The sequence below is a fragment of the Leptopilina boulardi genome, unplaced genomic scaffold, assembly GCF_019393585.1.
Source record: "Leptopilina boulardi isolate dan_hultmark-lab unplaced genomic scaffold, ZJU_Lbou_2.1 LbouV2_280, whole genome shotgun sequence".
In the NCBI taxonomy this organism is placed as follows: domain Eukaryota; kingdom Metazoa; phylum Arthropoda; class Insecta; order Hymenoptera; family Figitidae; genus Leptopilina; species Leptopilina boulardi.
Window position 1 is genome coordinate 802,825 of NW_026137841.1, and position 72,089 is coordinate 874,913.

General features: G+C 27.8%; 1 protein-coding gene across 2 annotated transcripts; it reads left to right on the top strand.

Annotated features, from left to right (window-relative positions):
• Window positions 1-24,418: 24,418 nt before the first annotated feature.
• Window positions 24,419-30,806, top strand: LOC127282121 (putative uncharacterized protein DDB_G0271606). Of its 2 annotated transcripts, XM_051306203.1 has the most exons (4): window positions 24,419-24,596; window positions 26,814-27,285; window positions 27,358-28,026; window positions 29,715-30,806. In XM_051306203.1, exons 2-4 carry the CDS (start codon window positions 26,818-26,820, stop codon window positions 29,889-29,891), a joined length of 1,314 nt encoding a protein of 437 aa, XP_051162160.1. In that variant the 5' UTR covers window positions 24,419-24,596; window positions 26,814-26,817; the 3' UTR covers window positions 29,892-30,806. The 2 variants fall into 2 exon arrangements, with proteins under 2 accessions (XP_051162160.1, XP_051162161.1); XM_051306204.1 differs by having other exon boundaries at window positions 26,814-28,026.
• The last annotated feature ends 41,283 nt before the right edge of the window (window positions 30,807-72,089 follow it).

Genomic DNA, 72,089 nt, shown 5'->3' on the forward strand with positions numbered 1-72,089 from the left:
ATTTGCTGTAGGCGATATTTATAGTATAATTTGTTTTTCTTTATTAAAAAACAATACAAAAGGTAAATATAGTAACAATTTGTTATATATGCTGTAGAAATATTCAAAATTTTTTGAATATTTTAAATTCTAAAAATGTAAAAAAATCTTTTTTCTCAAAAAACTCCAAATTTTTCTATTTCAAAAAAACCAAACAAATTTTTTTCTTAAAAATCAAAAAATTTTTGAATCATGAAAATTCGAAAAAAATTTCACTTTCAAAAAAAGTTAAAAAAAATTTTTTTTCTCAAAAATCACAAAATTTTCGAAATTTGAAAAATTCGAAAAAAATTTTAGATTCAAAAAAAAGAAAAAATTTTTTCTTCTCAAAAATCTCAAAATTTTCGAAATTTAAAAAATTCAAAAAAATTTCACTTTTAAGAAAAATCAAAAAAAAAATTTTTCTCAAAAATCTCAAAATTTTCGAAATTTTGACAAATTCAAAAAAATTTCAGATTAAAAAAAAAATATTTTTTTTCTCAAAAATCTCAAAATTTTCAAAATTTGAAAAATTCAAAAAAATTTCACTTTTGAGAAAAATAAAAAAAAAAATTTTCTCAAAAATCTCAAAATTTTTGAAACTTATGAATATTCAAAAAAAATTTCACTTTCAAAAAATATCAAAAAATTTTTGTTCTCAAAAATCTCAAAATTTTCGAAATTTAAAAAATTCAAAAAAATTTCACTTTTAAGAAAAATCAAAAAAAAAATTTTTCTCAAAAATCTCAAAATTTTCGAAATTTTGAAAAATTCAAAAAAATTTCAGATTAAAAAAAAAATATTTTTTTTCTCAAAAATCTCAAAATTTTCAAAAATTGAAAAATTCAAAAAAAATTTCACTTTCAAAAAAAAGAAAAATTTTTTTTTCTCAAAAATCAAAAAATTTTTGAATCATGAAAATTCAAAAAAAAATTCACTTTCAAAAAAAGTCAAATAAATTTTTTTTCTTAAAAATCTCAAAATTTTCGAAATTTGAAAAATTCGAAAAAAATTTTAGATTAAAAAAAAAGAAAAAAATTTGTTTTTCTCAAAAATTCTCAAAATTTTTGAAATTTTTAAAAATTCAAAAAAATTTCAGATTTAGAAAAAAAGAAAAAATTTTTTTTCTCAAAAATCTCAAAATTTTCGAAATTTGAAAAATTCAAAAAAAATTTCACTTTTAAGAAAAATCAAAAAAAAATTTTCTCAAAAATCTCAAAATTTTCGAAATTTTGAAAAATTTAAAAAATTTTCAGATTAAAAAAAAATATTTTTTTTCTCAAAAATCTCAAAATTTTCGAAATTTGAAAAATTCAAAAAAAATTTCACTCTCTAAAAAAGAAAAAATTTTTTTTTCTCAAAAATCAAAAAAATTTTGAATCATGAAAATTCAAAAAAAATTTCACTTAAAAAAACAAGAAATTTTATTTTCTCAAAAATCACAAATTTTTTGAAATTTGAAAAATTCTAACTAATTTTCACTTTAATAAATCAAACATTTTTTTTTATTAATTTTCTCAAACGTAAATAATAAAAAAATACAATTAATTATTTTCTATTTAAAAAATTAAATTTTAAGAATTATATTTAAATATTTCTGTACCGAGATAGATACGAAAAATTTGAATATATTTAATATATTTTTTTACATATACGTAATACTAAAATTGTTACAATAATATAAGGGGTCGTTCACATATCACGTGATACATATTTTAGGTATATTGAACCCCCCCTGCGTGATACTTTTTCTATTGTTAAAAAATTTAATTTCCATGGACCGTGATAGTTTGCCTAACCCCCTCCCACCCCTAAAGATATCACGTGATATGTGGGTGACCCCTAATTTGTATTGTTCTTACAAAGAAAGCGCAAATAAATTATTACATTTTTAAGTCTTTCAAGCCTAGGAAAATATTGACTTTTCAGCTAAAAAGTTGTAGTTGCTAAAGTTAATTTTTAAAATACACAATGGCCCTTGCTTCTGTACAACGTCATATTCATAAGAATTTGTGACGTTGTACTCTGAAATAAAAGAAAAAATCCCTCGCTGCTGTACAACGTCACACTTATATGACGTGGTACTCTAAACATAACGTGAATATGAATTAAAATTAAAAGGTTAAATTCTAAATAACAACAAATACCACCACATCCGCCCGCTTTGTTGTATTTCATTGCTTCTTACAAATTTCAGAAGAATGATAAAATTTTCTTTGTTATATATGTATTACTGACTATTGAAAAATCCCTCGCTGCTGTACAACGTCATATTCAATGGAATTTGTGACGTTGTACTCTGAAAATGATGTAAAAATCCCTCCCTGCTGTACAACGTCATATTCAAAAGAATTTGTGACGTTATACTCTGAAAATTATGTAAAAATCCCTCGCTGCTGTACAACGTCACACTTATATGACGTGGTACTCTAAACATAACGTGAATATGAATTAAAATTAAAAGGTTAAATTCTAAATAACAACAAATACCACCACATCCGCCCGCTTTGTTGTATTTCATTGCTTCTTACAAATTTCAGAAGAATGATAAAATTTTCTTTGTTATATATGTATTACTGACTATTGAAAAATCCCTCGCTGCTGTACAACGTCATATTCAATGGAATTTGTGACGTTGTACTCTGAAAATGATGTAAAAATCCCTCCCTGCTGTACAACGTCATATTCAAAAGAATTTGTGACGTTATACTCTGAAAATTATGTAAAAATCCCTCGCTGCTGTACAACGTCACACTTTTATGACGTAGTACTCTAAACATAACGTGAATATGAATTAAAATTAAAAGATTAAAATATGAATAACAACAAATACCACCCACATCCGCCCGCTTTGTCGTATTCTATTTCTTCTTACAATTTTTAGAAGAAAGATAAAATTTTCTTTGTTATATATGTATTATTGATTATTGAAAAATCCCTCGCTGTCGTACAACGTCATATTCATAAGAATTTGTGACGTTGTACTTTGAAAATGATGTAAAAATCCCTCGCTGTCGTACAACGTCATATTCATAAGAATTTGTGACGTTGTACTTTGAAAATGATGTAAAAATCCCTCGCTGCTGTACAACGTCATATTCATAAGAATTTGTGACGTTGTACTCTGAAATAAAAGAAAAAATTCCCTCGCTGCTGTACAACGTCATATTCATAAGAATTTGTGACGTTGTACTTTGAAAATAATGTAAAAATCCCTCGCTGCTGTACAACGTCATATTCATAAGGATTTTCTGACGTTGTACTCTGAAATAAAAGAAAAAATTCCCTCGCTGCTGTACAACGTCATATTCATAAGAATTTGTGACGTTGTACTTTGAAAATGATGTAAAAATTCCTCGCTGCTGTACAACGTCATATTCTTGGAATTTGTGACGTTGTACTTTGAAAATGATGTAAAAATCCCTCGCTGCTGTACAACGTCATATTCATAAGAATTTGTGACGTTGTACTTTGAAAATAATGTAAAAATCCCTCGCTGCTGTACAACGTCATATTCATAAGAATTTGTGACGTTGTACTCTGAAATAAAAGAAAAAATTCCCTCGCTGCTGTACAACGTCATATTCATAAGAATTTGTGACGTTGTACTTTGAAAATAATGTAAAAATCCCTCGCTGCTGTACAACGTCATAATCATAAGAATTTGTGACGTTGTACTCTGAAATAAAAGAAAAAATTCCCTCGCTGCTGTACAACGTCATATTCATAAGAATTTGTGACGTTGTACTTTGAAAATGATGTAAAAATTCCTCGCTGCTGTACAACGTCATATTCATAGGAATTTGTGACGTTGTACTCTAAAAATGATGTAAAAATTCCTCGCTGCTGTACAACGTCATATTCAAAAGAATTTGTGACGTTGTACTCTGAAATAAAAGAAAAAAATCCCTCGCTGCTGTACAACGTCATATTCATAAGAATTTGTGACGTTGTACTTTGAAAATGATGTAAAAATCCCTCGCTGCTGTACAACGTCATATTTTTAAATATATATGACGTAGTACTCTGAAAAATTACGAAAAGTAAATCTTAAATTGAAAGCAATGTCAATCTAAGATCTTTTCAATCATCAGTTATCTCAATTACATTATCCATTTTTAAGGGGAAACGTCCTAATTCTCTACTTTGAATGATGAAAAGGAAATGCTTACGCATTTCCAGCGGATCTATTGAATAATCTTGAACACATGGATCCTCGTTTACAGCTAAGGTCATGCCAATTGCTCCTGCAAAAACACCACAGATTTTCAAGTCTGGTTGTCTAGTGACTTGAAGAGGTATTACATTTTTTGTGTCGAGGTTTGGGTATCGTTGTTTGATGTAAACTCTTTCTCTTTCTGTCAGATCGTTAAACGTTGGCATGAATAAACTGTCATATATGTATAAAATTTGTTCGTAGAAATATAAGCAACGCCAATGTTGAGATTCCAGTCCACCGACTATTTGCAAATCCTTATTTTTCTGACATGGTGTAATAAATTCAGGGTAAGCAAGATAGTGTACACTTAAGAATTCCATGTCTGGGACATTATCTTGTAGTACTTTGAGGAATGCATCTATGCAAGCATCATCCAATTGTTCATTCACGTCTAGTATTATATTTTTTAATTCATCAATATTTGGTTCAGCATTTACAATTGCTTTGAACGTCTGTATTTCCATTTCTGTTGGTAGCAAAATGTTTTCCATACTTTTTATAGGAGGAAGTGCCCAATTATCGGAAAATTTCATTTTTTTTGCACTCTTTCTTAAAATGTCTTCATCAACGTTATTAATTTTAGGCAAAGGTTTGCATTGTTCTTCAATTGCATCTATTTTTGGGGTGTCCTCATTATTTACATTTTGTGCCTCAGCTTCGATACATTTCTGTAGAATGTTACTGAATTTCCTTTTTGCTGTTTTTTGTCTTCCAGCTAAGTAAGGCTTTCTTGCATCTATAATATCCTGAGGTTCGCGAAGAGGGCAATTCCTTAAGAAGCGACTGTCTATTATTTCAGGAACCAAGCACTGTAAATAAAAATCGGTTAATTTCTTTTCTATTTTATTCCAAAATATGTCATCGCGTAAAACTACTGTTACATCCATATCTAACAGTGTCCAAATAACGAAAATACAATACTTACGTCTTGTGCAATGGAGAAGTCCTTGTATCTGATAGTAATAATTGTGTGCAGGTTTTAAAAATTTCTTATCCTTCTTTCCAAACATACTTTTGACAGCAGAACTTTCTTCCTTTGCTTGTTCTATAGTCATGTGTTTTGCAGAGTATGGGCACTTTATTTCAACGATGCCACCTGCAACTGTTTCAAATAGGTATTTTTTACATTTTCTATTCATAATTGAATCAAGAGGAATATCTAAATCATATAACTCCTCTTCAATTAAACCGTCTGGAGAACCTCCTAAAAATTTAATTTCTGGATCAATGAAGAATCCACAATTTTCGATTTTGATATCGAGTTTTTCTGCCAACTGTTTTCTGGCTCTATCTTCCATATCTAATCCATACTGCATTGCCTCCGTTATCACTTTGTTGTATAATAATCTTTTTACTAATCCCGCAGACAATGTAGTTTTTAATCTTTTACTAACGTCACCAAAGTTTGAAGCTGTAAGCATTTTTTGACGTAATCTTTTCCACTCAAGTGATTGCGATTGCATTATTGTTCGCTTTCTAATTGCATCCCTATTTTGTTGGTTCACCTCCAATTCATCCATTAAAGATTTGTATTCCTTATCAAATAATGGGCCTTTTAAATCAAGTTGTTCAGCATTTTTCCCGTAATGTGGATCCATATTTTTCTTGAAGTATCTTTTCGTTCTTCTTTTTTCTTGAGCATATTTTTTATTAGTCTCAATCTTTAGTTTCCGACGATTCTCCATTGTCTCTGCGATTTGAGGAATTTGCTTGCCAATTCCTTCATGCACAGCTGTTAAAACTTTCTTTGTTGTGAATTGCGCAGCAGCCGCATGACACCGTACAAAATAACTATCTCTCATATTGTACAAGATTCGTTTGCCGGAAATAACTTTGCAAATTACATTATTTGCAGACTCAACTACGTTTGTTGTGATCTTATACAATAAACTCTCTGCATAACGTCCTAAAATACGCAGTCCTTCCATGAGTTTTGCATAAGCATTAGTGTTGCGTAATATGGGCATTAAATTTTCCTCATCTAATAAGTTTCTTCCCTTACAGGGCCAATTTAGTTTTAAGCAATTCTTATGTTCACCAAAAACATGACTTGGAACATTCAATATATCTTCGTACAGTAAATCGATTTTCCTATTTATCGGTGATGATTCATCTTCTCGGCGTCTTTCACTAGCTAAAATTATTTCTATTCGCAGTTTAAGCTTTTTCTGTCCGAGAAGTTGTCGTGCTTGTTTATTACCAAGGTTTGTTTCCTCATTTGCAGCTTTTTCTGATGAAATGTCGTCGATAAGATTGCATAAATTCCTATATTTATGGTTGTTGCACTCCAATTTTTTTATTACAACGTTGTATTTTTCGTAAGGGTCGTGGTTTGCGAGTATTGCATCTGTACTGCTGTCACCGTCAGCAATTCTATATTTATAAATTAATCCATTTTTTTCAACGCTTGTTGAGAAACCTTCCAAAACAGCTTCACTCTCCATCCCTGAAGCGCTCTTATTTTCATCATAATTGGAAAAGCATTTATGTTCTTTAGGTTCTCTTTCTTCCTTCATTGCTCTTTGGCATACTGCACATGGGACATTTTTTACAATGCAATCTAATATTTTATTTGTTTCATATCCTATTATTAAAACAACTCCTCCTAAGGAATCATAGGATCCTGATCGATAGCTTCTTTTTGACCATGCACAATCTACTGCTACTGCAATATAAGGTATGCCGTCGATGACATGTCCTTTTGCTCTTGCAATTTCTGCTTCTTTTAAAGCAGAACCTTTCATTATATTTTTATTAACCTCTATAACTTGTAATCCTACCTGCAGTCGACTTTTTATATACAATGCAGGACTCATATAGTGTACATTTATAGCTGCAAGTGCTTCTTCCATTGTGGAATATCCAATTCCAGCAGTAATAGTGCCAAGGGCAGAAGCCAAATTAATATCTAACACATCTTCACTCTTCGGTTCTGACCAAATTGAAACAATGGCTCCACATACATCACACTGCAAATCAAATTTAGTTTTTAATCCTTTTCTATAACGGGATACTATTTTCCACATTTTATTTAAGCAACCCTTTTTGTGGTTATTTTCTGCTACAACTTTTTGCAAAGTATCATTTATAACATGGCTCATCATTGAGATTTGCCTCTCCTGTGTTATAAATTCATTCAAGATTCGCACCTTTTTAAACCTGTTATTAACCTTATTAACAGTTTCTTCAGTATCTTCTTCACTTGTTTCTTTAAATACTATTTCTTCCGTTATCAGTTCTTCTATTATATCTGTCACTTCTTGTTCTTTGTTAAATCTTGTTTGCATTTCTATTTCTTCAAATACTTTTTCAACGTGTTCCGTTTCCTCATCAACATTCTCCTCCATGCTATCTTCTTTTTCTTCTTCTGCATAAATATTTGCTTCTAACTCTATTTTCTTAGCAATATTTTCCTCGCCGCCTTTATTTTTGTAATTGATGTCACATTCAATATCTTCTTCTTTATTATAACTCTCTCCATCTATTTTAATAATTCCGTTCTGAATTTTAACTTCTTCCACTTTATCCTCTTCTTCTTCTTCTTCTTCTTCTTCTTCTTCTATCAATATTTCTATTTCCTCTATTATCTCTTCAATTTCCTCGTTGATTTCTTCAGTATCTTGGTCGTCTTCTATATGCGCGTCTACCTGTACCAATATTTCATTATAAGCACTTACCTGGTTGTCTTTATTTTCTTTGTTGTTGTTGATATTGAATGGAATGTCCTTTTCTTTATTTAATTCCTCATTTTTATTTTGAATAATTGGTCCTTCAACAGTAACATCCTCCTTGCTTAACTTTTTTAGGTTGTCCAGTTTCTCGCGTTGACGTCTATAGAAAAGAAGTAACTAATTAATAAATCATTTAAAACATTACGAAATATTATTATTGAATTGTAAAAAAATAAGCAAAATATAAAGTTAAGCTAATTCTTCACAAAAAGAAATTTAATGTTTGGTGAATTTCACTCAATAAGAAACGAGTAATTGAAAAAAATTCATTCGTTAACTTTTTTTTTGAACGGGTTAATTTCTAAAACCTTTAAATTTCTTTAGGAAAAAAATATAGTAAAAATTTTTTCTCTACATTGGCCTAAAAAACTTAAACGTAAATTAAAAGAAATAAAACTATAAGATAATTTGATAAAACAGTCATATTTAGATGATAATAACTTTAAAATTAGTTCATAGATTTTAATTTTAAAATAATGTTTTTTGTAATATTCTTTATGTACATTCTAATGTTACACTCAAAAAAAAGATTTCTTCCAAACAAAGAAATCGTTTTTTTAACTCACTTTTTGAATCAAAAATGAATTTTGTTTGAATTAAAAAAAATTTGTTGGCTTTTACGAAATTTTAAAGTGTTTTGAATTAAAGAAATTTTTTCTTTAAATGATATTTTTGACCTACAGAAAAATTTCTTTAAAACTTAAGTACGTTAAGTTACGACGACTGCGTTTGCGCAAACCACGTAAATTTTTAAGCAGCTGTGTGTGCCTCATGGCATGATAATTATAATCGAATTTATGGTATAAACAATTTTGTATAGCAAAAATTTGTTTCAAATTTTCTTGTAGTGAGTGATAAACAAATTTGTGCCAATTTTTGACACTTAATATTTGTCCAACGTTTAATCAATGGTAAATTTTCCATTAGGCATTATCAATTTATTAATTTTAACCTACGGACGCAATAAAACCATTAAAATATTGTTTTAGGACATTTGATATTAATTTAAAATAATAAAGAAAAGTCAATTAAAAATTTTTAATATAGGTAATATAGTATCAATAAAAAATTCAAAACATTCGAAATATTTGTCATTTAGTTTCGAAATAGAATATTATTATGTTAATAATAAATTTTCTAATAATGAAAATAAAGTTATTTATAAAGAAAATGTAAAAACTGCAAGTTTACAGTCGCTTAACCTCAAAACTGTCAAAATAGCAGCTTTTTCACGAATGCACTGGGCGTAGTGGGCCAGTAAAATGTCGGAGTTCATAATAAGGGAGGATACACGGAAAGTCAGTTCTAAAAATCGTACTGAACCAGTATAAAACCGGAGCTATTTTCACCACTGGGCAAACTAAGAAATCAAGTACTGTTAAACAGTATTGTATTAGTAGTGGATCGGACGTCAACTCCGATTCATTACGAAAATTTCTGCCTGGGTGGTAACGTGCGAAGGTACATGGCTGGTACATTACCAATACGCCGTACTAGTATTATACTACTACCGTACTATTACGTGTGTTATCTGGGTATATATATATATATATATATATATATATATATATATATATATATATATATATATATATCATTACTATATTATAAAAAGATATCGCCGCCGCCGCAGCCGCTGATTCAAGAATGAACGCTAGGCGAGAATTTTGACGCTACGCGGGAGCTCACAGTACTCGCCTACCGTTCAACTCGCGTACCGTTCAGAATTTGTCCCGAATGAACCCAACCTATGTTTTTGACAAGGTTAGGATAGGGTAAAATAGGTTAGGTTGGGGTTGGTATGGGTCATTCCATATCAACTGCACCCAACTTATGTTTTTGACAAGGTTAGGGTATTTGAGGTTATATCTGTTGGACATAGCCTCCAACCCAGCGGCCTACCCAGGATAGTTTAAGTTGATTATGTTAGGTTAGGTAAGGTAATTTTTGAGGTTATGTTCGTTTCTTGGTTAGGGGTGTTTAAGGTTATGTCTGTCGGACATAGCCTCGAAACCAGCGGTAATCGGGAGGTATTTACCGACAAAATTTGAGCTAAGTTTGAGGTTATGTTCGATTATTCTTTGTTAGGGGGGATTTCCCGCCAAAATTTAACCTAAATTTGAGAATATGTCTGTCAAACATAGCCTCGAAGCCATCGACAAACCTGGGACTTGCGGCTATATTCTAAGTCTTAAAACACCGGTAGCGTTGGCGAACCTGTATTAGTGTCGATGTTCTTACTAACCATTCAACTCGCGAAGCATTCAGACTCGCGGTCCGTTCAGAATTTGTCTCGAGAATTTTAGAGGATTGAATACTACGTGGACATTAACTGTACCTATATATTAGTATATATGTATTAGAAATTTAGAATTTCGTATCTCAAAACCTGTGTAACAATGCATATTATTTATAATAATGATATAATTAAACAAGATGAAATTTATAAAAAACAAAAATTTATTTAAAAAAATCATGGGGGTTGGCGCGCGAAACGCGCAGGGGGCGCGCCGCCCCCCTAGAATATATATATATATATATATACCCACACAGGACATAATATTTTCTAAACATTTTTGAAATATTTCACTCAAATTTTAAAATATTTCAATGCAAAGTCCTTGAAATATTGCTGCAAACATGAAAATGTCCGCTTATGAGGAAATATTGATGGTCAATTTGAGAAAATATTTCACTGAAATATTCCTGCAATATTACAAACAACGACTTCTGAAATATTCAGGAAATATTTTACAAAATGTCCAAAAATTTTTGACACATGAAATCAATAGGTATTTTCTGAAATTTTTAACACCCTTAAGATTCTAGAAAACTAAAAACTACTGCGCAGTTGTACAGGCCATAGTAACTGAGATCGACCAGTGCGCATCATTTAAGTTGAAAATTTCCAGAATATTTCAGTGAAATATTTTCTCAAGTTGACCATCAATATTTCCTTATAAGCGGACATTTTCCTGTTTGCAGCAATATTTCAAGGACTTTGCACTGAAATATTCCAAAATTTCAGTAAAATATTTTGGAAATATTATGTACTGTATATATATATATATATACTAGACGCAGACTGCAGACGCAGACTTCTTCAGAAAAAACATCAACACTACGTCTTTTCACAAAATTTCAGAACAAAATATTGTTGCGTTGTTGAAAACGAATCCTAAAAAAATTATTGCAATTTGCGGAAAAAATATTTTTGCAACCTATTCGCTGAAAAGTTTTAGAGGCACTTTAAAAAAGTTGATCTTAAAAAATATTATTAACACCACTTTTTTCAAAAAATTTCATAAGTAAAAATTGTTTATTTTCTACCTGCGAGTCCACAAAAAATTATCTCACGTTGAGGACATAATTTTTTTCAACCCCCATGGTAAAAATTTCATAGTGGCGCATTGCAAAAACGTTTACTTTAAAAAAAGCAACAACACTATTTTTTTGGAAATATTTTGTAATTAAAAATGGCTTAGGTTATTACGACGAATCCCAAAAATATAATCACACATTGCGGAGAAACAATTTTTTCAACCCCTTCGCTGAAAAACTTTAATTAGAAAAAGAAAAAAAATTAACCTTAAAAAGAAGCATTAACACCACTTTTTTCAAAAATTTTAATAACCAAAACTTAAAAAATTCTAGAAAATTCCAATAAACAATTGTATATAAGTAGAAAAGTTATCAATTGACCAAGGATTTTATTATTAATTTTTATATCTTGTAATTAGTAAAGATTCTAAAAAAATTTGCGGCCCGATCCATGCACGAAAAATATTTATTTATCGCCCTTAAAACTTAAAAAATGTCAGAAAAATCCAAACAAATTGTATAATTCAGAAAGTTTTAATTTGTGCAAGGATTTTATTCTCTTGTTTTATGATTTGTTAATAGTGAAGAAGAACAAATAATTTGTAGCCCAATCCATTTACGTCAAACTCTTATTTACCGCCCCCCAAAAAAGTAATAATTACGGAAAAATTCAAAAAAAAGTAGCATAAGTCACAAAGTTACCACTAGACCAAGGATTTTATATTTATATTTTATATATTTATATTTTTGAAAATCCAAAATGGCGGATCCAATATGGTGGACGAATTTTGAAAAAATCATGAGATTTTTCTAAAGGTGAGTTTCTAAGGGTATTTAGAGTCACTGATTACGAATCTGAAGTCAGATTTTAAAAATTTTGAAAATCCAAAATGGCGGATTCAATATGGTAGACGAATTTTGAAAAAAATCATGGGATTTTTCTAAACGTGAGCTTCTAAGGGTATTTAGAGTCGCTGATTACGAATCTGAAGACAAATTTAAAAAATTTTAAAAATTCAAAATGGTGGATCCAATATGGCGAACTAGTTTTTAATTTGATCTACAACTTTATTATGGGGGGTGGGTCTAACAAATTTGAATTAATTCGAATAATGTAAAACAGTTTAAAAAATCAAAATTTAACCCCTTTTTCAAAATCGAAAATAGTTTTGACTTTTTTTCAAATCGGTACTGAATAATTTACATTGATATTTTTTAAATACCGAATCATATTTGTAATCAACGACCCCAAAAACCCCAAGATACCCACTTTTACGGAAATGCATTACTTTCTTCTTCAATCCAAATTTTTTTCAAAATTCGTCCGCCATATTGGATTCAAAATTTCGAATTTTAAATTTCTGACATCATATTTGTAATCAGCGACCCCAAAAACCCCAAAATACCCACTTTTACGAAAATACATAACTTTCTTCTTCAATCTAAATTTTCTTTCAAAATTCTTCCGCCATTTTGGATTAAAAATTTCGAATTTTTAATTCCTAATATCATATTTGTAATCACCGACAACAAAAACCCCAAGATACCCACTTTTACGAAAATACATTACTTTCTTCTTCAATCCAAATTTTTTTTCAAAATTCGTCCGCCATATTGGATTCAAAATTTTGAATTTTGAATTTTTGACATCATATTTTTAATTAGCGACCCCAAAAACCCCAAGATACCCACTTTTACAAAAATACATTACTTTCTTCTTCAATCCAAAATTTTTTTCAAAATTCGTCCGCCATTTTGGATACAAAAATTCGAATTTTGAATTTTTGACATCATATTTGTAATCAGCGACCCCAAAAACACCAAAATACCCACTTTTACAAAAATACATTACTTTCTTCTTCAATCCAAAATTTTTTTCAAAATTCGTCCTCCATTTGGGATACAAAAATTCGAATTTTGAATTTTTGACATCATATTTGTAATCAGCGACCCCAAAAACACCAAAATACCCACTTTTACGAAAATACATTACTTTCTTCTTCAATCCAAATTTTTTTTCAAAATTCGTCCGCCATATTGGATTCAAAATTTTGAATTTTGAATTTTTGACATCATATTTTTAATTAGCGACCCCAAAAACCCCAAGATACCCACTTTTACAAAAATACATTACTTTCTTCTTCAATCCAAAATTTTTTTCAAAATTCGTCCGCCATTTTGGATACAAAAATTCGAATTTTGAATTTTTGACATCATATTTGTAATCAGCGACCCCAAAAACACCAAAATACCCACTTTTACGAAAATACATTACTTTCTTCATCAATCCAAATTTTTTTTCAATATTCGTCCGCCATATTGGATTCAAAATTTCGAATTTCTTAACTTCAAATGTTTAATCAGCAACCCGAAAAATTGTTGTATGCTAAGAGTTATGATTATCTATTTTTTTAAAGTTATCTTTTTTTAAGATTTAAGCATTGATGGTCATTTGTCTACATTTTGTAATTTTTTTAACTTTTTTTTTTAATTAACAAATATTGATAATCTAGATTTCTAAAATTTTTTATAACAATCGTAGGTTCCCAAAGTTTAATTTGCTTTTTTTTATGTCTTAAAGTTGATTTGATCAAGAGTTATTAACAAAAATGTTTGGACGAGTATACTCGTCCTCATGCATACGGTAACAGTTCAGTTTGGACGAGTATACTCGGCTTTATACTCAGGAGGGTTAAAGTGCACGATGTAAGCTATAAATTAAAACATTGTCAAAGTTTCTAGCACGTCAGGTTAAAGATAAAAAAATTCTCGAAAACACCCATAAACAGGTTTTTTGGGCAATTTACCCCCACTTTTCTCAAAATCCTGATGTGCTAGGACATTTTGGGACCCAGGATAGTGTGCAGCGGACAAAATTACATCGGAAACCACTTCAATATCAAAAATAAAAAACCATGCAGGCCTGTGATATCATCCCCATTCATGCCCGGAAAATATTTATGTTCTACCTCTAAAATTCAAAAATCGCGTAAAACAATGAGATATATTCCATAAGTCAATACGATATCAATTGACCAAGCTTTTATTATTGATTCTTTTACCTAATTATTAGTACTCTCTAAATCTTAATCAGCGGAATCTCGCTGAATCTCAGATATAAATATACCACTTATTCCCATCAGCGTATATACGCTGATGAATCAGCGAAATTTGACTGATTTTTCAGCGTATATACGCTGATTGGTACCAGTGGTATACTTATCGCTGATTCAGATTTAGAGAGTATTATCCCAAGCAAAAATTTACAACCGGCGCAGTACTGCGCCAGTACTGGCAAGTACTGGTCGCCAGTATTGGACCAATACTGGCAAAGGTTTGGGATGATAACGCTTTTTAGTACTGGTTAGTAGTAATGGATTAGTACTGGCGATCAGTACTGGTTCAATGCTGGCATTTAGCATTGAGTCTGTATTTTGCCAGTACTAGCAAAATCATAGTAACCAGTAATAATCCATTACTGGTAAATATTAAAAATTCAGGGTTTTTTTGCTCTTTACAGGGTAGGAAGTTGAAATGATATTTATTAATTAATAAATTGTTTTATTATTTATAAAATGAAATTAATAAATTTAATTTTATTTTATTGATGATTAAATTTTATTAACCATTAATTATTAATAATAATAAATTATTAAAATAATTTTTAAATTGATATTTTTTTATATTACAATTTTACTCTTTACTTTATTATTTAAGTAATTTCTTTAACTATTATAAAATAAATATTTATTTGTATTTAGTAAATATTTTGTAACTTTATATTATATGGTTTTAAATTTAGTTCAAATTACCAAAATCGAATTGGTTAAAATAGAGTTTATTTGATACAAATATATTTTTTCAGTATAAGAAAAATAATTTTTTAACTTCATAAATTTTATGTATTTTTTTTATTAAAAATTTTTAATATTAAATTTAAATTTAATAATTCTGTTAACAAACGTATAGGAGAGAACGGGGTAAAACGGCGCACGGGCATTTTGAGAAATTAAAGTAATTTAGAATACCGAGTTGAAAGTAAAATTAAAAGTATTTATGTATTTCAAAACCTATAATAAAAAAAATTGGGAATTTTAATGTAAATGTAAGATTTTATAAAGGAAAGTATTTTGAATAATACATAAAAAATCTTTAACGAATTCTATACTCCAAAGTCTTCTAAATACTTTAGCGTCAGATTGGTAAGAAAAAAGTAATTAGTTGTTTGTAAAAAAATTATTATATGAGACATTACACGCCAAATTGACATATCATGAAAATTGACATTTTTAAATTGACATTTTTCACGTATTATACTATTTTTGTTAAAACTTATTCGTTTTCTCAAAAAATGCCAAAAATGTTTAAACCACCATTAAAAAAACAAATTGCTACATTATTATTAGTTTTTGCAAAAAACCATAATACATAAAAAATGTATTTTTATGAGATCTACAACTTTTGTTTGGAGAATTTTTTAAAATTTTGCACATTTTACGAGATAAAAGCAAAAAACTATTAAATTATGGTATTTTTATGGTTTTCACCATAAAAATCACGTTTTCGGTCATTGTAACTATGATTTTCATAATCAGCGCATAAAAATACATAAAAATGTGTAGTACCAAAATAATCTGTGGTTTGCATGAGAAAATACTCAATTTTGATAATTTAAAAAAATCCTGAAAAAATAGTAAAAATCATTTATCCACGACGGGATTAGGCTTAAAATTTACGTAAAAAGAAATAGTTTTGTTTAAAAATTATTTCAAAAAAATCGAAGGATACAAACAATTTTGAAAATAAGATTTTAACAAATAAATTAGAAAAAAAGTGGTAAATAATTTTTCGATAATTTTTTGCATAAAATTTTTGAAAAGTCCATCAAAAAACTGAAAATTTTCATATAGATAACATTAAAATTGATCCATTTTTGCAGAATAGTTATGAGCAATCAAAAAAATGTTTTGCTTAAAAATCGTAAATTTTGAAAAATTCATATCTTTTAAACGGCTGCATAAAAAAATTTTAAAAAAATCATGGACCTCTTTTTCATGGAGTATAAAAAGGTAAAAAATTTTGAGCCAATTTAAAAATGTCAATTTTCATGATATGTCAATTTGGCGTGGAATGTCTCATATATAGACTGGTCAATGGCGGGTAAAACGGCGCACCCAAAATGCACGTTATTTATCAGCAGAAAGTAAGCAAATAAATGAAATTATGTCTTTGGAAGGAACATATTTTGTTAAAATATTAATAAAGTATTGTAAATTTAAGATTATTTATGTTTTTGAACAATAGGTTTTTTAATAAATTTGTAATTCAACATAACCTAACTTCCCGAAAATTAAAAAGTATAATTTGTAAAGTTTTGTAAGTAGTTTGAAATAAGCAAGGTTTTTAATCTTCTTTTTAACATAAAATCTGTAGATATTTATAAAAAAAAATTTTTTTATTGCGTATTTCTGATAATTATTATTATAATAAGCTGTGCGCCGATTTACCCCACAAGTGTAGGTAACTTGGCGCAGGTGCATTTTTTTGCAACTCATATTTAACACTTTTAACTAATTTCATTGCGATGCTTATCTATACAAACAGATAGTTAAAATGTTGACCTAATCATTATTATTTTTTTCGATAAAAATAACATTCATATTTTTATAATAATAAAGCAGTTACGCTTTGTGCGCCGTTTTACCTCGTTCACCCCTAATTGCAGTAATCGAAAAAAATAATAATAATATAAAATTAAAAATTAATAAATATATATGTGTAAATTAAATTTCTAATCAACAAAAATGCACAATTTTCAAAATTTTCCTCAATACTGGCATTCGGTATTGATTTAATACTGTCCAAGTACTGGTTTGCCATTACTGTCTCAGCAATACTGGCACAGTATTGGGAAAATACTGGCATGACAGTATTGAATTACAGTATTGACCCAGTACAGAATTTTGTTCATATAAGTACTGAACCAATACTAGCAAGCCAACTGTCGGCAAGCCAGTACTGGTGCATAATTGCGCCTATTGTTAATATCGGGGTTTGACAGAAATTTCTGCTTGGGATAATTACCAAAAAATTATCATCCCCATTGAGGCCCGGAAAATATTTTTTTTACAACCCTGAAGTGCAAAAAATCGCGTAAAAAATAGAAAAATATCTTATAAGTCAACTAAATATAAATTGACCAAGCTTCTTATTATTAATTCTTGTACTTAATTATTAGTATTAATTACCAAAAAGTTATTATATCCATTTATTTATTTATTTAACATTTTTATGTCTAACAGAAAGTATGTTTCTCCAAGAAAAAGAAGGAAACAAAGGAAAATTATTTATACCTATATATATTAACTTTTAATGTTTACAAATATATAGTAAATTACGATTTGGTGATAGGGAAGTAAAGGAGACAACCGCTTGAATCATTCGGCTCTAGTCTTCTTGATTCGGCTATTGAAAGAGCGTTTTCACTCGGACTTCTTCGGCATCACGTTCGGCTTTTTTCGGAGCGAGACTGATCAGAAACTCCTTTCTGCGTTCTTTCTCGCTTTCACGTTTACGGTGCAGAAATTCTGATTTTTTTATTCTGGTCTGCAATTTATTTTGCTTGCGCTTTGTGAGAACACTTTCTGGTATTTGTTTCATTAGTTTAATAATTAATTGTATAATTTATTTATTATTCAATTAACTTAATAATAATTTATTAATTTCTAAATACAGGAACTGTTTAATAGAAATTCATTGATCTGAATTCTTTATAATCTGAAATCTCTTTGCAACGATCTTTAAATAATTAAATAAAAAAATAAGAGAAAAAAATAAGAAAGTGATTTTAAAATAATTGAACAATAACAATAACTATTTAAATTAAAATAAATATTATTATACTGAGGAGAACATTATTTGACTCAAATAAACGGTCACTTGACTAATATCAAATAAATATTGAATGGTATTTGTTTCAAATACAAAAATTGTTTCGAATACAAATGAATGGAATCGAATAAATATTATTTGGTTTAAGTAAATATTTATTTGATAATATAGTCAATTAATCGATTATTTCAATGAAAATTTTTTTAGTATAATTTGATGTGAAGAGACTTATGAAATTAAAGCAACTATGGTGTATCGATTTCCATAAAAAGTATATTTATTAAATATATTATATTATAATAAATAATATACGCACAATCAAATTCTATTTTTAGCGATTACATAAACTATTGGTTTTAAGACAAAACAGTAAAAAGAAAGTCTTATTTTAAGATGAGTTTTAATTTCAGCACTAGTAACCATAATGTAAATTGAATTCAAATCCATTGCGTAAATTCCGCATGAGCTGCCTTAAAATTGTTGCGTCTTAAATTAAGACTTCTTTTCTGCTTTAAAATAAGACTTTCTTTTTGCTATGTTAATAGTTGTATTATCTTCAAATAAATATTTTTTCACTGAAAAAAGTATATTCCATAGAATATTCTCCACTTAAAATAAGTGGGAAATATTCATACAATAAGAATGTTACTCTTAAGAATATTTCCCGCTTAATTTAAGTTGGGAATATTCTTAGCGCATATTTAAAAAGATTTTCTTAAAATTATAATATACTTTTTCCAGTGTTTAATGATTGATAATAATCAAGCAAAGAATTATTAAAGCCGATTAGTATATTATTTAAATAAATAGAAATATAATTGAGTAACATTATGTAATTTTATTAAACTTTCTCATAGGGCGAAGGTCTGTTGCATTATTTAATTTTAAAACAAATACAATTTGATTATGTATATTATTTATTATATTTTAATAAATAAATTTAATAAATTTTTTTATTAAAATCGATACACGAGTAGCTCCAATTTTATATGTCTCTTCACACCTAATTATTAATATTTATTATAATTTTAATAGTTATTGTTATTCTTCAATTATTTTATAATCTCATTTTTTTGTATTCTCTTTTTTTCATTTTATTAGTTAAGGATCATTGCAAAGAGCCTATTAAAGATTTTAGATTAATAAATTTATATTAAAAAATTCCTGTATTTACTAATTAATAAATAATTAATAAATTAATTAAACAATAAGTTCTATAATTAATCATTAAACTAATGAATAAAAGACATTATGCCTATGTGCCAGAAAATGTTCACACAACGCGCGGGCAAAGTACATTCTAGACCAGAATAGGAAAATCACATTCACAACAGTCCCGCTCCGAAGAGAGCCGAAAGTGATGCCGAAGCAGTCCGAGTGTATATATCTATATATGTATAGTATGTATATCCATATGTATATCCTTTCTCGCTATATACTCTCTTTGACAGTCTCAAGCGTTTTTTTTCTTTTCTCTCCCTATTCCCAAATCATTATGTACTTTTTATTTATAAATAAAATAAATAAATATACAAAATTTTCTTTTGTTTAATTCTTTTTCTTGGTGAAACATACTATATTTTTTCTCTATTAAAAATAGAAAAATTATATTCAAATTTAGGAAAATAGGTATTATATTTTTAATTTAATTTTAGGATTCCGACAATTTAGAACCTTAGAAAATTATAATTAACAGAATTAATTATAATTAGAAAATTATAATTAGCAGAATTAATTATAATTAACAGAATTAATTATAATTAGAAAATTATAATTAACAGAATTAATTATAATTAGAAAATTATAATTAACAGAATTAATTATAATTAAAAAATTATAATTAACAGAATTAATTATAATTAGAAAATTATAATTAACAGAATTAATTACAATTGAATAATTATAATCAACAGAATTAATTATAATTAGAAAATTATAATTAACAGAATTGATTATAATTAGAAAATTATATAGAAAATTATAGAAAATTATAATTAACAGAATTAATTATAATTATAAATTTATATAGAAAATTATAGAAAATTATAATTAACATAATTAATTATATATAGAAAATTATAATTAACAGAATTGATTATAATTAGAAAATTATAATTAACAGAATTAATTATAATTGAAAAATTATAATTAACAGAATTAATTATAATTGGCAAAATTATAATTAACAGAATTGATTATAATTAGAAAATTATAATTAACAGAATTATTTTTAATTGAATAATTATAATTAACAGAATTAATTATAATTAGAATATTATAATTAACAGAATTGATTATAATTAGAAAATTATAATTAACAGAATTATTTATAATTGAATAATTATAATTAACGGAATTAATTATAATTAGAAAATTATAATCAATTCTGTTAATTATAATTAGAAAATTATAATTAATTCTGTTAATTATAATTAGAAAATTATAATTTACAAAATTGATTGTAATTAGAAAATCATAATTAACAGAATTATTTATAATTAGAAAATTATAATTAACAGAATGAATTAAAATTGGAAAATTATAATTAACAGACTTAATTATAATTAACAGAATTGATTATAATTGGTAAATTATAATTAACAGAATTAATTATAATTGAAAATTTATAATTATCAGCATTGATTATAATTAGAAAATTATAATTAACAGAATTAATAATAATTGGAAAATTATAATTAACAGAATTAATTATAATTGTCAAAATTATAATTAACAGAATTGATTATAATTAGAAAATTATAATTAACAGAATTAATTATAATTGAATAATTATAATTAACAGAATTATTTTTAATTGAATAATTATAATTAACAGAATTAATTATAATTAAAATATTATAATTAACAGAATTGATTATAATCAGAAAATTATAATTAACAGAATTATTTACAATTGAATAATTATAATTAACAGAATTAATTATAATTAGAAAATTATAATTAATTCTGTTAATTATAATTAGAAAATTTTAATTAACAGAATTGATTATAATTAGAAAATTATAATTAACAGAATTATTTATAATTGGAAAATTATAATTATCAGAATTAATTATAATTTTCCAATTATAATTAAAAGAATTATTTATAATTGGAATATTATAATTAACAGAATGTATTTGTAATTAGAAAATTATAATTACAGAATTAATTATAAATAGAAAATTATAATTAACAGAATTAATTATAATTAGAAAATTATAATTTACAGAATTGATTATAATTAGAAAATTATAATTAACAAAATTGATTAAAATTGCAAAATTATAGTTAACAGAATTAATTATAATTAGAAAATTAGAATTTACAGAATTAATTATAATTAGAAAATTATAGTTAAGAGAATTAATTAAAATTAACAGAATTGATTATAATTAGAAAATAATAATTAACAGAGTTAATTATACTTTTATAAGGTTCCAAAATGTCCGAATCCCAAAATTATAAAAATAATTTAATTTTTTTAATAATATTAATAATTATTCAATGATTAATATATAATTCTAAAACATTTTCGATCAGAAAGATGAAAGGTTGGAAAAATTTTGCTTTTTAAGAGAACTAAACTTAGAATGGAGTGAAGTAAAAAAGTCAATTTTAATCCTTTTATTCTGTAAAATCTCTGTGAAATCTTTTATCTAGATGAATTTGTCTGTTATTGATTTTTATTTTGTTTTTAAATAAATACTAATTAAGTTCATAAGAAATCGGTCAAAAATTTAATGCACAAAAAAAGATTTGTCTTTTTCTATGACTTAAAAAGAAAAAAGGTTTTCAAATAAACCAATATAAGGTAATCAATTTTAAAAGTAATTATTTGAATTAAAGTTTAAAAAAAACAGAATTTTTGTAGCATTAATTTTTGTAGCATGTAGCATAAATTCCCTATTTTTGACGACCTTTGAAAAAATTCTCTGACTTTAACCTGATTTTTCTGACTCGTGGCAATCGCCTGTTGTAATATATTTAAATAGACTTTTTATACCCCACTCTATTTTATAATCAATTAAACAAATAATTAAATTGTCTTACCTTGCTCTTGCTGCTTTTGTTTTAGACAACCTCCTCCCGCTGGTCTTATAAGATCCACTTTTCCTCTTGTTCCATGTGTTTAAAGTCTTTTTATTCTCCTGTTGTTTGTTGTTGTTTTCCTGTTGATTATTTTTGTTGCCCTCCATTTTATACACGTTATCCATTTGTCTGATTTTATTGCACTTAAAACACTAAAACCAAAAAATCTCCTGTCTTTCCGTCACGCCACTTCACAGTTCACACAAAAAAATTAAAAAATAAATAAGAAAAATAGTTTCCACAATTAACAAAAAAAAATAGTCCAAAAAATATCGAATTCGATGTCTAAATTCACGATCAGATCTTTATCCGTTTTCGAGATTTTTGCCTGTCTAAACGAGCACGCGGAGCGGTCGCTTCGTCAAGCTTTTTTCTATATTTGGAAAAGAGTGAGAATGCGTACTCTCACACTTACACATTCGTCGCTGCTCTACCAAAGAAAACTACTGACTAATAGGCTGACTATATATTGAGCAACACTACTTGCACTGATACAAGAATAAATTTTCGTTAATCTCAGTATGAAATATAATAATTATATAAATATATATATATATATATATATATATATAAATATATATATATATAAATATATAAATATATATTATATATAAATAATTATATAATTATAATTTTAATTATATAATCATATATAATATTAAATATAATACTATATTATTATTATTATTTGAAAAATTAAAATTTTTATCAAAAGTCTATTAAAATGAGGAAAATATGTGACAATTTTGTAGTCCTGATATATATATATATAAATAAATATATAAATAAATATTTTTCTAGCTTAAAAATGGATAACAAATAATTTATTATTTTTAATTTGCAGCTCTGAGTAAAATTAATGATGTTTCTGGCTACGCCAACAATTTTTCCAATTCAATTAATTTTCATTAAAAAAATTAAAATTTTTTTTTAATTTTATTTTTTTAATATAAAAATTAATTTAATTTTAAAAACTAAATTTTTAATAAAAATTTAGAATTTAAAAACATTAAAAAACAGTAAAAAAATCGGGGATATCCGTTGAAAAAAGAATACTTCAAAAACTTAGATTTATAAACGCTATATAAATTTCAACTTTAAGCACTTAGGATGTAAAACGAAACTTAAATAATAGTAATTATCAAAAATAAAAAATTTTCATCCGCGAGTACTTGAACCCAGGCCACCAAGTTACAAAAAAAAAATTTAATTAATATTTCAATAAAACATTGTAAATATTTATTACTTACAAATAAATTATTTATTATTTTATTTAAATTGTTAAATAATAAATTTTTTACAATTTAATTAATTTATTTTAAATAGAATGAAATTTTAATTAAATAAATAATTATAATTTTATTATTTAATTTCTTTTAAATTTAATTATTAAATAAATTTAATTTATTTATTTACACGTAAAATTTTTCTTTTTTGGAAAAAATTTTTTCACAATAAATTATTATTGTAAAATAATATTTTGTAACAAGTACATCATTTTCTTGTACAGAATAAACTTACTTCTATTTTTTGGTAACTAATATTATAATTAATATTTAATAGTTTTGAATAATAACGCTTTTAAAACATTGCAGAATTTAAGGTTGCGAAATTACGTCGTGAACCTTATTAACTTGATAGTTAAAATATTTCAGGAGTTAAGCTATGTTTTAAAATATATTTTATTATATTAATTTTTTATATCTATAATTAAATGTAAAAAATTTTTATTTCAATTTCTTAAGTTGAAATTAATTTAACCTTTCAAAAATTAATTCGATAATGTAAAATATAATTATTTTTACTATCAATCAATTTTACTAATAAAACGTTAATTTCACTTAGTATGCCTTATATATATTATAGTAAATTTAATAAGTAAAACTTTCCAATTTCATCAGATATTTTTTAACTATGAATTAATTATTTTTAACTGCAATTTAAAGTCAAAGAAAATGAGGAATATGCAGGTGCTTCAATTGATACAGCCCTGATGTTTATTTTCGTTTAGCTGTTTGTTTTCATTCTGAAACGAAAAGAGCAAAAAGACAAGCTAACGGCTGGTTATGGAAGAAAATATAGAGGAAATTTGTCACGTAGGTATTTCGATAGCATTCTTGCGTCATTCGCGCGGATTGGCTGCTGACCCGAGGTTCGACTTTGTCATTGGCGGAAGGAAATATTCACTCGCTCGCTCGCTTGCAACCACGCGTCGGGACATTAGTCATTGTCAGTCATTTTTCGACGATTTACATTTTCGGTTTGTGCCCGTGCTGGATGTCAATTCTCTTTGTGCTCTGTGGGAAGGTTTAATTGCTTAATTGGTAAGTAATTTAGAAACTTTATAATATTAACCACCTAATTATTTCAATTTCTGCCACCAAATATCGAGACGCTCAATTATACATTTCTTGGGAAAATTGTAACTTTTCGTCATTTTTTCAATGAAAAGAAAATTATATAGGGTAACGGGTACAGTGACCGACACCCTGACAGTGAACGACACCTGCTATTAAAAACGATAATAACTATAAAAATAATAATATTGATTTAAATATCACTAGTAAATTAATTAATATACAATATTTAGAAACTGATACAGTAGTCACTAAATTTTATATGTTTATATTTTCCTCGATATTTTACTTTCTAGAAAATTAACCTCAAAAAATTTGCTTTATTGATTACAAATTTTATTAATATGAAAAAATTGTTAAATAATTATATTTTAAAAACAACTTTTTTTGTACATTAAATCTAAATAATAAAATTTGTTATAATATTAACCCATATGATGTTACTTAAATAGTAGTTTAAATATTTTTTATTTTATTAAAGGGTGTCGTTCACTGTTTTCATACCATACATTTTTAAATTAATATTATAAACTCTTATCAAAGTGTTTTTTAATTTTAAACTTATGTACTATAAATTTTAATGAGACAAAAGTTTTGAACGTTCAAATGAACAAAATTTTTTTAGCAACTTCTTTAAGTTCGAATTTTATTACAAAATATTGTTTTAAATATCTAAAAAGAAGTTATTAATTTAATAATTGTTTAATTTACTGTTTTAATTTACATTTACATTATAATTTTTAATAATTTATAGATTGAAAAAAATATTTTGTTCATTTGAACGTTCAGAACTTTTGGCTCATAAATTTTAACCCAAATCTATTATTTAAAATTTATTTTATAACTAAATCTTTAATAAATTCCGATAAAATGTTATTTAAAGTTGAAAGTATGCACAGGGTGTCGGTCACTGTACCCGTTACCCTATTCCAAATTTTTAGGAAAACGGCGATTATTCGTTTCGTTTTTAACTACAAAATAGTTTCTTTTGATATAAGATTTTTGGGATCTAGATATTTTTGTTAAAAATTCTAATTCTAATTCTAAAAATTCTAATTCTAATATATCAGAATTTTATTGGGTTTAAAATTTTAATTATTCAAAATTTCATTCAATTTCAATTTTTTTTATATACATAATGCGTATGTAAAAACTTTCTTACAAAATTTTTTTATAAAAAAAACTTAATAATTTAAAAATTTTTTAATAATTTTTGACCGGGAAATTCCAAAAAATTGACCGGGAAAAACCGGGAAATGACCGGGAATTTAAAATCATAAAAAAACTCGCCACCCTGTATTAAATTATTTTAATCTTTTTTCTCAATAATTCTTTTTAAGAATTGAATTTAGAATTTTTTTAAAATAGACATTTAACGTTTTTGAGGAATTTAATTTATTGAAGTGTTTTGAGTAAAATTATTGTCACGTATTAGTTACCTATTTTTTATAAAATTATTTACTTTTTCCCCTATTTTTAAGAAAATGTACTATAATCCCTGTATTTATTATTATTATATTAATTTTTAATAAGTATTTAAATAATTTTTATTCCACTCTTTTTTGTTTTCTACTTTTTTTATATATGTCCCCAAAGATTTAAACGTTTCAATGTGAGAATTTTTTTAATAAAATTTTTCCATGTTTCAATTTTATAATAAAAAAAAGTAATATACCCAGTATAGTATTATTATATTATCTGTCATTTTAAAAAATAAATTATGTGCCTACTTGATAAATATCAAATTTATTTTTTTCCGTAAGGACAAAAAAATTTTGAAAATATGTGACCTGGACAGTTAAAAGGGACCTTTTGTCCGAAAAAATCGATTTTTTATTGATTGGTGTTTCTGATAGAGAAAACTTTTTTCTATCAGAATCACCAATCAATAAAAAATTAATTTTTTCTGACAAAAGGTCCCTTTTAACTGTCCAGGTCACATATGTTAACGTCAAAAATTTTTTGTTTATTTGAATGTTCAAAATTATAAAGGTAGTTTTATATCGTCCGTTTCTATTGTTCTTCTTTTATTTTTATTTTACTTTAATTTCTTAAATTTTATTCTTCCTCTTTATTTATTTTCTTGTATTCTATGTTCATATATTTTTCTACTTTTTTTCGCCTTTTGAAAACGTTGAGCCCACAATAGCAATAATAATAATAATTATTATTTTCATTGTATAGGTTGATGGGACCGAATAGAGGGAACGAGAAAAGCAAGGCCAAGGATAGGAAAACGAAGAAACTCACGAACGGCAAACGAACCCAGAAAAATCAGCCGGGACAAACGCAGCAGTTGCCGCCGCAAACCCTAAAACCACTGCAAATGCATCAGCCGAACGAAATGCAACAGTCACAGCAACCTCTACAACCGCTGGAAGTGCCACAACGAAGGCATTCGCAGCGACTGCAACGTTGTATTTTGCAAGAGCATCAGGTGCAACAACAACCGTTGCAGGTGCAACAACAGCAACAACCGTTGCAGGTGCAACAACAACAACAACCGTTGCAGGTGCAACAACAACAACAACCGTTGAGGGTGCAACAACAACAACCGTTGCAGGTGCAACAACAACAACCGTTGCAGGTGCAACAACAACCGTTGCAGGCGCAACAACAACAACCGTTGCAGGTGCAGCAACAACAACCGTTGCAGGTGCAGCAACAACAACCGTTGCAGGTGCAGCAACAACAACCGTTGCAGTCGCAGCAACAACAACCGTTGCAGGTGCAGCAACAACAACCGTTGCAGGCGCAGCAACAACAACCGTTGCAGGTGCAGCAACAACAAGCGTTGCAGGCACAGCAACAGCCACCGTTGCTTGTGCAAGAACCGACGTTGCAAATGCAACAACAACCGTTACCAGTCCAACAGGCTCCATTGCAACAACAACAACATTCATTCATTCTCCAACAACCGTCATTCCAATTGCAAAAGCAGCCGTTACAGCAAATGCAACAACAGCCGATGCAAGCACAACAACTGCCATTCCAATTGCAACAACAGCCATTCCAATTGGAACAACAGCCGTTACAAGAGCAACGACCATCATCACAAATGCAACAACACCCATTGGAAGTACAACGCCCGCTATTACAAATGCAACAACAGCCGATGCAAGCGCAACAACCGCCATTCCAATTGCAACAACAGCCATTCCAATTGGAACAACAGCCGTTACAAGAGCAACGACCATCATTGCAAGTACAACAACAATCGTTCCAAGCACAACGCCCGCCATTACAAGTGCAACAACATTTTCTGCAAGAGCAATGCCCACCACCACAAATTCAACAACAGCCATTGCAAAATCTGGAAATGGGTCAGCTGCCGCAAAGGCAACAACGACAAGGTCAGGCACAGCGCCAACGCGTGGTCCCGGAAGATCCAAGTAATGTAAGTTTTGTGAATAAAATTAATAATAAATATAATAAAAACAATAGTAAAAATCATAAAAAAATAATAAAAACATGGTGGCCACTGGTCAGGGAAAACTTGGAAGTCAGGGAATAGTCAGGGAAAAAAATTCGAGTCAGGGAAGTCAGGGAAAAGTCAGGTAATTTTACAATTAGTCAGGGAAAAGTCAGGGAAATTCGTAATGAGTCAGGGAAATTTTTGCCAAATAAAAATTTCCATTTTTTAATGAGAAAATTCAAGAAAAAGGTCAGGGAAAAGTCAGGCAATTTTTTCGACATTCGAAAAAATCCCCTGACTTTTCCCTGACCTCTTCTTCTTGAATTTACTCACTAAAAAATGGAAAATTTTTGTTAACAATTTCCTTGACTTATTACAAAATTCCATGACTTTTCCCTAACTAATTGTAAAATTCCCCGACTTTTCCCTGATTTTCTTGACTCGAATTATTTTCCCTGACTTTTCCCTGACCAGTGGCCACCATGTACTAAAACAAAAGAATCAAACCATTAAAAATCAATATCAGAAATCACAGACCCAAGTAATTTACCTATTTCGTTAAAGTATCACCTGTTTTACTTATTTTGTTAATTTTTCATCTTTTTCTGAATTTTTCAAGTCTAAATGAAGCTTCAATTTGTCGAAATTGTTTTCAATTGAAAATTCAATTGTCAATTTTAATTATTTCTCGAAAAATTGAATTCAAATTATAATTTGAATCGCGTATTAAAATTTAATTACCTATTCAAGTCTGAGTAAAAAATTCAATTACTCCGTATTTAATAAAAAATTTAATTCTTACAAATTTTAATGGCTTTGAAATTCAAATATTCTAAATTTAAAAAATATTTAATGAATTTATTTTTAAAAATAATTAAATTTTTAAAAAAAATTGTAGTTTAGAAATATTTTAATAAATTAAATTTTTGAAGAATTTTATTAAAATTATTAAATTAGTGAAAATAATTAATTTAGAATTAAATTTCGATTAAAAAATTTAAAAATCATGAATTAAAAAAATGCAATTAAAAATTTTGAATGTAATTAAATTTTAAGATATTTTAACTTAAAATTTTTTTATAGTTTTGTTTTTTTTATTTAGAGAAATAAGTTCCTTTGATTTGTTTCGATTCATTAAAAATTTTTTTTTTAGTAAAACAAGGCTTTTTTGTGGTTTCTTGATTGAAAAAAATTTCTGTGAGTCAACTAAATTCTCTTTGAACAATTCTAATTAAGTTCTTCGTAGATTCAATTATTTTAAATATTTTTTAGGCAAAAAATTTTTAAAATTCAATTTTCTTATGCAATTTTTAAAGAGTATACACGAATTTTAATTTTTAAGTTTTACTTTAAGCCTTTAAAAATTTATTTACTCATAACAATTTCAATTGCAATTCACCAAAAATTTTAACATTTTTGATAATTTTCCCTCAATTTTCCCTGATCAATTTAATTCTTTCCGACTATTCTCTGATTTCCTAGATTTCCTTGACTTGTGGTAACTCTGTAATAATAAAAATGCCAATAATAATTATAATAAAAAATGTAATAGAAATATAGTTAAAAACATAATAATATTAGAAATAAAATTAATTATTATTGTAATAAAATCAAAAATAAATAATAAGTATAAAAAGAATAATTAAAAAAAAATAATTTTTATATTTCAGAGAATGGATGATTTCGACAAACGATTGAGGTATTTAGAAAATACCATTCATCAATTGAAACTGTCTGTTAGATCTTTACAGAGGGAGGAGAACCGAAAGGATCAGAGACAGAGAGAAGACGACAGAGAAAGACAAAGAGAAAGGACAAGAGATAAAAGTTATCGCAGGCGTTCATAATTTTGCGTTCTTGTCTACTGATTTTTTTTTTGTAGTTTCTAAGATTTTTGCTTATTATCATTCATTATTTGCCAATTTTTATTATTCTTAATTATTCTTTGCCGAACTATGTTGAAATATTTTCATGTGAAAACGGACCAATCACACATTCACAAGCAAGTGATTTATCGTCCTAGAACGCGAATAATCATTGGGAGAATTGTTTTTTCAGTTTCGTGATTCCAATTAGGAATGGGCGATTCACAATCTTTTAAAGCGGGTACATACGGGTGCTCAAGTTATATTTCAATTCCTTTTTTTTAATTCTCTAAAATTCTACTACCTGAAATTTTGTAATATTCTATGAATTTTAGAATTATTTAATTAAACTGCTTTTTGTCAAAATTGTCACTTTTAATAATCAGGGTAGCGAGTGGACCGGGAAATGACCGGGATTTTCAAAATTGACTGGGAAAATTACCAAAAAGCAGGGAATTTTTGGCAATTCTAAAAATTTGATGTAGCTCCATTTAAAAAGTAATTTTTTTCATATATATATAATGTGTAGGCAAAAAATTTTTCAATAATTCAAAATTTTTTAAATATAATTTTGACAGGAAAAAACCAGGAATTTAAAATTATAAAAAAACTCGCCACCCTGATGTTATTACATTTCTTCGCAAATTGCATTAATTAAAATCAATAACAGGTATTTTTAATAACCTTGCAAGTATAGATTAAGGAATATGTTGTGCTTTACTATCAATATTTATGAAATATTTTGTAGTAATGTTTATTATAAACTAAGTGTTTAAATATTTACGATATTCTTGTATTTGTCTACGAATTTGTACTGAATCTTTAATAAAACTTTAGCTTTGCATTAAAACTAATTTTAATTTTGTAAAATAAAATTTAGATTTTAAATTTATTACGACTTTCAGAAGAATATTGTATATTAAATAATTTAGAAAATTTTGGTCAACAATTTAAAAGAAAAATAATTTTCTATTGTAACTTCTTTGTTCAATGTTTGTCGAAAAAATAACTTTTTCAATTTATTTTTGTAACTAATTTAGAATAAATATGTTTGACAAAAAATTTTATTATTTTCTGCTTGAAAAAAATTAATTTCCTTTAATCGTTGATAAAGAACGATGTGGACTTCAACTTAGTGACTAACTAAAATCTGAACTAATGTTTTACTCAATTCACAAAAAACCGGTATACTGTATATAAAATATTAAAAAATTTTAATTTCGGTGTTTATGTTTATTACGTAAAAAAGACAAAAAATATTCTTTTGACTAAAGGTATTAGATAATTTTCAATAATAATGGATATTCATAAGGAACCTCAAAAAATACAGATTTAATAGTGTTACTAACACGTAAAATAATGCAAAAATATGAAATAATTTATCACAAATTTTATTGGAAAAAAATCAAAACAACGTCACTTTGAATTAGCGTTTTCTATTTGTTTTTATAAACAATTATATTCATTTTAAATTACGTTGATAAACAAAGTTTTATTACACTGAAATTTTGAGGTTATGTTGCGTTTTTGTACAAATTTAATTTTACCTTTTTATTTGTTTTACACTAAATTAATACTTGATCAATAATTTTGAAAACTTAACTGTTATTCACATTTTAATTCCATTTGATTTTTAAAGTTTTTAATTTAAAAATTACACATTACGAATATTACTGTTTTTTTCTGTTTATGCGCTGAATTTTTCATGCAAAACTACAATAAGTTTCAAATTCACTGTATCATTTAATTGCAGTATTTATTAAAAGATAATTTATCAAATTGTCACTTGATTAATCTTAATAAACATTTCCCTAATTACAAATTTATTATGACACTTTTTATTCTCAACTAAATATTGCCAGAAAAAAGTAGACAATAATTCATGTTTCACAGTTTCTTGTGCATTTTTCGTTTTCAAATATGTGTTTTTTTCTTTGCTCACAGTTATAAATATTACCATAATATTTATTAAAATAAAAACAAAACTATTTTCTATTTATTATCGCACTTGATCGCACCTTTTGTAAATATAACCTCAATTTCATAAAATTGATTAGTGCAACTGTCATTCATCGCTTAAATATTCACTACACTCTTTTTTCCGTTTTCACAAAAATAAAATTTTTAAACTCTCGATTTATTAATTATTTATTACTCTTTGATCCAACACTATTTTTAAATTATTTTTTTATGATCGTGACACATTTCTCGAGTACAACCTGCATTACCGACTATTTGACCACCCAGCCATTGTGAGTCTAGCGAAGATAAGGTCAAACGCTCTTATTTTCACCAGTTTTCACAATAAATATGCAATGAAAAAATTTTTTAAACAAAACATATTGTTCAAACCGGCAATAAATAGATAAAAATGCCCTTTTTCATTGCCTTATCACTGCTTATGAGTCGCCATCTTATATTACCGACCGCTTGTACTAGGCCGCGAGAGGCGCTGCTGTAATCTTCTCCAATAATATTAATTACATAAATATTAAAAAAATAATTTTTTGCAACAAAATATTGTTAAATAATCAGAAATCAATATATAAGTTTACACTTTTTCATCTCCAAATATATTTTTCCGAAATATTTCACCGTTTAAGAGTTATTTTACACAAACCAAAACTACTTGATTTATCGATTGATTACACTATCCATTTTGCGGCTGCGTGTTCAATCACTAAAATCAATAAAAAAAAATTTCAACTAAATAAAATAAAATAACCAGGAATCCCTGTGAAAAATCACCCTTTTTCATCCCTGAAAATATTTCTTTAAAATATTTTACCGTTTATGAGGAATTTTACACTAACCAAAACTACCTACATATATGTCGATTAATTACCACCAGTACTTTCACACTACGGGTTCAATTTAAAAAATCAATAAAAAATTTTTTCAACAAAATATAAAAAACACACCAGAAAACCCTTGAGAAATATGTTCTCTTTCATCTCTCAAAATATTTTTAAAAAATTCCATTCCATTTATGAGAAATCTTACACCGAAAAAACCAATCAATAATAAATAAAAAAAAATTTTTTTTAACAAAATATAAAAAACACACCAGAGAACGCTTGAGAAATATATTCTCTTTCATCTCTGAAAATATTTTTAAAAAATTCCATTTCAGTTAAGAGAAATCTTACACCAAAGAAATATCGATTTTTTTCTTTTTATCATGTGATCACTGAATAACATGACCTTAAAGAATATACACTACCGTCGGAAATTGTCGGTACGATTGACGTGCGCGGGATGAAATGTTGATGTCGCACCTAAATTAAGATATTTTAAGTTTGAGAAAAGCTAGAGAATTGAAACTTAGATCACCTGAAAGCTGATAAAATTCTGCTTCTGAATATATACCTAGAATTTTTTTTCGACTTTCTGGAGCGATTATAACACTGGAAAGATTTCGAAAAAAAACGTCTAATTTTCCCAATTTCGTTCCCAGTTTTTGATTCCCTGCATAATCTAGGAAAATGCAAGGAAAAATTTGTAACTCCTACAACATAATCTTTAAGATCTTAGCTTTAAAAGTAATTTTTAAGACTTAAAAAATATTGTTTCGTTTTTGAGATAAGTTGAAAAATGTCAGAGCATGTTTTTTACACAACTCAGCGTCAAAGATTAGTTCTTGCATCCCCGCTGCTTCGCCCGTTCCTTACGCCAGGGCCGAATATGCGTGCGGGCCCCTGCTTGAAACCCGTCTTGTATTTTCTTACATTTACAGTTATTGATTATTATAAATGTTATAAATATTTTATTATTATTAATATTTATATTATTATTAATATTTATATTATTATTATTTATTATATTATATTTTATTATACTATATATAATTTAGTGTACATAAGAAAGTTCTTTTCTTCTGAAAATGCACTTTCTGCCCTTTTAATCGAGACTAATTTTTGTATCTACATTCAAACTTTTGGTTAAATTTTACCTATAATATTGTCAATAGCTTGAAAAGTTTTGGAATCTTATGAGAATAATGAGAATAATATTAACCATACACTGTTCATATGATTGTTTCCATAATTTTTACTAAAATAATTAGTACTACAAATTAAATTTTTCAAAATTAATTACAAATTTTAAACAAAAAATTTTAAAGTTCTGAAAAAGAAGAACATTTTTCCAATTTGGTAAATTTTAAGTACAATATTAAAAAGTATTTGTTAAACTTTTAATTAACTAATAATAATAACATTTTTTAAATAAATTAATTAATATTCTAATAATCAATAACTGTAAATGTGAGAAAATACAAGACGGGTTTCAAGCAGGGGCCCGCACGCATATTCGGCCCTGGCGTAAGGAACGGGCGAAGCAGCGTGGATGCAAGAACTAATCTTTGACGCTGAGTTGTGTAAAAAACATGCTCTGACATTTTTCAACTTATCTCAAAAACGAAACAATATTTTTTAAGTCTTAAAAATTACTTTTAAAGCTAAGATCTTAAAGATTATGTTGTAGGAGTTACAAATTTTTCCTTGCATTTTCCTAGATTATGCAGGGAATCAAAAACTGGGAACGAAATTGGGAAAATTAGACGTTTTTTTTCGAAATCTTTCCAGTGTTATAATCGCTCCAGAAAGTCGAAAAAAAATTCTAGGTATATATTCAGAAGCAGAATTTTATCAGCTTTCAGGTGATCTAAGTTTCAATTCTCTAGCTTTTCTCAAACTTAAAATATCTTAATTTAGGTGCGACATCAACATTTCATCCCGCGCACGTCAATCGTACCGACAATTTCCGACGGTAGTGTAGTTTTAGAAATATGTCTACAAATTCTTATGATGATTCGGTGAAAATTGAATAAGACATACAGGCTGAAAGGGAGATACGTCACGTCGGTCGAGAACTGGCCAACGGCCGTGTGGGTACTTATACCTTTATATTTGAATTGGGATGATTTCAAAACAGTGCTTTGATTACAAATAAAATAATAAAATTTCAGAAAAGAATGAAGAATCAGCTTTAAAGGTAAACCATAAACAGAACTTCCAAGGGAAAGATAAAAAACAAGGTACTGTTTCTTCTGTAAAAAACCCAATCATGTTAAAAAGGATTGTTCCAGATATAAAAAATGGAAAGAAAAGTATGATAAAGAAGATAAAGCGAATAAAGTTTTTGAATGTTTAGATGAATTCAATGAATTTTGCAAAATAGTAAGGGAAGAACATTCGAATCAACAAATAATTGGAAAAACATGTTTAAGTGCAAGTAAAATGAAGAGTGATTAAGATTGTTGGTACGTGGATTCGTGGGCAACAAGTCATATGACAAATTCAAAGGACACATTTGTTGACTATGATCCCAGCATTAAAGGTTTTTTGCAGTTAGCAGATTCTGGGAAAAGTTGTGAATTGAAAGATAAAGGCTGGGTAACCATAAAGTGTATTGTGAACGTAAAGCTTAAGGAAATAAAAATTAATAACATTTTCTACGTGCCAACTTTAAGTTCAAACTTGCTATTAGTGACAAAGTTAACAAAAAAAGGATACATCTTAAATTTTGAGGAAAACAGTTGTAAAATAAATAAGGAAGGGAAAGTACAAGCCTTGTCTCATTCTGAAATCGGCGCCAACGGTCTATACAATATAAAGCAGACACAGATAAAGCTTGTACCGCAATAAACAAATTCAACGAAAAACACCTTCATTAGATTTTAATGGAAGGTAAAGAATATTATTAAAAATCAATGTGCATAACCTCAATTTTTTGGGCACCGAAAAAAAAGTTATAAGTAAATAAAAATTTTAAAAATATTTCAATAAAATATTTCAATAAAATTTTTCTCAAAGCCAGACTTGTAGGCAGAGGTTTCTCACAAAAGTACGGTACGGATTATGACGAGGTCTTCGCTCCAGTGGTAAGACAAATAACATTCAAGATTTTTTGGCAATAGCAAAAACAACCTTTTTAAATGGGGATTTAGATCAAACTATTTATATGACACAACCGGAAGGTTATGGAATTTTTAAAGATAACGTAAAATTGGCATGCAAATTAAAGAAAGGTTTACACAGTTTAAAATAATTAGCGAAATTATGGAACGAAAAATTAATTTTAACTCTTTTAAATTTCAAGTTTTTGCAAAGCCAAACAGATTGTTGCTTTTATATAAAAAGAACTAAAGAAAATTCAATTTTTGTGATTATTCATGTAGATAACTTTTTAATTGCTTCGAAATCAATTGAAACAATAAACGAAACAGCAGAGTTTTTAAAGGGAAAATTTCAATTCTTAGATTTGGGGATTTTTCATTGTTATCTCAGTATTGAAGTGAGAAGAAACACAGATGGATATATTGTATATATCGATATAATGTATTAAACAATCACAATATATCGACAACATTTTGAACAGATTCGGATTACAAGATGCAAAAATTTCCAACGTTCCATTGGATCCAGGATATGTTAAAATCAACATCGCACCAAGCACATTGACACAAAGTTTAATTTTGTGAAACAGGGAGTCGATTATGTAATTTGATTTGACGTCAAAGTCAAATTTATTTTTTGATTGCAATACGTCAAATTGCAATCAAAAAATAAATTTGAATGCGACGTTAAATTGAAATAAAAAATTAAATTTTAATTTAACGTCTAAGTTAAATAAAACAATGAATTTGTATAATTAAATTTGACATCGACGTTAAAATGAATTTTTATTTTGACGTCAAATCAAATTACATAATCGACACCCAGTTAAAGAAAATAGGAGATTTAATTTTGAATATTGGCCTACTGATCGGATGTTGGCAGATATGCTCACGAAGTCCTTGAGCAGAATAAAACTAAGGACTTTGGCAAAAGGATGTGGAGTGACAACGCAATCAAGTGTGCATCATCGTTGAGGAAGGTGTTGGAATAAAACGACTACGCACACTATTACAAATACACTTACACCACTACATACATTTTCCTTCTATACCTGGCACTTCAAAACCTTTTCCAAATCACTAAAGAAAACTTGGCCGTCAAAAGGGACACCCACTAAATTCAACCACGTCCAAAAAGTATTCAGTAATATTGTCACTCATTAACACACTATTGAATCACGTGTATAACATTTTATATTTTTAGCTTATTGAATAAATGTGTAACTATAACATATTGTGTTCTCACTGTGTTTTAAACCCTTGATTTATTCATCCAATATATTTAATAATCCCAACAATATTGAAATAATCGCTAGCAAAGCTCAAAATTGTAATGAAGAAAATAATAATAAACAATAAAAATTGAAATACCCTGGCGGATTTGATTTACCTAAATTCGACCCAGCTGGGGCGAATCTAAGTCGAATTTAGGTAATTATCGAAAAAAAGCTTTAAATTGATGAAAATTTATAAAAATTAGTATTGTGAGCCCAGTAAAAAAAAAGAATTAGGAGTAAGCGAAAAGAATTGGTGGTAACTTAAGCTGAATGCGGTTTGGCGAAAAAACCGAATTGGAACGTTACGGTGAATTATTTTTTTCTTACCGTGAATTCTTTTTTCTTAAACATTTGAATTGACGTTTGTTTATTCGAGTTTGCATTATAAATGAATAAGAATAAATGTTTCGAATTCTAAAAAAGCCGATTTGGAATAAGAAATATATAATTTTTTAAAAAGAAATAAAAGTGAAATGTGATAGATTTACCGACAATTTTACCATGTGAGTACTACTCATATGGTAAATTTATCATATGAACACTACTCACTTGATAAAATCGTCGGTGAATCTGTCACACTTCCCTTTCATTTATTTTTTTTAAATTATATATTTCTTATTCCAAATCGGCTTTTTTAGACTTCGAAGCATTTATTTTATTCATTTATAATGCAAACTCGAATAAACAAACGTCAATTCAAATGTTTAAGAAAAAAGAATTCACGGTAAGAAAAAAATAATTCACCGTAACGTTCCAATTCGGTTTTAGAACAGAGATGAATATTCATGAATATTTGATCATGAGATTCGATGTTCCTGTCTGATCACTATAGAAACTAAAGCGACATCTTTTAGTCACAACAAAACTACACGCTACAATAACTTTACTTACCTGAAAATATCCTCTTGCTGTCGGTATAGTAGAGTTCTTATCACTTTTAAGTAAACTTTTTTTTTTAAATTAAATTGCAATTATTTTAAACTGTGCTCGATAAATAATAAAATAATTTAATAAAATTTGCAATTTCTATTAAATATAAATTATTTTTTCACACATTTTACACTAATTTCTTGAAAATATTATGAAAACTGACAACGAGTTAAAATCTACAGTTATCACTTGCACATATCAAGTGATTATTTATTATTTATCACGTTAATAATTAAAATTCTTACAAAAATTAACTCTATAAATGTTCATTTAACCTAACAATACTAATTTTTATAAATTTTCATCAATTTAAAGCTTTTTTTAAATTACCTAAATTCGACTTAGATTCGACTTAGATTCGCCCCAGCTAGGTCGAATTTAGGTAAATTAAATCCGCCAGGGTAAGTATATATATAAAATTAACAAAAAATAATCAACGTCCACATCTGCCCGTAAGGTAAATCAATGTCATGAGATCAGGGGAAATAATTGTTGTAAACAACTGACAGAACTGAATGAACGAGTTTCACAAAAGATGCAAAATTTAATATCGTTAATTCTCAAATCTAATAGGCCTGCATCTGCAACTACAGAAAGGAATTAAATTCAAAGTTGCAAATCTATTCTCAGCGACATTTTGACGATACCGAAAGCAAAACACAACGAAAATGTGCGAAAATCGTCAAAAAATAAAGAAAAAATATCAATTTCGACTAGTTCTAAATATATTGATAAATTAAAAAAATAAAAGTTGAACAAAATGTTGAAGAAATTAAGATCTCTATGGAAACAAGTTGTAAATTCAGATGTTCATTACATGAACATATTGCTTCCTCTTTACGATCAGTAAAAAAATTTGCTTCCTTGTGGAGAAAGCATTAACATTGAAATAAACATACAAAAATAATATAATAATATAAACATTTGAGTACCTATACATTTAAGTTAAATTTAAAGAATTAATGGAAGTTAAAAAATCAAAATTTCACATTTTAGCCGAAATTTCTAAATATTAATGAAAAATAATACAATTGTGAATTTTCTATTTTTTAACTTTCATTAATTTATTAAATTTACCTCAAATATAAATTTTATATATACCAATCGATTCGTTTTCATGCAAGGAATAGAATTATTTCATCTATAAACTTAAATATAAATAATCACAAAATTTTATAGCCAAAATGTGAATTTTTGATTTTTTAACTTTCATTAATTCTTTAAACTTAAATTAAAACTATACTTTATATATACCGATCGATTTGTCTTGACGTAACGAATACGATTTTATTATATATAACCTTTAATTATTCTATTTAAAAATTTTATGGATTAAAAAATATTTTTGGAAAAAAACGATAAAATTTATTTTTTTAGGTATTTTTTAAAATTCTTTGGTCAGTTTTTAGATATTAATATGATAAATGAACCTACCAAATTTTATCTAAATCCATTAAAACCTGTTAAAGTTATCTTCTAAACAAAAAAGGGAAACACACACACATACACACACATGCATACATCCGGACAATTGATCAGGATCTCATATAACATGTTTCTATATAGAGAAAAATTTGTTTCCGTCACTTTGAAAATTTTTATAAACGAAAGGACTACAAAGCTTCCTCCACGACGAAGCAAAAAGTGATAAAAAGAAGGATAAGAACAACTATAAATAGTATATTTCAATACAATTAGCCTGAAGCATTCAAAAGTTCTCAGGTCGGGAATTTCTCGAATATCATAATATTTCTTTATTTTTATTTAATTAAATTTTTATGAGGATGTCTTTTGGACTTTGATTAAAGACGTCTTTTGGACGTCTTTAATTTGGCCTCGTATGATATATCTTAACAACGTAAATATAATGTCTGAGGTACGTCCAAAAAGGTCTTATGTCTGTTCATCACACTTGGCTTCAAGTAGATTTAGGTTTTGCAAAAATGGTAACGAAATCGGGAAGTGGCATGTTATTCCTCTTTATTTAAAGGTTTAAAAAACGTAAAGACCAAAATCTTAGCTGATCCTTTTCTCAAGTTATTGTCAAATTAAAATTTTTTTAACGACATTTATATAAGATAATAAGAGAATAATTATCTACTTGAAGACAAGTGTGCTTCGAGGTACGGAAGCTACCGAAACTTTAAAAATCCATGTCGCAGTATCACACATTCAAGAAAGTTTGAGTTTTTTAGGAAATCGTGGTTTAGGTTTGTGGTTAGAACAGGCTGGTGAATCAATTCACCGAGAATTTTTAAAGTTTTGGGAGCGTTACAAAATTAATTTGATTGACGATCCTACCTATTTAATTCGATTCAAAAAAGCAGTAATCGAGTTCTCTTCAAAACACCTTTGAGAAAATTGTCGATGATTCCAATGTGTTAAATTTGTTAATTAAAACTAAAATAATTAAGAAAAATATCTTCGTTGTTATTTTTAAGATAGTTAATTGTTACTAAAACATTAAATTTTTTAATTAAACTAATGTGCAATAATTATTCTCTTATTATCTTATATAAATTTCGTTAAAAAAATTTTAATTTGACAATAACTTGAGAAAAGGATCAGCTAAGATTTTGGTCTTTACGTTTTTTAAACCTTTAAATAAAGAGGAATAACATGCCACTTCCCGATTTCGTCACCATTTTTGCAAAACCTAAATCTACTTGAAGCCAAGTGTGTCATAAAGATGTCTTTATCATATCTAAAAGTCGTCTTTTTCAGATTTTAAAAATTGAAAATTTTTCAAAAAAATAATTTTTATATTTTATTTTCTAAGTTCAACGTAAACATCGAAACTGTTTAAGATAAATGTTATAGAAATTTCTTAAGTTTGATTCATTTCATTAAAAAATAAGTTCGTAAACTTTGTAAAGGATTTTATCTGTCTCCGATGGCTCACACGCTTAGGGGAAGGTGAGGGAATTGGAGCCCTTTAAAGACAATGATTAAAAAAATCAACTTATTGTTATAATGAAATATTGTTCTGGTCATTTTTTACTCCTTTTGTTATTTATCTTTAATTATAATTAATTAGAAATTAAGAACAAAAAAGTAAGTTAGCAAAAAAATGTTTTCTAAAAAATACACATTTTCTCCCATTACTCCGCCTGTGGGGTATTAGGAGCTCTCACTTGATATTCCAATAAAATGGTATAATTTATATTTTCTTTAGATATTTTACTTTGTCAATTAAATATGCAATAATATCAAATTTTATAAATGAATCTTGTTCAATTTTCTAAGAAATAAGAAAAGCCATATCGTGGTTTTGAAACTCTACTGACTGACACAATTCTCCCATTACCCCAAAGAATTTTCACAGGCCACAGTTTGAAAAAAAGAAGAAAAACATAAACAAATTTAATTATTACCTCTATTTTTATTCATGTTTCTAAATCTACACATATTTATCTCTAATAAAATCACAAAACATAATTAAGTAATAAATTTTTAACTATTTAATTTGATCTCCAGATATATTTTCCATTTAAAAAGAAAAACTCAAAAACTTGAATTTTCCATGTAGTTTCTACAAATCTTTTAGAAATGTGACCACTTGTCTTCGTAAGACATACAGGAAGACTGTCTAAGTTTTCCGAGTTATTTCCGCAAAATTGAAAGTCTCTATCGGTCTCTATGTACTTGAAATTAAAAAGCTCCCATTACCCCACCTTCCACAAAGGTGCAGAATTTTAACCCAACGTATTGCGGGTTCGATCCTAGGTCCGGGTGGATTTTTTCATTCCTGATTTCTGTATAAGCGTGTACAAATAAAACAAAAATCAAAATAAAGTCAAAATTTAAGTAAGATAATAAATAATTAATGTGTTTTAACTTAAAAAATATTCTGAAGAAAAAAAATGCTAAGTTCTAAAGACGTCTGTAGGACGTCTTTTTCGGATGAATTTTAAACGTCTTCTGGCCAGACATAGAACGTCTTAATGAAGTCCTTTATATGTCTTTATGATGTCTTCGAGACATTATCATCAAAGTCCCAGGATGTCCGCACGTAGTATCAAATTTCCAACAAAAGGAATAATAGCTATTGCCCAAATTTGAAGGGACATTATATTCTTAACTAGCTAAAAGAAACGCGCGTAAACGCGCGCGATATCTACAATTTTTTATGAAAAATTAAAAATTTATTTTTATTTGACGGACACTTATTGGACTTTTGATCTCACAAAAATAATAATATTATTTTACAAGTACGCTTAAGATATGTATGCTTAAGGTTAACAGTCCATCCAGGATCACCAAAAGGAAACAATGTAGGATATGTCATGGGATTAAAATTTTCCCTAACAATAAGACTAGAAATTATTTTCTTATTATTTTCTGTTGTGCATACTGAATTTACATCAACATGTAAATCCCTCGTCAATTTTTGTAGATAATTTCTTCATCTTACAGGACAAATTTTTTTCTTTGGGTATTTTCTTTTCATTTTTAGTTTCAGTAGACAGAACTCTGTTGTCATTTTTACTGGGAAAAGTCTTTACAAAATATGAAAGGTTTAGCTCACCATTTTGAAGTTCTTTAGCTCGATTTATGAAAAGACAATTCCAATCATTCTCTATAAATCGAAATCCTAATATTAGACATTCTAAATGCCGGAAAATGATTTAATTAATTGTTTTCAAAAAATGATATCAAATGCTTGCTCATTACATTATTATCAGTTCCATAAATTAATCTTTTAATTTACACTGTTAACCAATACAGATGTTGCAAATGCTATTGCATTATACTTCACACTTAACTGTACCAACCGGTTCTTGATCAACATCTACAAAAAATTCTGTTGGTTTAAAAGGGAACAATCTAATTAAATATTCTATTTGAAGAATATTCGAACACCCTGCATTAAGGTTATCAAAAATATAAAGTCTTACTTCATCGTAATAAACACAAATCAAAGGACCAGAATTGTTATTACCGCTAAAAACTATTTGAATATGTTTATCTCTTTCTCTAATTGGAACAATTAAATCAAGCATTTGTAAATACAAAAGTACTTTGCATAATGAAAAGAGAATTTGAATCATTTTTTGATAATTCTTGAAATTTATACATATGCATATCATTTAACATTTCATTTACATTTTCAATAATTTTAAAATCTTCATTACTTAAAATAAAATACTCTTCTATGTTCGACATGGTATCCTTCTTCTACTTTCAAACTGTTGATAAAGCCAATTTTCAAAACATATCGTTTATTTTAGTTTATTGCTTTAAAAAATTTACTTACATGTGTTTCACCTATAAAAAATTTCATTAACTATAATTCAGCTAACTAATGCAACAATGATAGTCTTACATGAACGTGAATTAGCGTTGTTTAATCTTTTTCCATATTATATTATTTTCGATAATGATTATTATTTAACTTATTTTCCTCTGCACTTTTTATTAACTTTTTTTTGACTTTTTTCCGGGTAAAAAAAATTTTTTTTTTCATGAACTCTTTTTTTCTTAAAATAGCATCTTTTTGTGAGAAATTTGAAAAAAATTGATCTCATTTGGATAACAGGAAAAAAAGTTACATGGTTTTTTTTTTAAAAAATGACATAAATTTTTAATTAGAGATATCTCAAAAAATTTTGAACATTTTTAAAAATTGTCAAAAATTCTTGTGATCACATCCCATGGAATTGCTCTATACCCAACGAATCTTTAGACAGTTCTTGGGAAAAATATTTTCTAAAAAATCTTGTTTCTATCTTATTGGCTTGAAATTTGTTACTCGGGGGATTTCGGGGTCGCTGATTACGAATGTGAAATCGGATTTTAAAAATTCAAAATGGCGGATCCAATATGTCAGAAAAAATTAAAAATTCATTGTATTCGCTTGAAATTTGTTACTCGGGGGTTTTGGGGTCGCTGCTTGCGAATATGAAGTCAAATTTTCAAAACTCAAAATGGCGGATCCAATATGGCGGACGTATTTTATTAGAAATTGTCGGAATACCTTGAAAATTGTAACTCAAGGGTTTTTGTGGTCACTTATACAAAATCTATTGTCAGTTTTAATTATTCAAAATGTGCGATCCAAAATGGCCTACATTTTTGAAAGAATTTCAATAAAATTTCGTTTCTCTGAGGTTTTTGAACCAGTTAAGACAGGCCATATTGGATCCGCCATTTTGAATTTTTAAAATCCGATTTCACATTCGTAATCAGCGACCCCGAAATCTCCCGAGTAACGAGTTTCAAGCAAATTAGATCATTTTTTGTAAAATTTGTCCGCCATATTTGATCCGACATTTTGAATTTTTAAAATCCGACTTCAGATTCGCAATCAGCGATCCCAAAAACCCCCGAGTAACAAATTTCAAGCCAATAAGACAGAAACAAGATTTTTTAGAAAATATTTTTCCCAAGAACTGTCTAAAGATTCGTTGGGTATAACGTCTATTGGCGTAACTGAAACTGTTAATTTTAAAATGTCATAACTTTTTTTTAAAAAATCGTACAATAATTTTGAAAAATCGGTTTTAAAGCTAAAGAGTTGTACTATGCGACTTTTTCGTCGAAAATTGAAAAAAAATTTCTATCCCAAAAAAAATTATCTAAAATGGCCATTTTTTTACCTTTTAGGCTTCATTTACTAAAAATCCTGACGGGATGAAGCATTTTTAAGGTCAGATTCGTTTTCAGCGTATAAAAAACTACTAGAAACAAGTACAGCCATTCTAGAAACTCACCCTCGCAGGACTGTGTAATAAATGTTAATGTTCAAAAGTTTTATAATTTTAGTTCCATTCAATAAACGTACATGATGTGTTGTAAATCGATTTAACCCAATGGTGCTAGCACCAAAAATTTTCTTCTTGTTTTTTATTCTCCAGTACATATAACCACATGGTGATTGTTCAAACCGGGCTGGTAAAGTGGGGGACACAACTTCACCTTTCAGGACAGTATTTAAAAGGTCATCGAACATCTTACGAACCCTTAACCGAAAGCTGTTTTGACAAATCAAGTTTCAGGTAGAAACCTTCGAGAACCCTAATTATCAAAGTAAAGATATATATGTATATATAATCTAATAATAATGAGAAAATTCAAGTACTAAGAAAATGTGAATGAATGACGGAATGAATACAAATGTTATTATACTATAATTTCTATTATTCAATACAATAGAGCCGCCAACGTGCACGATTCCTATGGACGTGTTCCTTGGACGTGCACCCTAGTTTTATTTCCAATATCTGCCAACGTGCACGGTGGCGCTACTGTTGCAAGGCAATTTTCAGTGCTGTACATTATGGGAGATATAAGTAATTCAAAAAAGAGATGCTGAATGAATTATGAAAATAAATTTTATATTATATATTTACATTATATTATGTATATTATATTATATAATTTCATATTATAATATTATACTATTATATTATTAAATTTTGCGAAATTTCAATAGTTTTTAAAATATTATAAAATATATTTATTTATGGAAAATAATTTAATTTACAGAAATTAAAAATCTTTAAATTAAAAAATTAAATTGCAGCTCCAGTTCACATTTATAATATTAATTAAATTTCAATAATTGAGTTTTAACAAATTTTTATTTTTGAAAACTTTTTTATATGTAATTAAATTTATGAGAAATTTTATTAAAATTAGTATTAATCATTGACTTGAAAAAGACATTTTAGATGTACAAATTTTCAAAATAATTTAATTTTGGAAGAGCTAAACTTTATACTAAAAAATTTTTTAGGTCATTTTTTTTTGATTTTATAAATATATAGAAACATGTTATATGAGATCCTGATCAATTGTCCGGATGTATGTATGTGTGTGTGGATCGTTTTTGTGAACACAATATCTTTAACAGGTTTTAATGGATTTGAGTAAAATTTGGTAGACTTATTTATTACATTAATCTCTCAAAAATGACAAGAGGATTTTTAAAAATAACCACAAAAAAAATTATATCGTCTTTTTCCAAAAATTTAAGGTAATATATAATATAATCGTCTTCCTTACATTAAGACGAATCGATTGGTATATATAAAGTATAGATTTGATTTAAATTTAAAGAATTAATGAAAGTTAAAAAATAAAAAATTTACATTTTAGCTAAAAAATGTTGTGTTTGTTAGAATTCAAGTTTATATATTAAATAATTTTATTCCCTGAATTAAAACAAATCGATTGATATATATATATGAAGTACAGATTTGATTTAAATTTTAAGAATTAATAAAAATTGAAAAATCAAAAATTCATGTTTTAGCTAAAAAATTTAGTGTTTTTTTAAAATTCAAGTTAATACATAAAATAATTGAATTCTTTGCATTGAAACGAATCGATTCGTATACATATATAAAGTATATGTTACACCCAAAATGAATTACAATTTTCTTAATTTTTCAAAAATATAATGAATTTAAATCAGTTTTTAACTCGAAATATTTAAAATCAATTAATTGAATTAGAGAAATTCATAGCTTCATTCACGAGAAAGCAAATTTTTTGCTTCACACAATAAGGAAGCAAAATGTACATATATTATACTCCCACACAAAATACGCACAGAGACGGCACTGAAATTTGGAAAGTAGGCGTGACTTAAGGACAGTGCACGTTCAAGTTTCGAAAAGTTAGAAATTTCAGGCAAACTTGCACGTTGGCGGCTCTACTGTATAATGAAACGCGTGAAAACTATATCATCAGATAAGATTGTCAAAATATAGTAGAAATTTATTAATAAAATAAAGTCTTATACGTTTGTTTTGCTTATTTCTTATTCAATACTTATATTTTCTTATCTTTAATTTTTAAAATATTTGTTGCTTTTTCAAACTAAATTAGTGGAATCTTTCCAATAATTATTTACGTTTTTAGCTTTTGTTATTAACTTTTCAAAATTCTTCTAGTTGTTCAATTTGATGCTAAAGAAAATAATAATAAATAAAAGAATTATATTTTATTCAGAACACACCTTGAAATTGTGATTTAATCACTTGCAAAATTTTTGTTGTTTTTGGAAATATTACTGAGATTTTTTGAATCTAAAATAAAGATTAAATTATTTTCAACAAATAGTACAAAATTTTACCTGACCAAAATTTAAGGGTTAGTTTCACCTGATTCTAATCTAACTTTTCTATTCTTGTATAAAAAATTAAACCTTAATGATTTATCATAATTTAACAATAAATTGTTAAATTATTAAATTTTCATTAGACTTCAAAAGATTTACCTCTGAAAAACCCTATTAGGTAATTAATTCAAATAAATTAAATGTTTTTTAATATTTGTTAACTGCCTTCTGCATAAAGCAGTCAACTGAAATTTACCACATGAAATCCTATATTGTTTCCCACACAGCACATAAAATTTCCTGAATTTGTTCTGAATATTTCATTGAAAGATTTGAAATATTTAAATGAAAGGTCCATGAAATTTTGATGCAACAATGAAATGTCCGCCTATAAGAAATATTGCAGTTCCGATTGTACGAAAAATTTCAGCGAAATGTTGAGGAAATGTGAGGATGAAAAATTACTGACATATTATTTTTTAATATTTGCAAAATAAAAAAATTAAATATGTTACAAATTTTTAAGTGAAATATTTTGAAAATATTATTCATTAAAATTCTAGAAATATCGAAATGAAATATTTCTAAATTGTTAAAAATACATATTTAGGCAATATCATCCGGATATATTTGTGAAAAATAAAAAAAATGAATTTCAGAAATAAATTGCGGTAGTGATTGTGAAAATATGTGACAAAATTTGTGTATTTAGTGAAATAGTAACAATTTATTTATTATAAAGAAATTATTACACATAAGATGCAACAAGCGAAACATGATTAATATATGTGAACAGTAAGTATAAAAATAGAATACTTAAAATAAATAAGATCCGCTCAGGTACGCAAGGATATACTATAAAAGTCAATTTGTTACAAATTTTACTTGACTGGACTTTCAATATTCGTAACTTTTTAATTGAATTCTTAATTTACTGCATAATTATAATTGAACAAAAAATTTTTTTCGCAGAATTGTCATTTGATAACATTTCTATTTTTCAGAGTATTCAAATGTTTAAAATTTAATTTGTCTAAAATTGCAAATGACAAAAAGTACATATGAACCGATCGCCGGAAAGACGGCATACGTCGATTTAAGACATTTTGAGATATGTTAAATTTAAGATTCACTTGTAAGTTATAATTTAAGGCATTATTATCAAAAAAATTTTTCTTTTACAAAGGTTTACTATCGGTCAACTAATTTTGTCACATATTTTCACAATCACTACCGCAATTTATTTCTGAAATTCATTTTTTTTATTTTTCACAAATATATCCGGATGATATTGCCTAAATATGTATTTTTAACAATTTAGAAATATTTCATTTCGATATTTCTAGAATTTTAATGAATAATATTTTCAAAATATTTCACTTAAAAATTTGTAACATATTTAATTTTTTTATTTTGCAAATATTAAAAAATAATATGTCAGTAATTTTTCATCCTCACATTTCCTCAACATTTTGCTGAAATTTTTCGTACAATCGGAACTGCAATATTTCTTATAGGCGGACATTTCATTGTTGCATCAAAATTTCATGGACCTTTCATTGAAATATTTCGAATCTTTCAATGAAATATTCAGGACAAATTCAGGAAATTTTATGTGCTGTGTGGCAAATACAACAACAGCAAATAAATCCATGTGAAATCTTAGGTTGATATTTCAGAATCTACATGAAATCCCATGTGATTTCCTATGTTCAAATCCATGTGAAATCATATGTAAGAATGCACATGAAATCCCATATGGTTTCCTATATTAAAACTTGTATGTAAGATTTCATATAAGGAAATCTTTAGAATTTTAAATATTTTTTATAAGCTTTGATGTGAGTTGATTATGAAGGAAATTGACAAAAATAATATGCCAGAAAAATTATACGAAATAATGTAGGAATTCACATAGATTTCAATGTAGAAACAACATCATAAATTCCTACATGAAATCATACACCAAATCGTGTCCGAATTTCATATATGATTTTACATGGAATTCCTATGTGGACCAGGATTTCATAACGGTTTTTATAAAGGAACCTATATGGAATCATATATAGGATCCCAAGTGGGGATTTTCAATAGAGTGATAATATACTATTCAAGGGTGATATACTAGGGTGATATACTATTCAATAGTTTTAACATAAAACCCAAATGGCTTTTTCCTCTTGGCTTTTTCACCCCGTTCTACTCTATACTGTATCAAAATAATATTTCATTTAGCATTTTATTTAATTTATTTGTATTCAACTTTATTATTACCCAACATTAGAAAAAAATTATAGGTAAATATAAAATCAATATCAATATTTCATAACATTTTCACGCGATTATTTAAATAGTTTTTTAATTTGAATAGTCGGTAAAGTAAACTCTTTATCGAAACAATGAAGAGTTGAATTCAAAATTTGAGGTTAAAAATACAAGTAATGATTATTTTCTTTAAAATAACTTAAAATTCTTTTAAACAAAGGTACTAAATACTTATGTTTTGTAAATGTTAGGCCATTTACTGTAAGTTCGTACAGCCCCACGTGAAAAAATTTCGCGGAAACTCTGCGGAAAGTCCGCGGAGTGATTACACGGAGTTACTTCGCGAAGTTTTCGCGGAATATTTTTTTCCTTAATTTTTAAATAGAAACATAAAATTATTTTCCAAACTATATTAAAAGATTTAAACAAGTCAAAAATAAATCATAAACCAGGAAAACAATAATTGTCTGCCGATTAACTTCCTCAAAGAAGTTTATATAAAAATATTAGCGAAAACAAAACATTAGAAAATAACCAATAACCTGTGCTACCAGGTCAATTCAGCGCAACTTCTTCAGGAAAGTTCACTTGGGGTGCAATTATGTAATTTTATTTTGACTTCCATATCAACATTGACTTTCATAATGACGCACACGGAAAAAATTAATTCAGTAGATTTTACAGAACTATCACGGAGTAGCGGATACAGCTCTTTACGAAACTGAGTGTTGTAAAATGTCACTAAATATTCAGGATAAACTTAAGAAATATTCAGTATAAACAATGAAATTTCTGTAGTTTATCCGAAAATATCCATCACATTTTACAAAACTCTGTTTCGTAAAGAGCTATATCCGCTACTCCGTCACAGTTTTGTAAAATATACTGAATTAATTTTTTCCGTGCACGTAGTATCAAATTTTCAATAAAAGTCACTTTGACTTTTGACTCTTTCATTTTTACTGAAATACTATTTTTAATTTAATTTCAGTAAAAGTGAAAATAAAAATAAAATTCAAGGTCAAAGTGATTATGAAAGTCAATGTCGATGTGGAAGTCAAAACGGAATTTTTAGATAAACTTCTCTGAGGAAGTTGATCGTCAGAATATTATTGTTTTCCTTGTTTATGATTTATTTTTGACTTGTTTAAATCTTTTAATATAGTTTGGAAAATAATTTTACGTTTCTCATAAAATTAACGAAAAAAAAATTCCGCGGAGTTTCTGCGGTTTTTCACGTAAGACAGTGTACTTGTCCGAAATACTACCTATCGAATAAGAAAATAAATCCTGAAGATTTCAGACTGGTCCCATAAACTTTATTTTTGGACCTGTGATACTTAAGAAAATTTTGCCTCTTATTGATGAGTTCCACATATTGGATCAGCATTTTTTATTTTAAAAATCTGAAGTCGGATTTGTAATCAGCGAACCAAAAAACCCCAGTTTACAGTCTAAGCTAGATCTCATAAAAATTTGATTTTAGCCAACTATTTCAGAGTTATTTGTGACAACTCTGATACAGTCATATATATTATAAACGGCTTTTTATATTTAATAAATCTATGATCAGTAGCTACTGCCTATTTGTTGATATAGGAGACTATTGAAACAGAAAAATATTTTCTGTAGCATTTTTCTTTGATCATTAAAAATACTTCAATTTCAAATTTTATAAATAGTAGATTTCATTATAAGGATAATCAAATAGTCGCTATAGTAGTATATACAGAAGGGGAATGTGTTAATAAAAATGGATATCATTATTTTCAAACAGCTGACACATTAGTGAATTATGTAAAGTGATTTAGATATAAGTGAAAAATAACACTTTCTCTACACTAAAAGAAACTGTTTCCTCTTAATAACAAGAAAGAATGTATAGATATTATATGAAAGATTAAAAGAGGAAGAACAGACGGCAAACGTTCAAAACCGAGGAGGTTTACGCCTTCTTCGTTCTGAGACGCCTCCTGTCCATCAAAAGCATCATTCTTATTTCTGTTTCCCATCGCGAATTTTTTCTCTTCTCCAGATAATTACTGACTTTAGGGTTTTTGACTCATACATCTACCTTTTATAATAGTTATATATTTTCATTTAAAGAATAACGACAAGGGTAACAGATTAATTGATAATAAATTTTTGATCTACTTTAAGTCTTAAGACATAAATTTTTCATTGGTCACCATAAATTATCAAATTAGACTTATTAAAATCTGGAAGTAGTTCCAGATTTTAATATGTTATATGTTGTTAGAGTACGTACTCTAACAATTGAGCACAATGATTCGAAAACCTGCATCTTAGACATTCTCTGAAAAAGCCACCCCCCGAAAAAAGTTCTGAGATTGGCTTGATACTTTGGTAAATTGTTGTCCTATATGAAAGTAATGAAACTCTAAAATAGTTATTTATGATACAAGTGCGTAAAGTGAGTGATTATACGAGTGTGACGTTTGCAGCACGAGGCGAAGCCGAGTGATGCAAATCACACTCGTATAATCAGATTTACGCACGTGTATCATACAACATTTTTTGCAACACCCACCTCTAAACTTAAGTATACCTATTATGAAAAATTCCAACTCTCTATTAAAATAATTTCTATTGTATAGAATTAAAAAAATCAATCGAAGATCATGAAAAATATCATTAAGCAGGAGTGTGTAAATTTAAAAGTAAAGTTCGTTTTTTAATTTTGTGGTTTTGTATGGTCTAAAACAATCCTTACATTATGTGAGAGGAATTTTGGTGCGTAAAGTGAATCACTTGCAACGTTTGAAAAAGAGCTTCTTTACACACACTTTTCGGTGTGTAAAATTTAACTTTAGAGGTTGGTGTTGCAAAAATAAATTTGTAGAAAGTAGAAGGGGTTGAAGTTTTGACGTTTTCGGTAGCATTTTAATTTTCAAATCCGTATAACTATAACAAAAGTCAATGGATTTTAATTTATGTATAGTGAATTTTAAAGAATTTTTCACGTACTTTTCAATAATGTACACGAAATTTAAGAAAAAAAATTTTTTCACCTCTTTTGCTTCCTCATGAGGAAGTTTTGCATTCGTGACGATTTTCAATTTTTCAAAAGAAGGTTATATGGACTCATTTTCATCCAGAATTAATATATATATGAAGTTCTGAGCAAATGTCCAGATGTATGTGTGAGTGCATGTGTGTGTATGTCTCAAAATATTGTGTACAAATTATCTCAGAAACGTTTTAATGGATTATCCTAAAATTTTATATGCTTATTGTAATCATTAATACCTAAAATCTGTCAGGAGGATTTCCAAATATATTGACAACATTTTTTTTACAATTTTTTCAATTTTTGAAATTTTTTTTTCAAAATATTTTGTTCTTTGTAAATTTAATTTTGTTTGGTAAAAAAACTTATTTTTTGCATTGAAACGAATCGATTAACCTATATAAAGTTAATATTTCACTGAAATCTATAGATTAAATTATTTTTTTGAATTTTTGAAAAAAATCGTTTTTTGTATTTTTTGAAATAACTTTTTCTTATATAAACATTTTAATTAATTCTTGTCAAAATTGTATTCATGGCATGAAAATATCATGATGAGAAAGCTAAATGGTCATGAAATGAACACCTAGTTTTCAAAATCAACCTTTATTTTTCGATTTTTACCCCTTCGGGTATTAAAAAAAAATTTTATTTTCATTGGAAAGCTGAGGTTTTTTCCAATAAGCTACGAAAATATAAAAGTGTCACTTGAAACCAAAAAACTCGACTTTTGCTGAAAAAATCGATCTATTTTTTACTGCGTATAATTAATAATTATTAAAAAAAGCTCTTATAGTTACCTGGAGAATTTAGTCAAGAAGAAGTGTGCCAAATTTCAGAACGATTAATTCAGTAGATTTTGAGATATCGTGAACACGGACTTGAAAAATGTCGTTTCGAGAAAAACGCCATTTAAAATTTTTGAAATCTGACTTCAGATTCGTAATCAGCGACCCCAAAACTTATACATACACATCAACGACATCAGAAAACGTTCAGAAATGTCCGCAAAAGGTTAAACACAAACTAAATTCAAAATATACGAAAACACAGCCCGCGGAGCAACCGACACTTGAATGGTCAAATGCTCATGACTTTACCAATTTTGCTCCGATCGGCTTAAAATTTTTACCCGATATTCTTGAAATATTATACATTCATTTAAAAAAATAAAAAATAATGCAAAATAAATCAAATACCATACCCTCCCTTAAGAAAAGAAGATTTTAAAATTATAGAGGATGAGAAAGGATGGTTATAACTTATGATCACATGTATGAATTTGAAAAATTGTTGAAAAGAGTTTCAAATTTGACATTTAATATGCAAAGTATACTTAGTTTTGATATGTGCATGATAATATTATAGCGATTCAAATATGTGAAAATCATATTCAAATACTTTTTAGTGGTAATCGCAATTGTGGTCATTGGATTTGTACATATTTCGATGGAGAAAGTCTTTATATTTTTGTTAAAATGATATATTTAGTTTATTCAGTCAATTTTTTCTACGAGGGGCAAGGGTCTCAAAATGAACAGAGTTATTTTTATTTCAGTTAGTAAAATTATCTAAATTTTTTATTTCAAATTGAGATTGATGGTGTAGTGACTTTTACCTACTTCATCAGACATTTTGGTTTTTATTTCTCTTTCTATCGTGTTAATTAAAGAAAGGCGAAAAAAGAAAATGGTTGTCAGAAGTATTTAAACTCCAGATGGTGTATTAAAGTTTAGCCAATCCCAATAGGTTCACATCGTTATATCCTCATTTATTTATCATATAATAATATTCTAAATTGATTTGATCAATACTGTGTTTATAAATAACTTTTTATTTTTATCACCCCAAAAAAGTGTTGCACATGTAAATAAATCATAAAATCGTTTCACAATATCAAAGAAACTTAAGAAACTAACTATGCAAATATATTTACCTATAAAATAATTAAGAACAATGCGTGAGTGATTTAGCAGAACAAAAAACCCTTTTTTACATATTAATGGTATCTAGAATGGTAATTGCAAAATTATTTGATTAATTGATTAATTAGTTGATTGACTGATTAATTTGAATTGATTAATTGATATTTTTAGAAGTTGCATGGACTGGTAGAGCAGCTAATCTTCTAAGGGGAAGACTAATCTTCTATTCAATTTTTAAATTTCCTATATCAATAAATAAAAATTTAACATGCAATATAAGTGGAATATCAAAACACGCTGAATATTTGAGAAGTACCAAAATTATGTGCAATAAAATGACAGCGGCTTCAACAGAATCTGATTTCCAATAGAAATTTAATTGACGAATCATATTTATATATACATAGATATAATTTCTTATAGGTTATATTGATCCATTGGATTTAATCACAATCATACTCGAATATTGTATTTAATTTCGTCAGAATTTGCAGGTATGTAGTTTTTTATCGCATTTGAAATAATTTATTTTTAAAAAAACAAGTAATTTAACATTCATTTATATAATAAGAGATTAATAAATTCTGATGAGGAAACAGGTACCGGTTTCGAAACGTTAAAGATGTTTTTTGTATATCTTCTCTGCCCTAAAAAATTGCGCAAATTTTAAAGAAATTATAATTTATTATTAATTGGGACAAGACATCAATGAATATTAATATATTTAAGTAATGTATTAGTATACTCAGCATGTATTCGTTCTTTAACTAACTCTGAAGTGCTAGATATGAATAAACGTACTGTGTCAAGATAAGAAGTTCAAGAAGTAGTATATTATAATTTTAAAAACGCCCTATTAAAAATCCCTGTACAAGATATTGTACAATAAAAAGTAACTGTTTAGCAACTGAACTTGTACCAGTTCTAATAAGAAAATGTACAATATTAGCACCAGAATTTGGAACAAGTTCTTGTATTAGAACTTCTTATACAAGACAACATAACAAACAAATAAAATACAGAGTTTCTTAATGCGTACGTGCATGGTGTTTAATAATCCTTAGTTTACTGTGCATCATGATGCTCGATAGACACTAAATAGCACTTAGTAAACAGATGACTTCGGTTAATATTTTATCACATTTATAATTTACATTCGTGTAAATTGTTTCTTTAGTTTTCATTTGTTCGTTAACGATACATCCCTGTTGAAAATTCCTATGTGAGAACACATATGGGATCCCATCCAGGATCTCTTGTGAGTTCTTATGTGGGTTCCCGTACAGGTTCACACATAAGATCCTGTATGAAAAGGTTCCTGGGATGAACTTGCGTGAGATCAAGCGCACGATCTTATGTCTCTGTAAAAGCAATAACACAGGATCCCATGAGGTTTCCTGTGTAGGTTCCTATATGAACAACACGATAAATAGGAACACACATGGGATCTTATCCGAGATCTTGTATGAGTTCTTACATAGGTTCTCACATATAAGAAGATTAATAGCAGCTTAATAAGATTTTATAGAATGCTTTTATATATATGCTATTAATCTTCTTATATGTGAGAACCTATGTAAGAACTCATACAAGATCTCGGATAAGATCCCATGTGTGTTCCTATTTATCGTGTTGTTCATATAGGAACCTACACAGGAAACCTCATGGGATCCTGTGTTATTGCTTTTACAGAGACATAAGATCGTGCGCTTGATCTCACGCAAGTTCATCCCAGGAACCTTTTCATACAGGATCTTATGTGTGAACCTGTATGGGAACCCACATAAGAACTCACAAGAGATCCTGGATGGGATCCCATATGTGTTCTCACATAGGAATTTTCAACAGGGATACACAAAATTAAACATCACTTACTTAATACAAAGCTTAAGTGTAGTCCAATGTTTAATCTACATTTTACTAAAAAAAAAACAAGTTGTGATGAAGTAATAATGTCAATATGCAGTTTTTCGACTTACGTTGGTTTGGAGTTTCGCGCGACGATTGTAATCAATTTATTCTAAATCAATCCTTCTACGCATGTTAAGAGCGATTCTTTTACACGACAATCGCCAGATAAGTTTGTTTTGAATGGAGGTACCAATGTATGTTTTATTTAAATTTCTAAATTTCCTTAAACTAATTAACCTAGCCTCTTTTTCCGAACAGTTTGCAAGAACTACACGAGATAATAAAATACGATTTGTTGCCATTTATTCTAACACTTAAACTCTAAAAGTATTGCTTTAATTAATATTAATATTTACACACGCGACCTTAAAGCGTTCTTGAGCACGAGTCATACTTTTTCAATTTAAATTGCCTGAATCAAAAAATTGAATATGATTTTATGTGTTATTACAATCTGTAGATATAGAGCTTATAAATGTAGGTAGTATTTGTAACCAAACTAAAACAAAAAATTATTGACCAAAAACTTGTAGTCGAAGTCATAGCAAATTTTTGAAAAACACGAGTTTTGGAAAAACGCGATTAAACATAAATTAAACTTCAGAAGCTGGTGAAAAAATCGAGCAAAAAAAGAAAACTCGATTTTTTCTAACACAAAAAGAGGACTTCCCTCTCAATATCGCTTAGCTTAAAGTATTGTCTCGTAATTGAGACGATAAAGCGAGATGCAAACACAAAACGCACTACAATGCATGACATTTTTTCGCGTTTCGCGTACGCAACATGCGTTATCTTCTGAATGAAGAGACGATCAAAGGAACTAGTTTTTAATTTAAAAGACATAAATGAACATGTACAAGAACATGTTTCACATCTGGTACAAGAAAATTTACATGAAACCTGCACAAAAAAATATGTACAAGAAAATGTACATTTTCTTGTACAAGTATATTTTCTTGTCCAGGATCTTGTACAAGTTCTGGTACAAGAACATGTCTCAATTCCGAATGCTGAACTTGTTGAAGAACATTATTTTAACATGTACAAGTTCATTAATGAACATGTACAAGAACTTGTACATTTTCTTGTACAAGTTTTTTCAGCCGGGTAACGCCCACCCTTTTAATTTTATAAAACTATAACTCTCATTCATCCATTTCGGACTCCATTTCCACTCATTCCTTTAACCATCCATATCTTTATATTCACTCATAACCACAAACATATTCCCTACTCTCTCTCAGCATAAACACGTCAGTTTCCCAATCACACTACAACTTTCCACTTCACACTTTTTACACCATATATTTTTCTTCCATTCCATATTATTATTATTAATGTTTTTTTTAATTTTTACGTTTCAATCTTTGCAGTAAGGTAAATGTCCCAATTAGTGTCCTACTAAGAATTTAACTTTAGTTAATAAAGAAAAAACTCGATTTATATTCTTCCATGGAGATAATTTTTCACATTAATATAAAGGTAATCATTTTTTGAGCAGAAAATAATTTTTATTTGAGTATTATTATCAAAATATTTTAAATTTTCTTTTTTTTTAAAGTGATGTTATTGTACCAATTTGTGTCCGACGAATTTTAGGTTGCCCCTATTTGTGACCTGAGGTGTACCAATTAGTACTCAGCAGCCATATTTGTGTCAAGAAATGCAAAATATAAAAGTAATTGTTATTTCATTCTTTTAATAAATTTATAATAATTAAATTAATACTAAATATGGAATATTAATATGATAAATTAAATTAGTGTATTTCACAGTCTGAGTAAATAAATAAATAAGTAACTAAAGGAAATAGATGTTCACTATTTGGTACACAAACATAAAAATATGCTTTGTCCTAATTAGTGTCTTTAAAAAATACTCGATGTTCTTACATTGTCACATTTTTCACATATTTAAATAATTTTAGGTTAAAATATAAAAACACTCACAATAATTTTTCAAAATTAAGAGTTATAGAATTAATAAATGAAGTATTTTTCAGAAAAATGTAATAATTTCTTTAATTAAAGTTGTGTTATTGTATGTAAACACAAATAGGATCATTCTTATTTTAGTGTACGTATTTGTATTTTTAGGTATACATAAAAATTAATTTACCTTTGCATGAAAAAAAACCTCCAAACAGTAAAACTATATTATCTTGAATTATTTACTTAACAATTTAATTCAATATTAGACGTTAATTATCCTGTGCTAACAACATTCTGTTAACATGTCTAATGACAATCTTTATAAGATGGCGGCATACTTTCCTCGTTTTGGCAGAGAGGGCGGCAGTGCAAATTTTTAAAATTTAATTTATAATTATTAAAGAATACTAAGACCCTAAATGCAAATCTACACGAAAGATATATAACGTAATATTCAAAAAATATTTTTTTGAATATTTTTCTAAATTGTTTTTTATTTTATTTCGTGCATAAATGTGCAAGTGGACACAAATTGGGACATGGTCACAAATTGGGACATTTACCTTACTGCATGATTAATTTCTACTGACGTTACATATTTAACTTTTCAGGGTCTAATTTAACATTAGATTTTCAAACTTCAAAATGGCGGACATTTTTTTTAAATTCATGGAATTCATATGAAACTCGTTACTGGGGGGTTTTCGGGGTCGCTGTTTACGAATTTACAATCAGTTTTCAAACATCCCACATACTGGATCCGCTATTTTGAATTTTTAAAAACTGTAAATTCGTAATCAGCGACCTCGAAAACCCGATCCGCAATTATGAATAATTTAAATGAGTTTCAAGCGAGATTAGTGAATTTAAAAAAAATATCCGACTTATCGGATCCGCCATTTTTAATTTTGAAAATGTAATATTAATTTCGGAATCAGAGATTCTGAAAAAATTTAAATATGTAACATCAATAGTAATTAATTATGCAGTACTGCAAAAATTGAAACATAAAAATTAAAAAAAAAATTGTGACTTCATTTTCCATTGTAATAATAATAATAATAATAATAATAATAATAGTTTTGTAAGCTCTTCCAAATGATATATACATATGTTACTTTTTATGAGAATAACTTATTTATTTAAACAATGAAAATAAATTTAACATTATTTCTTTTGTTTTAAGGAATTTAGAAGGTGGCCGACTACTTTATGATAGGTATGGCTGACTTGTGTCATTTTGTTACTTGTTTCTTGCAAATTTTTTTAACGCTTAAGAAATTTTTTTGTTGGTATCATGATCGGCTTAATAGTTTCGTATGATCGTAAGGAACACGTGGAAGAAATTTGAAAAAAATATTATTTGCACTTTTTAAACAGTGTTGATTGAAAACTACTGTCTGGTTTACTCTATCACAGGTATATGTAATAACCTATTATTATTAATAATGTATTATTTAATTGACTAAAGCAAAATTTTTATTTTTATTATTATAAATAATTTATATTTTTAACCTTTATTTATTAATTTCATGTATTAATATAAGTAATTATTTTTATTTTTCGCATCAACTGTTACAATTTTGTACAAAATATTAAATACTCCCAACACTATTAAACCTCCCAATTCTATAACTCGATCTGCGCTCGGACGCACGCTCTATTGATAGTCCGGCAGCCGTTAGTGAGTCATTGACGCGCAGATCGAGTTATAGAATTGGGAGGTTCAATTGTATAAAATAAGAATAAAATTTTTTACAATTTGTATTATTTCATTGACATAATTTTTAATTACTTTACCAAAAATATTTTGAATCATATTTTATAATCCAAATTACTTTCACGAATAAATTTTAAAGCTATTTAGCTTATCTATGGATAAGCTATTTTATAATTTAAAACAATTGACTTATAGTAAATGTTAAAATATTATAATGGGTACCTATGATCTAGATTATATTTGCAGTAATGATTTTTCTTCGTGCATCATATTGGTTGAGTTATCATGGTTTAAATTACTATTAGAAAGTAAAGTAACGTTTTTAATGTTACGAAAAGTGCTTTTATTATTTATCGTCAAAAATAGTTAAAAACTTAGTTTTTGCAACCATGAACCCCATAACACATTTACGATTACATATTTTTTCTTTAATTTTTGTTCCTTATTCATGAGGTCTATATATAAAATCTTTTTGTTCTTGTCAAAATACCTAGTATATAACACTTGTCATATAGTGTCTTTTTGACACTTCAAATATATAATAGCACAAAAAGTTATCTGTTAATAATTGTAAGAGAAAATATATTGTTTTTGAATTTTCCACAAAATTTTAAATGTAAATGCGTCAAAATTATAGTTGCAGGTGTAACAGAAAACATATGAATGGGTCAGAGTATTTTAGTGCCATTATTTTTCTCCACAACGTGGCGGCATCGTACGATCACCATTATAAGTTTCAGTTCTTCCTCTGCCTTCTGGCGCTTCTTATTAAAATGTTAATTCCGTCAGCTCAACTCCCGGCATTTTTACAAAGTAACATTTCAACTGTTGGCTTCACATACCATGAACAAAATTCATTCAACAGGATTAATGAAATCGACATCCAGTCACGACGAGATCGCAAAGCCTTTCGAAGAACGATATTATGAATCCAATTAATATTATTTAGTTCTGCCTTAATCCCAATGGTTATTACTGATGCACTGAATCTATAACTCATTTAAAAGACCATTTCTGTACAAAAACAAGTACTTTAACTTTAACTATATACACATTGTTAAAGAAATAACTAGTTGGGAAAATATTATTCTGCTAGTATAAAAAATGATATTTTATTAATTAAAATAATTAAGGATAAGGCTCTTTTTTTGATGTAGACTAACTTGTGTGATATCCTTAGAAATGAAAGCCCTAATTGCACCCTATTATATAATAACCAAATCAATCAGATTTAAATAAAAAATTTAAAGATACGAATCGATAGTATAGCGGACGAATTTGTGTAAATCAATCATATTCTCTTCAGAGTTTTTATTTCTGGGTCGTAATTTACCTAGATACTTAATATACTTTTCGGAAATTCATTTTGAGGAATTCCCGTAAATCAACTCCCGGGAGTCTCCCTGGAACATTTTCACGTGGAGGAAAAATCAAACATTTTCGGAAACTAGGACCAAAAAAATACCCGTGTACACGGAGAGAAATAGATGGTAAGAACTTATGATCTTAAGATGTTAAAAAGTATAGATGTTTTCCGGTACTATCATTATGCTACTCCATACTATCAGAGATGTTACAAAAAGTATGGTTATATATGTTACCCACTACAATCAAGATGTTACTCCGTACAATCTGCATACACAGTAAAAACAAAGTCTTAAACCGTTTACACCTTAAATTAAGCCCATATATTTTGCATAAGTCTGTCCTTTTTTAATTGGTCTGACTCCGTTTACACCTTAAATTCAGCCTCAAAAATAGGCTGAAATCAAGATTTCTTTTTTAGTGTGTAGTAACTGATAGAATCTAGATTGCTGTCCGTATATGTATAAGATGAAATAGTGTACCTGGTACTATCCCTCACAACACAAGGATATTCAGGATATCCCTGGGACGTCCTGGGGATATCCATTTGCTTTTGGCGATTCGGATATCCCTAAGATATCCTCTGGATATCCATGGACATCTCTAAGATATCCCAGGGATATCCAAACCGCCGAAAACAAATCGATATCCCCAGGACGTCCCAAGGATATCCTGAATATCCTTTTGTTGTGAGGGATCTAGATATTACTCCGTACCATCTATTTCTCTCCGTGTATTTAACTCGAAATGTTTTAAATCAATTAATTGAATTAGAGAAATTCATAGCTTTCTCCACGAGGAAGCAAAATGTTTATGAAATAAACATAAAGGACCCCCTCCGACCCCCTCCTTGTTTAAAAGATGTCTTGTCACTTTTTATTTAGGGGTTGTTTTCACCTCTAAAAACCACAAACGACTGGATTTAGCAAAACAGCCAGACACGAGTATTTTTTTGGTCCTAGTTTCCGAAAATGTTTGATTTTTTTTGTAATTCAAAAATCGTGTCGGATGGTGTTATGTATATACTTCTTGAAATAAAATTAGTAATATTATACAATTCTAAAAAATCATTTTAAATTATGAAACAACAATAACTTTTTGAAAATAAATTTTAAAAAGCCAATTTTTTAAAAAACAAAGGTATAGAGTACTAAGTTAAACATATGTAATTGAAGGGTTTAGAAGTATGAAGTGTAGCCATCAATGGGAGAGACGAAGAGAATGAACAAGGAAGAAGTTGAAGAAGAGAACAAGGTAAGGAAAAAAAAGAATACAGCAGCACGGACCCGGCAGTAAGTTCGAGGCTCAGCTGCATTTTAATTATACAGGTTGGCGAGAGGTTCGCCCAAACCTCTTCTCCTTCTTCACCCCATATTTCGCTTTTCGTATTGGTTACGAAAAATGAAAAAGTAAGAATGCGTTGTTATGAAAAACGTTCATGTATTAAAAGCAAAAAATAATATGACCAACCCACCACTTCGCCTTCTTACCAACAGTCATCTGCAAAACTCAAATATTCCTTTCCACGCTGAAAAAAATCATCCTGAAGCACAGTATTAATAAAATATAATAAATACGACAGAATAGAGTGGTCACATACAGACTATGGGATCGTATATTTAATTTCGAGTATTATTTTCAAAACGCCAATAATAGATTACGCTGAAGTATAGGTATAACTTTAAAAATCACGATTTTTTTTCTTCTTTTTGTTTTACATAAAAGCTTAGTACCGAAAGCACAAATATAATCTATCCAAAAACTTTCACTAATTCATAAAAAAATATAATTTTTTGAATACAGTATATTTGTGCTTTATACTGAGTATTTATAAGGGGAAAAATTTGTTGTTTTTAACATTACATATTCCATCATAAAGAAAAAAATTTAAATAAACGATAACATTTAAAAGTGTTACATATATTGAAAACCCCAAATTCAATCAATAGTAGGGGAGAGCGAGGCAATGACGCTAGACGGTGCAAATAAGTCTTTCAAATTATCTCCCCTATTTCTACACGGAGAAACTTTTTATACCAGTTTTTGTTAAAATCACAATGTATTTTTAGTAAATTGACTACGAAAGTGGTGAAAGAGAATAAAAATTTCTTATTTAATAAAAGTCTCTTTAAGAATAAATGATCTCTTTTTTTTAATATTTAAATTAAGAAAAATTCGTCGTGGATTGAGAGTTGTAATTAAGGGTTCGGTGAAGCCCCCGACTTAAACACAGCAAATATTAATTAAATGAAAATTGAATTATAAATAATATTAATGACGAAATGTTTTTTGTGAAATTTAATTTTCGACCCAATACCAAATTTTAGTAGTGAGACTAAGAAATAATGATATCGTGGCAGTTCTTCCCCACAGTTGGGCCGACCATCTGGCACGATGGTCGGCAGCCACAGTTGGACCAACCTTGGCCGCCCTAGTTGGGCCGACTATGGAGAACAATGGCCGGCCTGACTAGGGCACCCACAGTTGGGTCGACTATGGGGAACTATGGTCGGCATGACCTTGGCAGCCATAGTCAGGCTAAATGTGGCTGCCATAGTTGGGCCAACCATCGGGCACGACGGTCGGCAGCCCTAGTTGGACTAACTATGAGAGACAATGGTCGGCATGCCTTGGGCAGCCACAGTTGGGCAAACCTTGGCTACCATAGTTGGGCTGACCATCTGGCATGACGGTCGGCAGCACAGTTGGGCCAACCTTGGTCGCCCTAGTTGGGCCGACTATGGGATCTGCGGTTGACATGACTTGTGATTTAGCAATCACAGCTGGGATATACTTTAAACAAAATGGTGATTAATAAAACTGTGGCAGCCAAAATATTAAGAAACCCACTTCTTAATGGTCGGCTCAAGTCGGGCCGACGGTCGGCTAAATTTCTTTGAAGATGCAACTTATGAGACTAATTTTTCCTTAGACTCTCATAAAGTATCGTTTACTCTCTAAATTTGAATCAGCTAAAATCCGCTGATTGGCAGCGCATAGTCGCTGATTGAAAAAGCTATAAGTATGCAGCTGCGAATCAGCAACTAACAACTATTTCAATCAGCGGAATACTCCATTTTAAAAATAAATTTATCTTCCGACGAAAATGACCGACGTTCGCCGATTCGTGTTTAGCTATTTTATTAGCTGTATCCGCTGATTTGCAGTGAAAACTTTATTCGCTGATTCAAACAGTGAAATTTTAGCTAATTCAAATTTAGAGAGTAAGAAAATGAAAAAAATCGATTTTTTTTCGGGTCAAAGGTGTCACTCCCCCTTAAGTATGATATCTTAACTATAAAAATTTCAATTAAAAATATTAAAAATTTCAGAAATTATTTTTTTAACAAAAGCATTTTTTTCACTTTAGAGATTCTCGAATTTTTTCGATAACATGGATCTTATATTTTTGCTCAAAACATACTGAAGCACATTTTGAAAAAATTTAAATCTATCCACAAATTTAGAGATTCAGTATTACAAGTTAATTATTATATTTAGTGGTTTGTTAAAGAAAATATTCAAACAATTTAAATTGTCATTGGGGGAAAGGCCAATGAAAACTTATTTCGTTTAAAACGGTTGCATATTACAACCTTTTTTCAATCAAACTTTTAACCTGTTTTTTTTAACAACTGAAATTAAATTATTCTTTTACTATGATATAGCATATGATCAGACTGTAATCGGTAAAACAGCAAAGATTGAATGCCAGCAAAGGAGCCATTAAAAAGAAGAAAAGAAGTCAAGAATATATACCAAACTTAAAAAAAGAGAAAAGAGCGAAGCATAAAAAATAACATAAAACCACACAAGAGTGTAAGGTGACAACCCGTGACCAATCCAATACTAAATCAACTGATGTGAAGGATAACCTCCAGGTATTGGTCGTAACAATAATAATACATTGTATATAATATTCTTATAAAATACTCTTAATTCCGTAATTTATTATTGTGACAAATGAAGAAAGTAACATACTTTGTAATTTAAAGCTTATAATCAATGACTTCTGTTACTTTATTTTTAAAAAATATTTAAATTTAATATTAATAAATAAAAGTTATATTCTTATAAAGTTCATATAATAATTATTGTTTAAATAATTATGAAACATATTTTTTTATAAGGTCAATAATTATTTTAAACTTGATTAACAATATTTCAGTTAAGGGGTGAAACTCGTGTAAATGCACGTTTTTTCAAGTTTTTCTTATAAAAAAGTAGTAAAGTTTATTGAATTGAAATAAAACATACCTTAAAGTGTACAATATAAGCTATATATATTAATTTTTTAAATTAAAAATTTTGCAAAATGGCAGCGTTACAGGCGTTTGAAGTTAGATCTTTGGTTTTGCGCCGTGCAGCCTACAGGTTTCAAATCTCAACCAAAATCAAAAAATAAAATTTTTATCGTTAAAATATACAAATACGCTTTGCATGACGAAGAAAAAATTGAAAAAAAATTTTATTTTAATTTGGGACCATTTTGAAAAAAAATGATTATTTTTTTATAAACAATCTACAAAAAAAATTGTTTAAAATTATTTTTTAAAAAAAGCAGCTCGTCATGCAATAGCCAGTAAGTTAAAGAAGATTTCTGGTAAGTTTTAACATCATGCTTCCTAACAGAAAATATTTAATTTAATATACCTACATTAAAAAAAAAAAAATGTTAATACTTTTAATTTAATTTTTTTTAATTTCGATTTTTCATTTCCTGAACAAGTTTTTGTTAATTCTTAAATTTCTCTTTTTCTGAAGTTCTTTCGAATAATTTATTTCGAATTTATTTACGTTTTGTTGACGTTAAAAAATAACGATTAATTTTATAAATTTAGGTAAAATATATAGATCAATCAATTAGTTTCTATGTAAGGAATGCAATTTTGCGTAAAATTTTTGAAAATTTTTATTAAGAAAGAAGAAAAAAATTGTTTAACAAAAACAAAAAAAACGTTAAAATGATCTTACCTGCGTTTCCTTTAATGTTCCAAAGGAATCCAATTGTAAATGCAAGTTTAACTTATTTAATTTTAATAATTTACGAATATAAACAATTGCGATTTTTGCTAGTTGACGTGCAGACGACATTGCGCACCCAGCATTCTCCTGTAACCAGCTAACGTGATTCGTGGACTAAATTGGCTACGTGAGAATGCTGCGTGCGCAATGACGTTTGCACGTCAACTAGCAGAAATCGCAATTGTTTATATTCGTAAATTATTAAAATTAAATAAGTTAAACTTGCATTTACAATTGGATTCCTTTGGAACATTAAAGAAAAGACAGGTAAGATCATTTTAGCGTTTAAGTGATTGAATTTTAGATTGTCGCATGAAATTTATTCAATTATTATTTAATAATTTTTTTACTTGTAAAATTATAAAAAATTGTTCTGAAAGAGATTTATTCCTCTCATTTTCTTTGACATTTTAAAAAAAAGTAGACCTCAATCCGATTATTAGAACGGAAGATATAGCAGTTTAAATTTTTTTGTTATTATTGCAAATCTCGTAAACTAACAAAAATTTTAAGCTGCAATTTACGTTAAAGATTAGTCTTACTATATATAACAAAATTCCAAAGTTTCATTGCAATAACCTACTCCGAAAAAGTCAAAATCTCACCTGGAACGCACATTATAAATTTAGGTAAAATATGAACTTAATATAGGTTAAAAAATACTATATTAATTAAAAATTTATTAAAATAATTGATTTTAGGAAGTTCGAAAATTGTCATCACTATAAAGCTTCCAACGAGGAAGCAAAAAAAAGTACAATTTTAGTACATTCTTTTTACAGTGTAAATAATCTAACCTTTTTGATGCAAATTAAAAATTTTGACTATTATAGATTTTAAGAGCAAAGTAAATTCTCGAGTAAATTAGAGAATTAAAGGATCATCCGCATTAAATTGTACTTTTTACTAATTTAATTTAATACAAATGTATTTAATAAAATCAATTGCCTTCTTATAGTAAAAGTTTCATTTTAAGAGTCAAGTTTCCGAAAAAATTTACATTGTGGCGATGACGTCACCTTACAATCACATGCTGTCAAAGGGACTATCGTATGAAAACAAGTTTTCGAGAAAACGGCTTTTAAAGTTAACAATTCGATACTATGCTGTTCTTTTGCATTGAAATGGATTGAAATTTTTTACTCGGGAGTTTTGGGAATCACTAATCACGAATCTATGTTATTAGATTTAAAAAATTCATTATTGCGGAAATTTTTTTTTAAAATGGATCGAATTTGCTTTCCCTAATTAGATTAAAAAAAGAGCCAATCAGGAGTGTTAAATTTAATACTCTGGCGTACTAAACAAGTGGACTAAATTTTGCGTCTGAGCAAAATGTCTGAGCTTTTCAAAACTATCCTATTGTAACCATGGTCGCAGATGTACACAAACATTCTGCGCAGACGCAAAATTTAGTTCACTTGTTTAGTGCGCCAGAGGATTAAATTTAACCCTCCTGATTGGCTCTCGGTATAGCCAACCTCTTAAAACATAAATGATCCAACTTTCAATCTAGCCTTAAATTAAAGCAGTAACTAAAAATAAGTTAATGATTTACAGAAAGTAATTATGAGATAGAAATGCAACAGTCAGAAATAGATTGATGAAGAGAGTGAGAAAGCAAGAAAAAATTCAAATGTAGGTGAAGCAGTTGATGAAAAGTGTATTTCTGTAATTTTGTGAATGTATACGTTACTTCCATGTTTCTTCTTTCTTTATCGCAAGTTCCGCGTTCTTACATTCCTAGCACCTAACACAATCTTAAAATACGTACTACAGAGAAATATGTATTCATTATGTACTCTGTATTAGTAAAACATCTCAAAAAGCTGCAAAAAAATGTTCAAAGAAAAAAATTATAAATTATTAGCACTTTGAATTATTTTTTATATTTTTTTAATTGCAAAACTAATATTAAAATAATTTTTAAATATTCTTCAATTAACTGAATATAAATTTACTCATTGAATTATTTTAATGCAAATATAAAACCAATGCACGACAAAAGCTAATTAGTACCTACATTCTCAAGAAATCTTTTTTGTATTAAAGAAAAAAATATTGGTAAGTAATTTAATACGGAGATTCCAAGTGAGCCGAAACAGACTTTGTGGCAAACGCTGAGAGTTCATCGCGTAACAAAATAACCGTTCTGTTCCGAAGATGCCCCCTGCAGAGGCGGGGCACGAAGCAAATGGCCCCATCGTGCCCTTCGTCTCTCTTAACGGCCCTGAACAAGTCAAGTCCAGTCGATACGGTCTCTGGATTCCTTATAACCAACCCAGGTACGCATCATCACCTGGGTTCAAAGGGCATCAAATTTATTGTTCTGCATTTAGTCATAAAAAAAATGGTACAAAACAAAATTTCCGTAATAAAAAATGCATGTAATATTTCATATTTTACGGTAAATTTTTTATTCAAATAAAAATAAATGATTGTTTAATTTAAATTATTTATTTATTTATTAAAATGGCGGATCTAATATGGCGGCCGAAAAAATTAAAAGCTGAGCTAAGCCCCTGAAAGTGACTATTCGGATGTTTTTAGGGTCGCAGATAAGTGATATACCTTTAGTTTTTAAAGAACATTTCGAACTTCTTTAGCAACAATTATACCTATTTAAAATAAAAATAAAACTGAATAGAACTTAAAAAATAATTATTTTTTTTTAATTAAAAATTTTTTTAAATAATTTTAATTTTTTATTGTGTAATTCACTATAGCATTAACTTAAAATTAAAATAATCATAAACGCGTATGCAAACAGAAGACTTGTAAAATTGATACATATCAAAAATTTCTTTTATCACTAAAGACAAAAAGAATAGAAAGGAAACAAAAAGCGACATTAAAAAATAAAAAAAGAAACTAATTTTTTTAGTTTTTTATTTTCAGACTTTAGACCAGAACAATCTGAGTTTAAATTTTTAACTATTTATCTGAAATAATGAATCCGCCATTTTGTATATATATTTAAAAATTTTATTAATTATCTATATTTAATCATTTTCAAGTGCTTAGATCAACTTTTAATTTTTTCGGCGACCATATTGGTTCAGCCATTTTGTATTTTAAGAAACTGACCTCGGATTCGTAATCAGCGACGCTCAAAACCCCCCAGTAGTCATTTTCAGTTGCTTAGCTCAACTTTTAATTTTTTCGGTCGCCATATTGGATCCACCATTTTTTATATTTAAAAACTAACCTCAGATTCGTAATCAGCGACCCCAAAAACCCCCGAGCAGTCTTTTTCAGGACATAAGCTCAACTTTTTCAATAAATAATTGTTAAATAACAACTTTTTTTAATAATCGTGAAGATAAGGGTAGTTTTTTCTTTAAGGGGTATATTCTGGGGGTTAATTTTTAAATTGAAACTATTTATTAATCATGGGGTTGTAACTTTTAGAGGGATGTTAACTAAAGAGCCATATAAATTATTCTTTTCATATTATCTTTTCCACACGGAAAGAAATTTAGTAGCAATATTTGATAAATTTGATAGGAAATTTTAGTATTCTCTTTTTCAAACGCGGAACATTTGGGTATGATAACGAAAATCGGTATATTTTTACCAATAGTCTTTTTAGTAAATATATTCCAGAAATTGAAATTATTATTTCGTAAATTGATAAATTTATACGAAAAACCAGAAGTAAGTTAAACCGACGCGCACTTCGTTATTTACTAAATTTATATGAAAATTTGGAAAGATTATTTCGAAATTTGTTAAAACTATACTAAAAATTCGAAGTGGTTCAGTCGTGACAGATGACGACAGAAACACCAATAGATTCTACGACAAAGTTTTATCTCTTTCTCATCTCGAGGATAGACGAGGATATGAACTTTTAAATGCACACACACACACACATACACCGCATTGTTTTACATCGATTGGCTTATTTTTATTCCTAACCTATACTAACGATAATACGTATAACATTCGCAGAATAACGCTTCATATACAAATTTACGCTCATGTGAAAAACTGATGTGACCATTCTTATATACTAACCAGACATATTTTTCACCGCTTATGAGAAAGGTGAAATTATATCAAAACATGTTTAAAAATATAAATAAAAATCATTATTTATTGGGAAATAATTAAATATTTTATTATTTTTTGAAGAACAATTTTTTTTACTGATTTATTGTAAAATCTTCGAAATTAATTATATAAAAGAAATTCAGGTCTGTATCAAGATAATGGTAAAAAGGGGCTTGTCTAAAGAGCTTCGTCAGTCTTCGTTACCATTCGGTGAGGATCGGGCAATTCCGAACGTTCAACTTCGGCAAATTTTTCAATTTTCATATCAAATATATCAAAATCTCAAATAATTATATCATTTTATACAATTCTAATTAGGAAATTTGAAATATTTGGTTAGAAAAATTGATAAAGAGCTTATTAAAATTTGACATTTTTGTGTTTCAATAAAAAGATTTCAGATTTCGTAAATATTATATCCTTTCCAACTATATTAAATATTCTTATTTTAATCTCAATCATTCTTAAAAATAGTATCGAAAATCGTTATCATGCCAAAATGTTCCGCAATTGTAACCAAATATACTAAAAAGTAACACCATAATATCAAATATTCCCTCACAACAAAAGGATATTCAGGATATCCTTGGGACGTCCTGGGGATATCGATTTGTTTTCGGCGGTTTGGATATCCCTGGGATATCTTAGAGATGTCCATGGATATCCAGAGGATATCTTAGGGATATCCGAATCGCCAAAAGCAAATGGATATCCCCAGGACGTCCCAGGGATATCCTGAATATCCTTGTGTTGTGAGGGTTGCTACAAACTTTCTTTCCGTGCAATACAACCATTTAAGCCTATAAATATAGCTCTTTATTTTGTAAAGGAAGTTAATAATTTCAACTACTGATAAAATTTCTGAAGTCCTACTTAATGCCTCCAAATAGAAAGAATTGGAAATATGTGTCAGTTTAGAGGATCTAAATAGACGTAGATTTAGATGCGTTAAGTATAGGACTTCGAAATATGTATAAATTAATTCAAGGAATTTTCTATTCTTAGAGTAATCCTAATGTCGAGAGAATCCCTTCTACATTCCACTTTCATAAATACGTACACCGCATCTAAGGAATCATTTCTTTTTCCATAGAATTATCAGCCTATCTCGAAGAAACTTATCGCCTACCCATTTGTCATTGACAATATTGTGCGAGAAACATATTGCTAATACAAAATAGAGTGAGAAGCAATTATTACAGGGATCAAGACGATATCAAGAGTAGATTTCTTTGATCACTTGTTTTTTAACGAAAAGAATTTTTTACAATTAAGAAGTAATTCACATTAAAAGTTTTTATTTCATTTATTTTAAAGGAGATACAATTGATAATAATAATAATTTTTTTAAAATCTACTTGTTGATAATTTTTTTTTAATTGACATCTAATTCGTAGCCTGTAAATGTAAATCTTATAGTGAATGAATTCAGCAAACTTTTGCGTAGCTCTCGTTTAGCGCGCTATATGGTAAAGATATTATCTCTAGATTCCCGTTGGACTCGATAAACAACACAGAGGACGTCATGATACTCTGAACCCTTTTGCTTTTAACCCATGTCAAACAGTCCTGAGCACCGGGAGCCCACTGTCTCGTAAACATCTCGGTTTATTACCAATCCTCTCATTTCCAGTTCAGATTTTATAATTTCCTTTTTAAAAAATCACCGCCTCTCTAGAGCCTCTTATTCAATACGCCTTCTTTTTCATGTCTATCAGTACTTCTCTCTCTTCCTCCTATTCTTTTCTTTCTAAATTATTGTTCCTTTTCAAGTCATG

Excerpts from the sequence above, each read along its gene's own strand:
- LOC127282121 (XM_051306204.1), top strand. The coding sequence starts at position 26,818 with ATGGGACCGAATAGAGGGAACGAGAAAAGCAAGGCCAAGGATAGGAAA. Across the intron at positions 28,027-29,714 it reads TCCCGGAAGATCCAAGTAAT|AGAATGGATGATTTCGACAA; the intron begins GTAAGTTTTGTG and ends TTTATATTTCAG.